Source organism: Alligator mississippiensis, chromosome 16 (assembly GCF_030867095.1).
Source record: "Alligator mississippiensis isolate rAllMis1 chromosome 16, rAllMis1, whole genome shotgun sequence".
Classification (NCBI taxonomy): Eukaryota; Metazoa; Chordata; order Crocodylia; family Alligatoridae; genus Alligator; species Alligator mississippiensis.
Genome location: NC_081839.1, coordinates 14824804 through 14890958, shown reverse-complemented (window position 1 = coordinate 14890958; position 66155 = coordinate 14824804). Strand labels below are relative to the sequence as shown.

At 50.9% G+C, this 66155-nt stretch overlaps 3 protein-coding genes and 1 long non-coding RNA gene across 5 annotated transcripts; 3 read left to right on the top strand and 1 right to left on the bottom strand.

Moving 5' to 3' along the window:
• The first annotated feature begins 10689 nt into the window (after positions 1–10689).
• On the top strand, positions 10690–19015 carry LOC109282567 (maestro heat-like repeat-containing protein family member 2B). The gene is made up of 12 exons (XM_059719936.1): positions 10690–11122; positions 12371–12510; positions 13540–13662; positions 14293–14455; positions 14855–14953; positions 15402–15553; positions 16025–16168; positions 17051–17143; positions 17611–17680; positions 17807–17920; positions 18342–18415; positions 18854–19015. Exons 1-12 carry the CDS (start codon positions 11089–11091, stop codon positions 19013–19015), a joined length of 1368 nt encoding a protein of 455 aa, XP_059575919.1. The 5' UTR covers positions 10690–11088.
• LOC132246607 (maestro heat-like repeat-containing protein family member 2B) lies at positions 18453–26557 on the top strand. Its single transcript, XM_059719935.1, has 16 exons — positions 18453–18973; positions 19462–19502; positions 19842–19980; positions 20555–20613; positions 21255–21362; positions 21718–21837; positions 22071–22193; positions 23138–23290; positions 23641–23667; positions 23870–23992; positions 24405–24484; positions 24870–25005; positions 25156–25251; positions 25618–25722; positions 25910–26037; positions 26445–26557. Exons 3-15 carry the CDS (start codon positions 19914–19916, stop codon positions 25973–25975), a joined length of 1263 nt encoding a protein of 420 aa, XP_059575918.1. The 5' UTR covers positions 18453–18973; positions 19462–19502; positions 19842–19913; the 3' UTR covers positions 25976–26037; positions 26445–26557.
• A 468-nt stretch (positions 26558–27025) lies between these two features.
• Positions 27026–32210, top strand: LOC106738248 (maestro heat-like repeat-containing protein family member 2B). 2 transcript variants are annotated; one of them, XM_059719708.1, is made up of 4 exons: positions 27026–27172; positions 28322–28476; positions 28774–28918; positions 29508–32210. In XM_059719708.1, the coding sequence occupies exons 1-4, from the start codon at positions 27074–27076 to the stop codon at positions 29553–29555; spliced, it is 447 nt and encodes a 148-aa protein (XP_059575691.1). In that variant the 5' UTR covers positions 27026–27073; the 3' UTR covers positions 29556–32210. The 2 variants fall into 2 exon arrangements, with proteins under 2 accessions (XP_059575691.1, XP_059575690.1); XM_059719707.1 differs by having other exon boundaries at positions 28768–28918.
• A 17325-nt stretch (positions 32211–49535) lies between these two features.
• On the bottom strand, positions 49536–58000 carry LOC132246482 (uncharacterized). The gene is made up of 2 exons (XR_009457805.1): positions 57912–58000; positions 49536–52501 (listed from the first exon to the last, which is right to left on the bottom strand). It is a non-coding gene; the product is annotated as an uncharacterized LOC132246482 (long non-coding RNA).
• Positions 58001–66155: the final 8155 nt, after the last annotated feature.

Sequence of the window (66155 nt, the reverse complement as noted above, 5' to 3'; positions counted from 1 at the left end):
ATGCCGAGGGCCTGCAGAAACCTTTGGTCGTTGGGTTAGTAGATGGCATCTACGAGAGGAGAACAATCCAGAAGGCTCTGCTCCGGCTTCAGGAAATTTACTGCTCCCTGCCCCTTTTGGGAGGGTGCAGAAGTGGTCGAGACAGAGATGACATGACCCGAAGGAGCCTCGAATTCTGCTCCTGGAGCAAGACTCCAGAAGAGGACATGTGGGTTCCTGTCATGTATATCAGCTGGAAGACGACCAGAAGAACTGGGGCACACAACACCTACTGATTTATCTTCTACTGCAAAGAGATGTTTTTTAACACCTTTTAGAAGAAATCCCGGCACTCTCCATGCATCAGGGAATAAGCTCAGCGGGAGCTGCCATCGGCCTCAGACTGGCATGTCGGTTAAGACACCTCTCACTGTTGACTCGCAGGACAGCGGCAAGGGTCGAAGTCCATGGGGAGCATAGGTGACACATTGGGCCACTGTGGTTAACGCTCCCCGGTTTCTGGAGCCAAGATCCTGCAGCACAGTGATGTGGCTGACTTCACGTCCAGCTGCCTCTGGCCCTCCATCCTGAATGCCTGGGTCCCCACTTCCACCTGGGTTGACTAGGACTGGCCTTGGGTCCCCGTCTACAGCCAGGCTCCAACTTCTGCCTCCTTTTCTGTGCTGCAGATGTCCGCGTCAGAGGGAGCGCCAGGCCTGTATGATAGGCATAAGCATCCTCCACTGAAGGAACAGGAGAGCGTGAGATAACTTCACTATGTGGAACAGGATCAAGGAAGGCTGCCCTCGTTATGGCCTTTCCAGAGCAGGCGACCTCTGTGTCTATTCAGGATGGATGAGGATCAGTCTCTAGGGCACGCTAGCTTGCCCACTGAGGCAGTGATGGCTATGCCTCTCTCCGGCTGCGTTCAGGTCCCTGCACTGAGATGGCTGAGGTGGGACATGTGCTTTCTGCTACCTGCTGGGAGCACTTGGAGGTGGAATAGGACGTGGGCCTGGCTCTGTGACCTCAGGGGAGGTGCAAACGCAGTGGTGGTACTGCACTGGAGGCTGCAAGAGCCCCTGCTGGGACGAACCCTGGAGGAACATACCTTGGCCTAACGTGCTGGGGCTCAGCCCCAACTGTTCGGCCTGCTGGGACCCTGAGGACATGGCAGCCTTTCCCACAAACCTCCCTTTCCCTTGAACTTGTCTAGATTGGAAACTGCCAGAGAAACACTGCACATAGCAGTCTCCTGTTAAGTCAAGCACAGCATGGCCTATCTATCTATCTATCTATCTATCTATCTATCTATCTATCTATCTATCTATCTATCTATCTATCTATCTATCTATCTATCTATCTGTGTGTCTGTGTGTCTGTCTGTGTGTCTGTGTGTTTGTCTATCACTCTATCAATCTACTTTGATTAGCATACAAGGTACAAATCTACCCTACTTTCTGTTGTTCCTAGCCGTGCGGGGAGATGTCTCAGGTCATACCTGGCTGCTGTTGCTTTTGGCCTACAGGCTGCTGGAGCCTGCGTGCCCGGGAAGGCTGGTGTTCAGGAGACGTCTTCCAGATCCTGAAGGTGACACAGAAAACCACTCGGATACGTGGTCGGTGGCGAAAGCTCAGAAAGGTTTCTCATCGCACGGCATCCCTGTTGCCTGATGAACACTCAGTCCAACTTGGTGACGTTTACCCTTGACCAGTAGAGACACCGGACATTATTCATGGTTCCTCTCGGCCTCTACAAGGCACAGGTTTCCCAACCCGTGTATTTCTACTTGCAAGCCCCCATCTCGTGCTCACTCTTATCTCTCTCTCTGTCGAGATGTTCATCTCTGCTTGTTACATTTGCCAAGGTTGTGCACCTGGACTTGTGACCTCTGGCTCATTAGGAAGGGCTTGAGTTTGTTTGGGGGTTTTTTTGTTTTTGTCCTTCCTTCAGTGTCTTTTTGCTCCTTGGTGTGTTTTCATTTTGTCTTTCTGACAGTGTCATCCAGCAGTCAGGAGGCTCCTTTGTCCCACACTGCTTTTTGGCACCACTGCTTATAATAGCTTAGTGTAACTAGGGCCGAGCACAATGGGAACTCCTCCAGCTTCTACCTGACTTCAGGTGAGCACGGTGCTGTGTCGCTGAGCTCTGATAACAGCCCGCTCTTCTCAGCGCTGCCCTGATTACTTGTTATGTTGGTGTGGTTTACAATCACCGGATGTGCTGGGTATACTTTTCTGTCTCCTTTGCCATGCATTTTTTTTGCCTTATAGCTGTGTTGAGAACCACACAAAAATCATGACCCCTCTACAAGGTGGTGTAAAATAGGTCAGTGTGAAAAGCAGAGGGAACACCAGCTTCCTGGTCCCTGCACACCCTGAGAAAGCTCACTGGCCCTCCTCGTCGCCCACCTGCGCTCCTGCAGGGCATGCTTGGCCCGAAGCGAGTGCGTATCCTCTCCCCGCCCCAGAGACACGGTTTTGTACCAGACTTGTCCTTGGGGCACGTGTGATCCTGTGTCTCACCCTGCTTGCCCTCTTCAGGAGATGTGAGTGGCCCCTGGAGGAAGGTGTTTGGTGGGGATTCATGGGTCCTTTCCTTGCCTTACACAAAGAGCTTCTGGTCTCAGTGGGCACATCTTCACGTGGTGGTTTAAGGTGCATTAGGTATTTTTAAGGTGCATTAAGAGCACAGGTCTACACATGTGTGCTCTTAATGCAGCTTAAAATGGTTTTAGGCTACTCACACCTAAATTTCCTACTTGCCTAAAGCAGGTATCAAATGTATATGTGATTAGTTAAGGCACTTTAACCCACGTGCAAACACCTTAAGGTTCCTTACGGTTATGTGTGACCCAGTGGGATGGAGCCAGGCCTGCGGGGCACCGCCAAGAAGACGATGCGGTGGGTCCTGTTGTGCCAGGCGCAGACACTGGAGCTGGAGCGGCACCTACGGTTGCAGTAATCCCTGGTGGTGTGCCGACCAACTTGGACTAAATCAGCGGAGGGGGCAGGAGGCACGAGGGCTTCTGTTCGTGCGCAAGGGAAAGGCCCCCGCGACTCCTGGCCGGGGAAGGGAGTAGCGCAGCGTGAGCAGGGCCTTTGCTAGCGGCTCCCCCGTGCTTCTCCCCCAGGTGCGTGTGCTGGACGGGTCCCGCCACAGTCCCCCAGAAGAAGCATTGCTACTCGGGCTCCTTGCATGGCTCCTAGATTTGGTTCCTGAGGAAATGAAGAGGAATGCAAGTTTGTGGGGCTACTTAAGGGCCCGGCATCTCCAACCCTTCTCCCACTGAATAATCGTTTTCTACGCCAGTACTTCCCCTGACTGAAAGGGACTGCGTGCACCATGAAGTTGTACTCAGCAGGGACGCAGGGGGCAAGGTACAGCCCCTTGGGATTTTCCTAGTCCCAGGGGGAAAAAAACTGAGTCATGCTGGCAGCAAAGATAACATTGGAAGAAAGAAAACTCTTAATTGGATGTCTTTTGTTGCCTTTTTTTTCAGCTAGCTGAAGCCATGGAGACCAAAGGTCTGATGGCAATGGCTGAGTAAAAGAGCCAGTCACTAGGAGAGGGAGAAGACCGTCACTGTGAAGTGTCTGTACCGTGGCAATGCCTGGGGCCTCCAGTCCTCAGCAGGAAACCCACTGTGCTCGGCACTGGACCAGCACAAACCTAAAGGGTGGTTGTGGCCCAAAATGCTGAGACTCTGCTTTTCAAGACACACAGAAAACTGAGGCCCTGCTGACCAGGTTAATGGGCATTGGTCTCGGCATGCCTGCTGCCTACCTGCGGGCATCCCTGTTCAGAGGTCGCAGAAGGGGTGCTCCTAAAGAAGGATGTGAATCTGGATAACAACATGACTTTGAGAGAGTCACAAGGGCCCTCTCCCTCTCGACTGGGGCCGTGTTCTGCCCAATTTCTAGCCTGTCCCGGTCTGCCTGCAGTCATTCCCTACCCTCTGGTCTGTGCTCGGGCCGTGCTCGGAGTTGGCAGTGTGGCAGAGCCAAACTGCACTTTGGGACGGACAATACTCTGGGTATAATCCCAGCACAAAATCCAGTTCCTTATTCGGTTCCCCCTTCTGCACACTGAATGACAACTGCAAGGCATGGGCATGACTGCAGGGGTGGCTGGAGGGCACCGTTATTGCCCCCCAGGCACAGCTGGGGCTCCCATTAAGGGGAAACCCGCTGCGTGGAGGTTGAGGCAGACAAGCCCTGAGGACGGTGCGCAGGGGAGTGGCACCTGGGAAGAGCCGACCAGGAGGGAGTCGTTTTTAGGTGTTACCCAGATTAGGCTCCTCTGCCCTGCTCGTCTTCACCCTCGTGGAGTGAGACACTCTCACTTTCCGGCTTTTGGGCCCCTCCTCGGGCTACTTGAGATCTCAGTGCTCTTAGCAGTGACCTCTCTCAGCCTTGTGACCTCTCATCCATCTCTTTCCCTCAGCTCCACTCTGCGCCTCTGGACCCCTCTGGTGCCACGCTTTCCAGCAGGTCTTTGACGTCCCCACACTTGCCAAAGATCCCGTGCGCCTTTCCTGCTGGGGTGTGTAACGCCAAGGGCCTTCTGTCCCATATGCTGGCCAAGTTATAACATAGAAATCCCCCAATAACTGAGGTTACAGCACACAGACCTACCTTTCAATCTGCTGTAGCTACCCAGGTGGCACTACACCGTTGCTAAGTCAAACTGAGCTTTGATTTTAACCATCTTTTAAACACGGAGGTCCCAGGTTTAGGGAAGCATCGACTCTGCAGGTTTTGGCTTCAGAGATGCTCAGGTCGGAAGGGACCTCAACAGATCATCGAGTCCGACCCCCTGCCTAGGCAGGAAAGGGCCGGATGCCCCCAGCCAGATGCCTACCCAGCCTTCTCTTCAAGCCCCCCAAGGCAGGGGAGAGCACCACCTCCCCTGGGACCCAGGCCAAATTTTGGCCACCCTCAGCATGAAGAAGTTTTTCGTGATATCTAGCCAAAATCTGCTCGCTGTCAGTTTGTGACCATTGCTCCTTGTTGCCCCAAGAGGTGCCCTTGTGACCAGAGCATCTCCGTTCCCTTGCTGCCCCCCTAATGTATTTGTAGGCAGCCACAAGGTCACCTCTTGGCCTGCTCTTGCGGACGCTGAAGAGGTCCTGGTCCTGCAGTTTCCCTTCCCTAACCGTGAGTGGCCTCCTCTGCACCCTCCCAAGTCTATCAACATCCTTCTTGAAGTGCGGCGCTCACAACTGGATGCAGGACTCCACCTGGGGTCTGAGCAACGCCGCATAGAGGGGAAGGATCACCTCCCTGGATCTAGTTGTCATGCATGTGCTGATGCACGCTACAGCGCGGTTACCTTTGCTGACGATTTCCCCACACTGATGACCCGTGTTCATCTTGGATCCACGATGACTCCGAGATCCCTTTCCGCTCCTGTGCTGCTGAGCGGGTCACTCCCAGCCAGTGGGCGTGCTGGATATTTTGACCCCCTCGGTGCAGCGCTCTGCACGTGTCCTTGTTGTGCTGCATCCTATTGTGTTCTGCCCACTTTTCCAGCCTGTCCTGGTCCGCCTGCCGTCGTTCCCTGCCCTCCGGTCTGTGCTCGGGCCATGCTCGGTGTTGGCAGCGTGGCAGAGCCAAACTGTGCTTTGGGCTGGACAATACTCTGGGTATAATCCCAGCACAAAATCCAGTTTCTTATTCGGTTCCAGATACTTAGCACAGTGGCTAGGGTACTGTTAGTTGGCCAACCTGCGCTTTGGGCAGGGCAAATCTCTGGTCAGAGATGTCCAGAAGTGTCCCCTGGTTGTACAGAGACATGGTCTGGGGTGGCCCAAGAAGGATTTCTTGGTATAATCCCAGTCCACAATCCAGTTCCTTATTCAGTTCCCTGTATTCATCATGGTGGCTGGGGTGCGGTGTGTTATCAGCCTGGCACGGCCAAACCGGAGTTTGTGCCGGAGAAGTCTCTGGTCACAGATGGCCAGGACAGTCCTCTGGGCACGCAGAGGTATTACGATAGATGGCCCAAGCACAATTTCTAGCCATGAACCCAGCCTGAAAGCCAGTTCCTTATTCAAGCCATTATACTTAGTACAGTGGGCATGGGGGCTGTTAGCTGGCAGCCTGGCACGGCCAAACCGTGCTTTGGGCCGGGCGGCACTGTGGTCAGGGGTCTTTGTGACAGTTCACCAGTGGCATCGCCATGAAATCTTGGGTAGCCCAAGGAGTATTTTGCCCCATAATCCCATCCTAATCTCGTCATGTGACAAAGATACTGGAGACAAAGTCAGCTCTTTGGTAACTGAAGACAGAGAGCTCAAATGCGTGCCCATATTTAAATATTAATTAAGTCTTAATCCTGGCCACATCGACATGATTACCAGGTAGCATGTGGGTATTACAGCTACTTTCTTCTATTGTTTACTACCATGCAAAGTAAAAGCAGAACTGGGCCTTTAAAGAAAAACATCCAGCAAGATAATAAATAGACTGAGGCGAATATTAAAGAATGCATCTGGTACACAGTGTAATATTAAATATTAAAGCGGGAAGCAGAACCAATTCAGGAATGGACCGAAGCAGTGCGCTCATGGACCAAAGCAGCGTGCCCATGGACGGAAGCGGGGCGCTCACGGATGGCTACACCTTAGAGGGACCATTGCTTAGAATGGGCGAGCCAGTCAGATAGGATGCTCCAGCGTACGCCTTGCCATTTGCATTTCTGGAACTGGGCAGCTGTGCTGAGAAAGGAGCCTCCTTGCACTGGGTAAATTAGCATAACTCCACTGTAGCCTGCTGGGGCTCCATTACCAATAGGTCCAAGATCAGAGTCGTTCTCTAGGGCTGTGATGCTGGCATGTTGCACACTCATTGCCTTGGCTTGAAAAAACAGCAAGCAAAGAAAAAAAATCCCTCTAGCCTGCAAATCACATTCCCCACTAGGTTTTTTCCTATCTAAGGCCTCTGCCATTGGTTCTTGAGAAGAAGCCTAATGAGGAAGACTTCTTTGTGGGAGAGCAGAAATCACAGAAGAAGAGGAACAATCCCTCAGCAAGAAACGACACGTCACTAGCAGCTTCTTTCCTTTCCTTGTTGGAGGAGGAGGATGACACCAGTTTCACAGCCTACATTGAAATGCCTCGGTTCCCAAAGAGAGACCCGAACTGCCGAGTGTCCAGCGTGAGTCAGAAAGGGTTGGAGTCCGGTTCTGAATCAGGAGTCTCCCAGCTGGATGGAGGGTCTGTGCCCAACCTTACAGGGTGTGGGTTCTCTCATTTTGTCTGGAGGGAGACTGAAGAGGACACCTCAGCTTTCCAAGACAGCTAGAAAACCTCCTTTCAGACAGTTCCTCCTTGGGAGACTTTAGATATCCAGCAGAAGGATACGAGCAGCATAATGTGGACATGGGCAGGTGCTGACAAGAGGCCTTCTTTCAGGTGACTGTGCTGACAGAGGGTCTTCATTTGAACCCTTCCTCTGAGGACCCACATCTCCCCGCAAGGGGCCACCTTCACCCTGACCTGGAGAGACTTCTCTTCCCTGAGCGCATAGCTTGCTTGAAAGTACGAGTCTCTGACGACTCCGGTGAGCTCCCTCCCCAGGACTTTGGCCTTTCGACTTGACAGTTCGCAGGGGACAAGGACATTTCAAGTGACTGTGACAGCGAGACAGACTTTCTGGCCTCACACTCAGCAGGAGGAACCGTGCCTCCCGCCACCATGCTAAGGGAGACTTTTGAAGCTGGGACATGGGGAAAGCATGGGACTGTGGAGGAAAGGATCTACCAAAAGCTTAAATGCCAGGGCTGTCAGCAGGTGCATTATATGTCAAGAAACTGATGGTATCATGGGAGGAATGAAAGGACAAGCATTTGTCACCCTGTGCCTGTTTGTGCACCACTACCCAGACAGGGTAGCTTCTACTAACGTCTGTCTTATCAGGTGTTACAGCTCCAGTTGCAAAAAAGGTGTGCTTTCACTGCAGGTAGCTAATACCCATTCACCATCCTGCTGCAGAAACCCTGTGACCATAAGTCGCTGTGATTTTACTGCTGAGCAAATAGGGCAAAATCAAACGTGGGCAGTGGTGATCTCACACATCTCCCTTGCAGCAAACACTGCAGGTGCCTTGCCATCCCATAAGAATTCATGGTGAGATAGGGATTGTGTGTTAATTATCTCTCTGTAAAAACACTGGTTTATCAGAAAAAAGCAAAGTCTGAAACAACCAGTCCATGCTGGCAACGTGGCAGGTTTCAGTCACATGTGGTTTGGGACCCAAGCTGATGCACCACCAATTGCTCTCCTGTGGTTGTGAAGTTATTCCCCCTCCTTGGGGGCAAAAGTAAGAGTTGAAATTTGTCTCCTTCTCAGACATTTTGCCATGTTTTCTTTCTGTGGGATCGGGAGAAACTCATGGTCACCATGTCTCAGAACAGAGGAAAAATCAAAGCCCAAAATATAGGCTGTGTTTATTTTTGTCATTTTTTATGGGTTCATAGATGTTAGGGGCTGGAAGGCACTTTCCAAGATCATTGGGTCCAGCCCCCCTGCACTTGGGCAGGAAAGACTGCTTTATTTTGGTTTGTATAAAAATACGTGTTGGAGGTGAAATTAGTCTCGCTGAGCAGAGCAGCTCAGTGGTGCTAGGGACTGATTGATAAGTGCCAATTTGCATTTGCCCAGCCAGCCCAACTGAGGGCACCTCTACGCACCTGGGAAACCTGCTGCCTTGATATTCGGAGTGATATTCTAAGTACTCCATCTCCTGTCTCTCCTCCCCGGGCGCTATTTGCTGTCGGTGGGTGCAGTTCCCATGCTGGGCGGGTCTGGATCCTGCCCATCCCTCTGAGCAAAGTCAAAGCTTCACTAAACTACGTAAGAGTGGGGGACAGAGGAGGAAGGGGCAGAGTGGGGGCAGGCAATAGGCCAAGTGGCTGATGGTGAGACCTTACCCTTTTACTTATATTTCCAGGTTAAAGGAGCTTGTTGCCATTCTATTCCAATAAAGGAAATAAGGACAAATGACACTATCGAATAAGAGAGAAATGCCAGTAGCACATGTGTAGGATGTATTGCCCTTGGTGGGAGTTTGTGTGCTGACATTTACCCCCCCTCATCCCCCCCAGGCTCACAAGGAGGGAAGGGCAGCAGGGTCCAAATGGAGGCCTTTAATGCTCAGCTCCTTCCGAGGACTGGGAAATCCAAAGGGCAGATCAGATGATGTGGGAGCTGGTTAACTGCATGCACAGTCTTTCATCTTCCCATATCAGTATAGCTCATGCCTTTTATGACTAGAGACAGCAACAGCAAGGCTCTGATTGAGATTGAGACTCCAGAGTATTGTTTGACACCAGTCCCAAGGCAGGACTGACACTTGTCCCCAGAGGTCTGTGTGAAGTGAGCCAAGAATCTTACTCCAGGTCCTGTAGAGGGGAATCCTAGCCCCAGACACCAACCCAGACTTCCTTCCTTCTTTAAATCTGAAAAGAGGGCATGAGCTAAGAGGAAACTGCACATGGAAGGCTTCCCATTTCCCATTTATAGAGGGAGTTAAGACGATGGCCTAGTTTAGAGAGCGGGTGAGCACCTGCAGCAGGAGTGAAAGGGTGATGTCCATTCCTGAAGTTCAAGCCAGAAGCATGCAATAATCAAGGGAAACTTCTGCACATGCTGCATGCCTGACCTGCCACTAGCAGGCACTATTTTAGAAGACCTCTGTTTGCGCTCAGCACCCTGTAAGATGCCACACAGCCAGCCTTAATAGCATGGCAAACTTTGGCATAACTTCCCTGATATGGAATTGAGACATAGCACACCTAAGATCACAGGCCTTGCTGTTGCTAAGTCAGAGAAAAGTGCTCCTGCAGGTAGCCCTGTGCAGAGGGGGTGTCAGCCTCTCACTGTGTTTTGAAGGAAGAAAAGGACTTGATTAAGCCAGATGCTGTATTCACGGAAAAAAATATAACAGCTCCACCATCTTGTACAGTTCCTTCAATCACTCCTTTATTTTACTTATCCTGCACGTCCTCGAGTGTATGCAGTCACACGCTGCACTTAATTACATCTATTCATTTAGCAGTACATGCAACCATTCTAGTATCATTGGGAAAAGTCTCCTCCCCCTCGAAGAATTACAGGCATCTTGGGAAAAGCAAGAGCGAACCCCCTGCAGTGAGAGTTTGACACATCAGAGGTCTCTGAAAAGGGACTCAAGAGGTCTCGGTTCAATTCCCTGCACCAGCACACGTCTTGTGGACCCGCCACTTACTCTTTCTTTGCCTCCCTACTCTCATCTGCTAATTGAGAATAGTGATCACTGGCAATCTGACAGGGGTTGTGTAAGAGTTAAACATGGCAGCAACGTGGGAGGGAAGCAAGAGCACTTTTATATACAGATTTCCTACCTCTTGAGACAGTTGTGTGAGATTCCTACTGGGCCAAGTTTTAAAGTCCTGAATCAGCGACTTCTCGAGTAGAGTTCATGGCAGCGTCCACCCCGCACCCACCCCTGGGGGCACTGGATGGAGGGGGCGGGTGGGGCCTCCATGTAGACAGACCCAGGACCCATGTGGGCAGGGTGCATTTGGCAGGCTGGATGGACAAGATGGTTGCAACCCAGTCCTGTAACATCTGAGGGCTACAACAAGCCATTTTGGACGACAAGATGCAAAAACAAAGGAGGCCAAGAAGTAGCAAGTGAGAGGAAGCTTTTCCTGGTTCCAACCTAGTTTTATTTCTTACAAATTCAACCATAGGCAGATTTAATTACTCGATCAGTGCTGGAAGGTACAGCGCACCTGGAGAAGACAGGAAACTCCAAGGTGATCTGGGGGACTAAGATAGTCTACATCAAATCAAATTGACCCTCCTCTGGGGATACTTGTATCTGGAGCCTTATGCAGCCCTGTGAAAGCTTCCATGATACGCAGCCTCTCATCGGTCAGCAGCCACCTGTGAGGTAGGACATGGTCACCTAGTTGTCATAGTGGGGCTTACATCACAAAGGCTGTTGGCTCACCTCTTTCCTGGGTCCTGGACCTGGAGCCTTGAGTGCCTCCGGACGCCTTCGCGATAGGAGCTGCTCAGCGCATTAGAGAAGGAAAGCTTGTTTAAGCTGACTTTGAACAATGGAAGTCATCGATCTGAAACTACCCAGCAGAGGTAAGATCCCCACGATGTTCTCCATGCCTAATCTCTAGTCCCACAGCCCTTCTTGGAAGCACAAGGAATAGCTGGATTAGCTCAAATCAGATTTGCTAGAGCTAGATTTTAAGTTGTGCAAACCACTGTTACTTGGTGGCCTGGACCGCAGCTTGACCAGGTCAGGATCAAGCCTTCAGCCTCTGGACACTGGCATGCCTCCAGTCATTGGAGACTGTGTTAGATGTTCTGGGAAAGGCCTCCTTCCATCTCCGGGGTATTTCTGACCCTGTCCCCCTTGCAGCCAGGTGGGTGGTGTGAGGTGTCTCTGCATACATTAGCTAAGCTGAAGCACGACGGCAGCCTATAGACGTGCTGGTTCGCGTTCTAATTAGAACCGGTTGGAGCAGGCTCAGTTAATCGAGTCTGCTCCACTTCCTAATTAAAACGCTCCAGCCTTGCCTCACTGTCATGTGGTTTAAGTGCCCTGCCCCCCACCGCCACATTTTAAAATGGCTGTGGGGGTGCTTTAACTAAAGCTCATTGAATAAGCTTTAGTTAAAGTGCTCCAATGGCAATGTTCAAATATGGGGTGCTTAATACATGTGACGGTGAGCCGTTTTAATTAGAATGGCTGTTGGGGAACCTCTCTAATTTAAACAGCCCCTCCCTATCCCTGGTATGCTTATAGGCAACCTTGCTTTCAAAAACGTTGTCCCTAAACCATCATTTTGGGTATGTGACCCAATTCTCCAACTAATTGCCAAGGAGAAAAGAGTTGTTATTGTCTGCATGACTTCCCTTATTTTCCGGAAAACAAATATCACAGTAATCTCCCCTTCCAACTGGCTGGGCCATTTTGCAAGCAAATCTCCTAGGATAACAGAGTGGGAGAAAGGGGAAGGTGCCTCTTCTCCCTGACCAGGTCCACTCTTGCCTCTTTGGCTGGTACAGCTGTGGCCATTGCGCACAGGACTGATGATTATAGGTTTTTAGCTTCTGATGCTGGCTAACACCAGAGCATCATCTCCACCCTATTGGCAAAGACGGGATTTTTGGCAAAACTAAATTGCACTAAGAAAAGTGCCTCTTTAGCAGTACCAGCTGCCTCAGCCCAGAAGGGTGGCCTGGAGAGCTCTCCCCTTGTTGCTGTGCTAGGAAACCTTTCCTTTGTAGCCAGGCTACAGGGTTGGGCTCCAGCAGAGCTGCTAGTGGGCGGTGATGAACGAGAACTACGGAAATCAACAGAATCCTTTTCCTCCATTTCAGGTTTTTCCATCAGTGATCCCTCTGCAGCGAGATGCCTGGTGGATCAAGCTCAGGGCAATCTTGGCCCAGAGTTTGGCCAGGCAGACATGGACCTTGACATTACTGTGAGCCTTCTGCTGGAGAGACTCCAACAGGAGGAGGTAGGGCGATGGCTTTGTGTCACATGGCTGCTCTAAGCATTTCCTTCCAGGCTGTGCAGGGTGAGACCCCAACTAAAACTGGTCCTTGTCCATCTGCTGGCTCTTTTCCGTTCCTGCTCTCCTTTTGAAGGTCACAATACAACATGCCCCCTGTTGTTATATTGTGATGTCACGATGATATCAGGGCACGCTCACATGGGCATCATCTCCCCCTCCCCAGTGGATGATAGATATGGTATAAGCCACATTCAAACAAGCCCTCACCCTACAGATAATGCTGTGAGCCTCCTTAGTGTCTTCCTCCAAGTATCTCACAGCATTGAGATATGAAATGTAGTTTCCCAGCAGCCTTGTGAGACTGGAAAGCCTCAGCCCAGGAAGTGAAGTGACTTGCCCACTGTCCCCCAGCGAGTCAGGAAAAGAACTGGGAATACAGCCAAGGGTGCTGAGCCTCTGCCTAGAGACCCTGGGCAACACATTTTCCCTGCCTGATTTGTTGTCATCCAAGTATGGCTTGGCTGGCTTAGCGCAACCTGGTTCACAAATATTTCAACTCCCTTGTTCACTCAGTAACAGAACTAATCGCACAATGGTTTTTGGCAGCATCTTGCCTGGCAAACTCCTGCTAAATTTGCTGCTCAGGATCACCCAACAGCTCCTTGTCACTCCCCTGGTGTCCCCATCTCTGAAAGAAATGCAAGTCACTCCCACCTCCCCAGTGCACTGGGGTGACAGTGCCTGTGATGCATCTGACTGCTTTTCTGACCACTTTTCTGTGTCTCCCGCCAGTCTGTTACCTTGTGCCCTCACAGTGCCTGACACTCCCCACTTATTAGTGCCAGCTGTAAACATCTGCATGAGAGGACAAACACAAGACACCCTGGGTTGTGTTCCTGTCCAGGAGCAAGGTCCCCCTTAGCGTGGCTGTAGAAGAATCCCTGGGTAACTGATGTCCAACATCACAGTCCTGGATGATCTGGCACTGGTCCCAAAGGAAACCCATTGTTCTCTTTCTCGGTGTGTTCCCAGGAGACAAGAGTCACCATTTACTCCAGCCTGCAGGAAGTCTTGCAGGGGGACATAAAGAGCCTAGACAGGGACCTTGTCAGGAGGATCATCCACTTGGCCTCCAAAGACATGAGGGAGACCCAGGTGAGTGAGCTCTGCCCAGTTTCTCCTCACAAGACTTGACTCTATGCATAGTTTGTTTGGTCCAATGTAGCTTGGGCCTGTGGTGTATCTCCTGCATGGACCCTGCTTAGAGGCTGCAGGCTTGCTCAAGACAGAGCTTCTCCAGATGGTTCTGGAGAGCAGGAACACGATCCAGCCCAGTGTTGAGCTCCTCTGAAACATGAGGCTGCTTGTCTGCTGAGAAAGACCAGAGTGCATAGGTGCTTTGCTGGGGACAGCATTGTCCAAGAAGCTTCCTGGTCCATGCTGAAGCTGTGTCCTACAGCCCAGGTGAATTCTGCGGTTGGCCAGCCAACCAGAGCCGAAACATTGTTCAGCCAAGTGTTTCAGCGGGCATTTAGGAGTGAGGGATCTCATGCAAGGAATTATTAGGGGCATGTAGTGAATTCAGGAGCAGCTAGTACAGTGTGTGGCTGGTAGGTGGTGGGGAAGAGAGTTTGCTTGGAACCAAGGATGAAATGGCACTGGGCCACTGGAGGAGCTGAGGCTAGTGCATCCTTCTCCCTCCCTTTCAGAGTTATCCCCAGCCTGACTTACCACTGTCTAAACTGTGCATCGGGCATGTGCTCCAGTTTTCTTTTTTGATTCTAGCAAGAAAAGGATGAAGTGCAGTTGGCTGCAGGAAAAACCCTCGTGGCACTTGCCGGCACCTTTTACAATTGGGTGATGTATGAGCTGCAGTGTCACGTGGGCATCATGGAGCTCCCTCCAATTTACTTCTTGATTACGCTGGGCGACGTGGCCTCAGCCTATGGTACAGCATTGCCTCCCTTGCTTCCGGGCTCTCATCAGGGATTGTGGAGGGAGGGGATAAATACCACTCTGTCCAATGGGGCCATCACAACTGAGCTGGATTTGGGGCCCGAAGAATCTGGCTCCTGGCTCTAAGGCGCCAGCACTAACTTCTGTAACAGCTGAAAGGGCCTTCAGGACAGGAAGGAGTGGAGATCAGGTGGGCAGGACCCTCCACTCCCTCCTCCTGCCCTGCATCTGGGCATGGGAGGGCAGCAGACAGAAGATTGCCCTACGTAGGGGCAGTCACTGTGGGGTTCCTCTGACATCTTCAAAGCCCCTTTGTGCTGCTCACCCTGAGAGTGAGGGATGCAGGTGGACAGGAATGTCTCTAACTGCATAATGTATCCTCATCCTGCAGCACTGAGGTCTGAGCCCTTCCTTGTGCTGACGCTCAGCAAATTGCGTTTTGTGCTGAGGCTGGTGGAGACCGACCAGATGAAGCGGGCGCTGTGTGGAGGTGAGTGCCAGCCCCTCCTGCAAGTGCCCCCACTGGGCACCCAGGGCCTAACACAGAGCTTGGGCCCTACTGGAGTGTCCCGCACTAGCAAGCGGGGCCTCCACTGCACTTCCTGGGCCTGATCCAACCACGAGTGGAGAACCGTCCCTCCCTGGGCTGGCTGGAGGCTCTGAGCAGTGAGCAGGATTGGGCCCTTCATGACCCTTGCAGAGTAGTTCCCAGGAGCCATCACCGAGGCTGGAGCTGCCTCTAGGCCCTGGGGCAGATGGTGCAGATTGAATCCTAGTTATAGCCCCTGGTCCGTGCTCCACCTGTCCCAAATTCTCCATCTGCCCCGAGCAGCACAGAGGCTGCTGGGACACTGTCATGACCACCAGGCGTGCTTGTCCTGCAGCACCTCACTCCAATGTTCCTGTGCAAACGTCTTGTCTTTTCTCCCCCTCTGCAGTTGTGGAAGGCTTTGCCCAGGCTGCCAACCTGATATTTCACGTCGGGGACGAGAGCCCGTTCCCTAGCTGCCGGGCAGCCGACTATGGTTTTCATGTGCTCCCTTTCTTTAATCTCATGAGCAGCAGCTGGCTGACAAGCGAGGACCTGGAGGTGAGGGCTGCTGTCTTTCTAGCTCCATAGCACAGCTGTCACGTTTCACTATTTCTGCCTATGTGTACAGTGCTGGCAGGGAAGACCCAGTCTCCGGGGCTCATATCACGTGTCTGAGAATCTGCTCTGCCCACAGGCAGTGTGCAGTTGCGTGCACTAATGGGTGCCAGTGGGCACTGGGAGCTCCTTCTGGGCATGACTCCTTCGGGGCCCAGGGGGATGGCAACAAGGAGTTTGCTCTCTCTGCACATGAATCTGGGCACATCAGCACAGCGGGGAGCCAGCCTCGGGGCCATATCCCACGGCCCCTCGCAGCTGCCGTAGGTGGGAACCATGCAGACGGGGCTGGTCCAATGATGGACCAAGGACACTGCTGATATGAGAAGGAGAAAAGCTGTGCCTCTTCCTGACCCAGAGCAACCTCCTGGAAAGTCTGCCGGAGGGACTCAGTCCTGCCTTTCTTCTCTGCAGCTGCAGCAGGCTGCGGTCAAGGCGCTGGGACCCGCAATGGGCCTCCTTCTCCACCATGAGAGGCATCGCAATACTGTTTTTGAGAGGCTCCCCTGTCTCCTGCAGCAATACGAGGGAGGGGTCGACAATCTTCATGTCACCATGGTGAGATGCCACCTGGGAAACCAGCATTGGCCCTTGTCTGTATGCGTGGCTGTGCGCACTGGCACACGTGCGTGCATGTACGACTTGCCCTAGGAACTCCGTAGCTCTTGGGGCTTTCCTGGTGCAATTCAAGACCCCTTAACGGATCGGCCTTGCCTACACTTGGAGGCTAAACTCACAGCAGCCGGGTCTGTAGATCATGGCTATGATGGGAATGCCGCTTCCATTTTCTAGGAAGTCTGATAAGGGCAGACAAAAGAAATGAACTACCAGACCACTCCTTCCAGCTGAGTTTGGCTCTGCTCCCTCTGGGCTTGGCAGGGATTATGGTCAGGGCCTGGCAGTTTAAAGCATGGAGATTTGGGGCTCCCTGCTATGGTTTACAGAAGTGGAGCATGTTATACAGTGGTTCTGCCTGTGGAGCGTGTCTCCTGCGCTCTGTCTTTGTTTGCACCTGGGCAGCCCCCCGAGGCAGCACAGGTTTACCCCAGGGGAGAATCCCACTTCAGCTCTGTGCTCCCTTGTCCTGTGTCCCTGGGGCTGTGTGGGCAGATGCTGGCTGGGCCTGACTCTGCGGTCAGTTTTGGGGCCTACGACACCTGTGGGCTGTGGGACCCACTCTCCTTCTGGCATCCTTTGGAAGGAATCTGAAACTCCAGAGAGTGGTAATCCAGGTGGGGTGTATTCAGGGGACTGGGCAGGGGCTCAAACAGCACAGTGTATTGTGGCCAGACTTGCAGATGTCGAAACTTCCAGCCCCAAAGCAATAAGCACTAAGCATGGGGCAGTGAGGTATCTTTTCTCACTCACTAATTTTCTGCTCTTGCTCACTCCACGGTTCTCCTCTCTAACCCTCCCTTTGACTTTCACCGTCTGTTGCAGAGTCTGAGCCAGCTCTTGGAGGTAGCCTATGATTTTGAGGTCCCTCTCCCCGATGGGAAACTCAAGAGCATCTGCTTTGCCCTGCACACCCAGGTAAGGGGAGGTTGATTCTGTACCGCTCATCCCAAGGCCCAGCAGGTCCAAGTCCCATTACCCAGACAGACCCAGCTGATGGAGGTGCCAAGCCCCACTCTGCTGGCAACGTCTCTGCTTGCCCAAGAAGAAGAAAACAGGTGGTGGCCTCCTTGTCTCCCTCAGTCCAGTTCAACTGATAGGAGGGTCCATGCAAATCCCTTTGTCCTAGCAAGTCAGGACCCGAACAATCAACCCTGTGGTGCGAGTCCAGCCAAGAGCAGCCATGTTGCTAAAGGGACTTGGAAATCAGGGTCCCCTCTTGCTTATGGTCTGGACATTTGAGTTCTTGGCTCTTGCTGTGTGTGATAGCAGTGATGTCTCCTGGGACTCAAAAGGACTCTGGACAGTGGGAGTTCAGGATCCATTCCACACTTTCACCTGCACCCAGCTGGGACTATGGAGAATCCCTTGCCTTCTTCCCACAGGTGTGTGATATCGCACAGATGCCGGGATCAGAGAACCAGGTCAAGGTGTTCTACTGCCTCCACCTGCTGGGTAAGGAGAGGGGGCTCCAAGTGACAGGGGTTTCCTTCAAACCTCCCTGCTCTGTGCCAAACCCTGGACAGGGGAATGAGAACGAGGAGTGCTGAGGCCACTGAGGTTTGCTCTTCTCCCCTGCAGCCTGTCTCTCCCCAGACCAGTTTATTTCCTTTGTGGGCTCCCGCCTCAAGACCGACAAAGAGGGAAGCTGCGTGGCATCCCTCTCCATCTTTAGCGGCATCATTGCTGCTGACTGTAAGTATGACCAGAGCAAATGTGCTGACTGCCGTCTTGGCTGACCCTTCAGGAACTGAGTTAGGACTGTCCAGGCCGAATGACCTGTCCTGCTCTAGCTGCGCTCAAGAGCTCTGGCTGTAGAGCTAGAGTCAGACCTCCGTCCTCTGCTGCTCGGTCCCAGAGGGCCAGTAGCACCCTGCATCCTGCTGGATGACACAGGAATGCTGGGGCCAAATCCTGCTCAGACACCTCTCCTGGCAGCACTCTCAAGTCGAGAGGTTTAACGAGCCCTTTTATGGCCCAAGAGACTTTCCCAGGTTGCAAAGTAGAGACAGGAGGTTGTGCAGGTCGCCACAAGCAGGTCTTTTGCAATCCGGGTGCCTCTTGCTGTGGATTGCTCCCAGAACACAGCAATATTGTGCCCTCCTTTTCCTTCCAGTGCCCGAGATGAGCCAGAAAAAATGTGCTGTAGTCAAGGCCATGAGGTGCATGCTTGGTGATCAGAGCGCTGAGGTGAGGTGCTTTGTGAGCAGTGGCTGTGCTGGGGATGGCACATGGACCTGGCACAAAATTCCCACCCCAGATTCTTGGTTCTTTTGTAGAGAAAACCTTTCTTCCCTATCCGCGTCTTCAGGGAAGGCAGTGCAGAGAGCCTGGCCCTCTGCTTCCAGAGGTGGGGAGAGTCAGGATCTGGGGAAGTGTCATCAGTTTGCCAGTGGGCAGGGGATCTGCTTTCCCTCCGATGCCAATATGGGACTACTGAGTAGGAAAGACACGCAGTTCTCTTGCCTCTTTATAAACCCTAGAAATAAAATTGGAGGCCTGGGGACCCTTCTCCTTCCCTGTCATCCTTTCCAAGGTTTGAGGGAGGGTTTGTGCCATGGCCGGTCCCTGCCCCCATTAGGGCATAAGGGCCGTCCTGACTCCAATCTGTCCTCTCCTCCCCTCCAGGTGAAGAAGGCCGTCCTTCATTTCGTCAGGACACTGCTCAGTGTGCAGGGCCTGGATGACTGGGCCTGGGACTTAGTGGCCTATATTTTCAAGCAGTCCAGCTTGTCTAGGAGCCAAATGGTAAGAGGAATGGAAGCTGGGGACTTGGGGCTTCTGTTGTAGCAGGCTGAAGCCTGCCATTGTCTTGAGCAGGAGTGTGGTGTGCCTCAGAAGTGCCAGGCTGAGTCATTAGAACCAGGGTCAAGGCGGGAGGGCCAGTTGGGTCATTCCAAGCTGGGAGGGAGAGCCAGGCAATGTGGGCTTCTCCAAGCCAGAGCTGCCCCAGATTTATGCTGTGCCACAGGGGAATCCCAGGGCCTTTTTGCCTCAGCTTCCCCACTCATCCAATGATGACTGAGCAGTGCCTGCCTCACAGAGGGGCTGGGAGTGAACGCTGCTTGGTAAAGCTCCTTGAGATCCAGGCACGGAAGGTGCCATGAAAGTGCCAGTTGTGCCCAGCTCCCCGAGCAGCCACGGGCGGGTGCATTGGGAATGGACAGGCTTGTAGCAGCATCACCCCCCCAGTTCCAAAGTAGTCCCACATGGCCATGCTCTCTTTCTCTTTCCAGCCACATTTCCTAAGGTTCAGGGGCTGCTGGCGCGACTCCTGGTGAGTAGCCCTGGAGAGGTACTTGCCAGAGGTGTGGGGAGGGTCAGTGGTGTGGGGACACGTGCCTGTAGCTTTAGCTGGAGGAGCACGCTCTGTCTCTTCCTACACTCGGCGCTGCCCTGTGCTGGCAGAGTTCCCTTCCCTTTGCAGAGCAGAGCCAGGCTCTGCCCCTGCCTCGCAGCCTGCGGAGGGGCATGCAGGATCAGCCTAGCACAGCACTTCAGCCTATGTCTGATTGCTGAATGCTCTGGACATGTATGGTGGAGGCCAGTTTCCCTCCTAAAGAAAGCCATGGAGTCCCACTCCAGAGCTGAGCCCCTGTTTCTCTCGTGCTGTCAGGTGGTTGCCTCGGCCCTGGGTGACAGCAGCCGCGCACATTCTGCCCTGCGGGCACTGTGGGCTCTGCACCGCATGATCCACCCTGCTGTTGGAGAGCAGTGGAGGGTCAAGATTCCCATCCTGCTCTCGACTATTGAAGGTAACAAGCAAGGAAGGAGCACAGTATCTCTGCAGAATGGAAAGGGAGAGGGGAGGGGAGGTTGCAGCCTCCTGGAGCCCCCTGTGGCACCGGTCCCCCTCTGCAACATCGCATGCTTGAGAGCTTCTACTCTTTGCCAGGGGGCGCGAATCCAGGGGCTTGACAACATGGAGGTTGATGGGACCCAGGGTAGGGTTTGCCCATGAAGGGCTCCACCAGATTAACCACTCTCCTGCAGTTCTCTGAACTCTTGGGAGGTTTCTGTTGCCAGAGGAAACCTCTGTGCACGTTGCCTTTCTACGAAGCCCAGTCCTGTACTGTGCTGTGCCGAGCACATCCGTGAGGTGCTGAGCACCCTCCAGGCCCCTTATGGCCATTTCTGCAGGGACTGGTCATGCACAACGTTCAGACATGCCAGCAGGGTATATACTAGAGCGCAGGGCCTGTGACCTTGGGATCCCAGGAGGTGACTGGGTGCGGATGCAGGAGTTGCTAAAGACTTGATGCCCAGGGAGGCAACTAAGACTCTTCTTCAGTGCCTATGGCAGTGACACCCTTCTTGTTTGCCTCCCAGCTTCAGGAAATCCTGAGACCTCCCAGGACAATGTGTGGTGGGAGCACCTGCTGCTGAAGGTACAGGGTGGCTCTCAGAGCTGCTGTTGCAGCCAGCCAGGGCTGTCTGAGAAGGGAGGGTTCCCTCATGCCTCAGGGAAATGAGGTGATGAAAGTCAATAACCCAGCAAGAGTCCAACTTGGAAGGTTTGCCAGTGTCCTTGAGTTTGGACCTGCATCTAGAGTTGTCCATTTGGGATCCTCCAGCCTTTCCGTACAGTCTTTGAGCTCAAGAAATGGAAGGAGATGAGGCCTTGGTTGGGGGCTTCTGCAATTCCCAGGTCCTATCACAATGCAAGTTCAACACAACAAATCACTCAAGTCCCTGGCAGTTGGAGGTGCCCGTTGTAGAGCCCATGGCGCCTTTTTGACTTGATCCAGCCTCCCCCCTCTACACAATCTCTCCCCAGTGGACAGGTTTCTTGGCACAATCTCTTCCACATTTCTGTCCACTGGTGTCCAGGTTGTGAAGGATCCTTGGGCAGAGATGAGGAGGGGAGAGCAAGAAGCAGGAAGATCCTAGGGTGTCCACCTGGAGCGTTCTCCAAAGGCTGCCAAGTCTCCCTGTGAGACTCGGGTGCTAGAAAGGGCAAAGAAGAGGAGGACGACAGAGACTCAGCCCATGCACCCAACCCTTTCTTTCCCTTCACTTGTGCCCTCAGTTCCTGAACATGACACTGAAGAGCATTGCTGACGATGCCTGGAGCAGTCAGCTGAGCCTGGAGCTGCAGCACCAGACAGCCAGTTATGCCTGCTCCTCCCCGGAGAAGGTGCGTGCTCTTGGCAACGGCTGGGTTTCTGCAGCTGTTTGGTGGTGCTGTGGCAGGAGGCTGCAGAGAGTTTCTCTCCACAGTTTGCGCTTTTCCGTTCTATTTTCTTGATCAAAAGCATTGTCCTTGGTCGTCTGCTCTCTTCACTGACCCGAAGAGAGAGCTTACTGGGGCTCTTTCTCTGTCTTTAGCTGCCATTTCCCTGCAGAGTGGGGCCAGTTATTCGGTGTGTGGGTGCTGGGGCTGGACTCTCTTGGTCCTTCCTAGGGATGGGTGTGTTTCTGGGCCGTTCTTGTCCTGACCAGCAGGCTGCTGTGTTCCCAGCTCTTTGGTGATGGTGGTCTCCTTCTTTCAGAGTTTCCTATATAAGGCACTTGGTACCACTTTGGCCTCTTGCCAGGATGTTGCCCATGTGAAATCCCAGCTCCAGAAATCTCTGAAGGGCACAGATTACATGAACGCTTCTGAGAGAGAGGTGAGGACCCTGTTCTCTCCAGACGTATCAGGTCCTCCCGTGTCCTCACTTCTCTGTTGCTTTGTGTCTCGGGTTTGTTTGCTTCCTGGCCTTCCCTTGTCCTTTCCCTCAGACAGCCCCCTGACATGTTGCGGGTCGGACGGGCAGTTCTAGTATCAGGGAGATGGGGAGGACTCTGGGGTCTGTCAGCCAGACAGCCCTGCTCACTCCCCAGTGCGTTTCTTGGCTTCCAGCACGTTGTGACCATCCTGGCATTCTCAGCCGAGGGCCACCTGGACCTCACCCTGGGCACAATGGAGGACTTTGGTGTGGCTCTGAGTAAAGTGCAGGTGTCTGGCATAGTCGGCCGCCTGCAGGTAATGGAGCTGGGGGGTTTCTCACACTTCCTTCCCCTAGAAACCCTTGAGAAGAGCAGCTTGGCGGTGGCTCCTCTCCCTGGTAATGCCCTCTCCCAGGGAACGTGCTCCACATCAGGTCTCCAGTGATACAGAGGGGAACACAGTTTCTACTACTCAGGTTTTTCATGTCCCAGGTTAATAAGTCAACAATTAACCAGCCCCTTTCAGGCACCGAGGCAACTACATCTGATGTTCACCCAGAGAAAGAGATTGTGTCTTTCTCACATCTTTCAGTTAGCCATGGGAGAGGAGACATGAGCCCTGTTGCCCAGCCTCAAAGTACCAGCTCCGAGTGCATAATCCACATGCCCCAAATGCTGTAAAATGGGCCCTAAGGTTCTCCTCTAGGGCTCACCCAGCCCAGCGGAGCCGCCACCATGGCTGAGCTGAGCACCTCAGCGCTCACAGGTGTTTGGGTCCAGGCCGCATCCAGCAGGGCGTTCACGGTGCCCCAAACACCTGCCGAGAGCTTCAGCTTCAGCTTCTGCGCAAAGCACAACAGGCAGAGCCACCTCCTTCACACGGACAGACCTGCCGCAGCCTTCCTGATGCATTGTGCCCAGGGACTCCTTACTGCCAAATACATGAGGCGGCCCTGGGCACAATGCATCTGCTGCCCCAGTTCCTGTGGGTCACAAACTCTCCCCCGCCCCTGCCCCGACTTCCACGGCTCAGAGTGGCACTGCAGCTCTCTCTGCCCGAGTCACCCAGGCTGCAGGACAGAGAAGATGAGGCATCTGAAACAAAGCACTGATGATGGTGCTGTCAGAGCTGTGGGTCTCCTGTGAGTGGCAGGGAGAGCCGGTATTGCTGCTGGGCAACTCCTTGGTCAGCAGTGACTCCTACTTGTGGGGCAGAAGGCATGGGAAGCCCTGGTGTGAGTGTCATGTCACCCTGTGCAGGACTATCACCAAGGGAAAAGAGCCAGGACCCACAGGGCCTTGATACTGGCCTACGGCCGAATTGCTATCCATGCCCCCCGAACACAGCTGCTCCCCCGCGTGGAGCATGATCTCATCAGGAAGGTCCTGCAGTATTACATGACCAGCTGCCAGGTAAGAGCCTGGGACTGCACCATGTCGGGAAGAGGCCTGCCATGGGACTGATGTCTCCTTTGCACTTGGGTGCCTAGAGAGGCTCTGACTGTCTGATCCTCCCCCTGAACTCACGCCTGTGATGAGCATCCATGTTAATCCTTCTGGGATGATGTGCAGTGGGAGGGACCCATGCATGGAGAGTGCTGGGATAGACGCTCCTGACATCCTGTCCTGCGCTGGAGCGGGGCACGCATTCATGCCCTTGCACTGCTCAACACTCCCCAGCCCAGCCCTTTTTTGGACCTGGCAGGGAGCTGTAGTCTGGAGCCGTCCAGGCATTGACAATTGTTTTGCATTTCACTTCCCAGGTGCTTGGCATCAACTTTGTCAATAAGGTAAATGTTCAATGACCCCACCTCTGCCTGTGCTCTTCCCACACCCTACCTGCAGGAGGCACAATGACCTTCCCCAGGCAGGAGTCCCTGCTGCTGCCATGCTTCTCATATGAGATGGGCGTTGGCCTGGGGCTTTCAGGGACCTGTTGGTTCTTGCCCATTCCTCATCTCCATCTCCTTGTTGTTCCCCCATGAAATTCAGGACCCGGACCTAAAGCTGACCCTGATCCGGTCGGTCACTGAGATCAGCCGTGCCATCCAGGACGCAGACGACTCCCAGAGCTTCCAGTTTGCTTACAAAGAGGAGCTCCTGGGGTACATGCTGGTGAGTGGGAGGAGCCCTGGGGGGCAAACTGCAAAGGCCCTAGTGGGAACCTAATGGGACTGGTTTGCCTGGGAGCAGCTGTTTCATCCCCTGGCTAGGATGGGATTCTTGGAGCCTCATGAGGGGTCTGCTTGGGGCCCAGAAAGCTGGTGCCCCTCGAAGCTTTGTAGGCAATGCTGCATTGCGGGCTGCTCTTGGAGGGCCCGGCTGTGTCTGGCGAGTGACTGGAGTACAGCTCTGTGCCCTCTGCGCCGATGCCATCGACCTGAGCAGGATCCTGGGGCAGTAGCCAGCACAGCCCTGGCTCTGTTTATGGCTCACCTGGGAGGGCAGCCTGGTGGGTTTGTGGGGGGAAGCTCTCTGCTTCCCACATCCATTTCCCGTGTGTCATGTCTCCGTTTCTGCCTTTCAGGACTTCATGAAAGAGGAACCAATGGATTCCTTGGCCTCTCCTGTTCGCCTCAGGGCCATGCTTGCCATTAAGCACCTGAGGTAGGTGATTCCTGCCCTGGCCCTTGGCACTGGGATGCCCTGGTCAGAGATGAGCTCCTTCCTTAATCCTCCGTTGTTCTTCCCATCAGATCTGGAGCTGAGACACCTGCAGGGCTCAGGTCACAGGCTGCTCTCACTGCAGCTGGGGTCAGAGGGTTTGAATGTGTTTGGTCCACTTGGAGATTTGGACTTGAAAGACTTGGTGGTGGTGGTGGTTGTGGGACAGCTAGCAGTGGCTGGGGGGAGTGCCAGGAGCTTGTCAGCTGCCAGGTCCAGCGGGGTTTGGATTTCGGGTTCTAGGTTCAGATCATATCTTAGCACCCACTTTCCCTTGGGGCTGGCAGTCAGTGTGACAGGGCTTTTCGTCCTCTCTTTCTTCTGCCAGCAAGGTGAAACCCTCACTAAATCGGGATGAAAACAGAAACATCCTGGATGACTGCTTAAAATGCCTGCTGCCTCTTCCAGCTGTTCAGCAGCTGAGGGAAAAGAGTGAGACCTCTCAGGACTCTGTCCAAGTACAGGTACACCTAGACAGCATCACCTGCTGGGACCTGCTCCCCAGCCTGCTCTGGGTCCTGGCAGTCACCCCTGGCCTCCCTAGAATGGTTCTGGGTTTTGTGACGCATGCTCCCGCTGGCCCTGAGCTTCCCTCTTCTATCTCCTGCTTGCAGGCACTGCACGAGTTGTCCATGCAGGCCTTGGGCGAGCTCATGAGGGGCCTCCTTGAAGAAGACCCCGCTGAGAATTGGTTCATGGAAATGGTCCATGTGAGTAGCCAGCAGGAGCAGGCAGAGCTGTTTTCCTGGGGAAGGGGAAGCGGGGCAAAAAACAGGGAGGAAGGTTTCCCTCAGCAGGGCAAATGAGAGGGGAGTCTCCCAAGGTGTCCTTGAGGCAATGCATAGTAATTCCCTTGCATCCCGTTGACATCCCTAGTAGCTGCATCTTCTTGTGCCATGGTCACTCAACAGCTGCTCTGGCTTCAGGGGAATTCAAGTCTGCCTGGGGTGTATCCAGCTGATAAAAGAAGCAGATTGCTTGGAGGGATTTCAGTGGTGATGGTGATGTGTGCTGTTGAAATGGGTCCTCTGAGCTGTTGTCAAGGTTCCTCTGACAGTAGTTTGCTCTCCCAACAGCTGCTTGAGCCATGGATCTTCTCTGACAAGGAGCGGGAGAGAGAGAGGGCCTTGCAGGCCAGCTCCCAGCTTCTTGTTGCCTATCAGGAGACAGTCTATTGCAGAGTAAGTATGGTCTAACTCTTGCCTTGATGTCCTCCTGGCAGCCTCACCCTGAGATGTAGAAAGCTCCCCTAGCAGACAGGGCCCCACAGGGATGCATTTCTGTTTTCACCTTCCGGATCATACATCTGAATATCACTCTAGCCAGACACAGGCACATGTCATTCATTTCTTGTTCCTTTTTTCTCAGCTACAAGAGCCTTTGGAGCAGTTTGGGTCCCTGCTGGGGCTGCTGGCCCCATACACTTGCAGCTAGCTGTCTTGCTGCATCCCGCCTGTGGGCCGCCGACTGCATTTTCTGCCTTCTGCAGCTACAAAGTAAGGGCACTCTGAGTAGGTGCAAGTGACTCTGCCCCTCTTCTCCCTCTGGTAATGCCTGCTCGTCTGCTCTGTCCATTCACTGCTAGTCTAACGACACCTGAAAAGCACCTCAAAAGGGCCACGACTGGCCCTTGGAAGATCTCCTCCTAGGAGAGAAGAAGTGCGTGGTGTGAAGGGCCTGACCCTCCTTTGGGAAGTGTGAAAAGAAGCCCGCCTAGCAGAAATGGGGAGAGGATTGTAGCAGCTCTGATCCCGCTGCACCTCTGACCCCACTGAAGTCACTTAGACCTCAAACATCATCCTTGGACCACACTGCCCATGACACCGCACATGGTTCCTCCATGGAGCCACGGTTCTGTTTCAGACATCATTACAGCACTTTTTCCTCCTTATTTTCATTCCAGGCCAGTCCGGGACAATGGATGCAGCAGAGGGGGAGCTGAGAGGTCTCCGGGAGGAGCTCAAAGCTGCCAGCCCTGAGGCTGTGCTGACATCATCCTGCCAAATGGCGAAGGTCAGTGGCTCAAGAAGCTGGTGTGGAGACTCTGGGAGCTGGGTGTCCTTCATTGTCCGTTCTTTTGCTCACACGTGGTTTATCTCTTTCTTTGGCGTGCATGGGGGAGGCATTTGGGACACATATGGTTCACCCACTGTTTGCCCATGTCCATGTAGAAAGAATAAGTCAGAGCAAGATTAGAAAGTCTGGTAGATAGCATCCAAGTGAGAGCCTCAGCCAGGACTTGGTCTCCTCATGTGCCCATTTTAACTTATCCTGAGGTGCAGCTTGGCTGTGTTTGTGTTGTGTTGTCAATTGATGCTCTCTCCGTTGAAGAACGGTGGAACGTTCAAACCCAGGATTCACCTCTTGCACATGCACCATGTTGCCGTAAGGCCCAAGCTTATACACGGCACCACTCTTTAATATCTGTCTTGAATTCTGGGGTTCAGTGCAATTTCCTTTCTTTCTATTTGTCTCCAGGTCACTGGCAAATTCTTGCCCTCCACCTAGGCCCTTGATTTGGTGGGGACAATAATGGATGGCATGCTTTCTGCCAGCCCCATGTGTGCCACAGCAGCAGGCCACTGGTTCTGTGCAGTCCTGAGGGAGAATGGAGATGCCCTTCTGAATGAGGTAAAATTGAAGCTGAGGAGGCTTTCTGCATTTGCCTTGTGCTTTTCAAACACTGCTTTCTTGTGGAGTGGACAGCAATCTTAGTGTTGATCCCTGGACATGAAGCAAGTTCCATTTCCCTTACTAGCCAGAGATGTGGGGGGGAAGAGCAGATCAGCCGCATCCAAGAGAGAGAACACAGTGACCTAGATTATTGAGAAGAGCTTTCAGCCCCAGCAGGTTTGGAAACATAGACTGTGGGGCAAATACAGCAGGAGAGGGCAACAAGGAGCCTGAGGCACCCGGCTGTGGCTGGGCTGGAACACCATGCTTAGGCATGAGGAACAGATGCACACTTCCCTCAGTGCCACACCATGCAAAGGGTCCACAGCAAGGCAGGACCTAGAGATGGTTGTGTATCCTCAGGCATTTCCCAGCCTTGGTAGAGGCTATGTGAAATGCTCTTTCCATCCTGCTCCTCTCTGCAGGGTTGGGAACAGGACGCAGGAAAGACTGTATGCTAGAGATACTGCAGCCTCCACCCTCTCCCTGTTCTGGATGGGACTGGCTATGGGCAGCTGGACCTACTGTCCCGCAGGCCCGGCCATGTGCAGAATAGGGAGGTGCAGTTAGAACTGAGAAGTGTGAACTCCAGTGTGCAGTTCCAGCAGAGCTGGTCTCACCTGGAAAAATTACACTTACAATCATCTTGCTCGCGGTCCCAGGGATTCTCACAGGGGTTCTGACGTTGGCGGTGCTTGTTGGTCCTGAGCTGAGCATCCACACAGCAGGTCAAAATTAGCTTCTTCAAACCACCCCCAGATGTCGATATTTGTTGGGGTGTTTGTGTGAGCAGGTCAGGCAGAAATGGGTCCCAGGCAGACATGCAATTAGATTGTAGGTGTGTGCACATGGGTGAGGGAAAGGCTGAGGGGGTGCAGGCTGGTTGGTGTCTGCCCACATGTCATGGTGTCCATTTTCACCCCAACTAGGGGCATAGGGACGTGCTCACTTCTTAGGATCAGCCGGAGGCAGCAGTGTCTGGACACTGGTCCCTCAAAGCGAGGAATTTCTAAGACGGCAGCAAATTGCCAAACTGAGGGAGGGCTTGATTTGGAGTGTGCTGGCTGAATGAGAAAGGGACCCTTGTTCTTGCTATTTTCTCTCCAGGTGCCAGACATCCTGTCCACTATCTTTATACGGATGCCAACAATGCAGGAGAGGTCCATGCGAGGCTTCCTGTTAGAAGGCGTTGGCATTCTTGCCATGTTTCACCTAGAGGCAGTGATCACCAGCCTCCTTGCCAAGCCTCTGCCAATGGACAGGTACTTGCCACTCCCTACCTCTTGTGCCTGGTGGCACACACACATCCCATAGCCTGGCAAAGCCCATAGAGTTTCAAGTCAGCTGCAGATCCTTTGGGTGACTTGGTAAGAGTTAACGTCCAACTGTGTTTGGGTAGGAAATACCAGGCTCATGCCTAACGGCATTGGCAGATGACATCACTGTGCCCCAACCCCGTCCTAGGCCAGGAGAGCCCTTGGCCTTTGCTTCAGTGTCCTATTGCTTCATGACATCACAGGAACATCTGCAGCTCATATGTAATTTGTGTTCAGTTGCAGTGACACCTCTGAGCTCTGGAGGGCCTTGGGGAGGGATGATGTCTCCACCCTCCATATACTCCGTTTGCTTCTGGAGAAGATCCAATATCCAGCTGGCACAGAGGGTAGCCCATCTGAGGGCACTGCAGCCCTGGGACCTCTCGCAGTAAGTGACAGCCCAAGCCCAGCTCTCTCCATTCCCCCTTGAGGGCTAGAGTCCTGGTTCTCAAGAGCTTGAGGTAGGATGCCAGGTCGTGGGGCAAGCTTTTCTCCCTTGCTGAAAAGGATTCCCAGGGGCTGGGGGAAGCACAAGTACAGGAGAGAGACAGACAGACAGACAGACAGACAGACAGAGAGGTGGTTGCAAAGCAGAATGGGAAACTGTGTGGAGGGAGGGCAGAGGCAGGAGGGAAGGGCCACAGAAGGAGACACAGGCCTCCTGGGCAGCCCTGGGCAGGGCTCTGTTGCTCAGGGCAGCACTGATGCAAAACCCAACCCCAGGCTCCCTAGTTAAATGCTGGCTCCTGCAGGGCTCTGGCACCAGCCAGGGGGAGAAACTGGCAGCTCTAGGGAGAAGCTCCCTGTCTCAGCACATGATGGCATCACTATGACTGTTTCTCTCCTCTCTCTCCTTCCTTACCCCAGGTCTGTGTCTCAGAGGGATGCTCCCTACAATCAGTCCTGACTGCTCTTTGCTCAGTGGCCAGGAAAAATGAGTTGCACTGGATTTCACTCTAGCCTTTCTATGTTTCCAGGTGTCCTGTCCCAAGCGCAGCTACTCCAGTCTGGCCCAGGGGTGGTAAAGCCTGGAGAGACCCTCACCCTGACCTGCACCATCTCTGGAGAATCCATCGCTACAAGCAGCAGATGGTGGCATTGGATCCGGCAACCTCAAGCATCAGGGCTGGAGTGGATGGGGTATATTAACTACAGTGGCGGCACCATCTACAGCTCAGCCCTACAGAGCCGAATTTCCATCTCCAGAGACACCTCCAAGAACCAGGTCTCCCTGCAGCTGCACTCCATGACGGTCGCAGAGACCGCCATGTATTATTTTATCAGGGACATCACACAGTGACTCAGAGCAGGGCAGGGGCTGTGCAAAAAGGGGAAGTGGAGTCTGTACAGCAAATCACACCAGCTTCCAACTGACAGCCAAGTCCCTTCACAAACACATCCCACTGAAGACTCCCCTGTTTCTGTGCAAGCATTGCCACCTGAGCTCCTCACCGGGAACCTTTTACTCAAATAGGCATGCTAAAACTGGGACAGACTTTCACCGTGACCTGCAGAGTCACAAGTACCTCTGCCAGGAGCAGGATCTCTGGCAGCTGCCTTGGGAAGGAGCTGTGGCAGATGGGGTCTTGATGTACAGGGACCGTACACTCCTTCTCTGCAGAGCACAATCATCATGTCCACAGACTCTTCCAGCAACCAGTTCTTGCAGCTATGCTCCCTGACACCTGCAGATACTGCCATGGATCACTATGTTGGTAATAGTGTTGCGAGGACACAGAGCAGAGCTTGGCTGGGCACAGATGGAAGGGGATTCTGCATGAGCAGCTTTCTTTCTCAGTGGATATTGGGGCCAAGCCGTGTATCATTCCCTGCTGGATCCACTGCTCCTGCGGAGGGACCACAGCTGGGGAATGTAATTAGTCCCATCATTAGCTCACCATGGGCTGCTTCTAGTGGGGTGGGCCTGCCCCATCTCAGCCTGCAATGGGCAGGACTGGTTTATTACAGAAGAGAAAGTGCTTTGCCTCCTGCATTCCCAAGGTCCAACCTCCACTTCTACAAATACATTCCAGTATGGGGCAGAGACTGCCAGATGAGATGAGGGCAGGTCACATTTAGGCAGGGACTCAGAGCTGGAAGCACTTTCCATGGAGTCTTCACTGCAGGACACAGCCCCCTCCCTCCCGGTGCGAGACACAGGCCAACAGAGGGATCCTTAAACCTGTCCTTGGGAACCCCCACCCTCTCTGCTCAACCCTTCTGGAGGCCACAGACACAGCTCAGGGTAGGCACTGGGGATGCAGGCCATGCCCTGGCTATCAGGAGGCCTAGGTTACACTGAGGCAGGAATTACGCCCGACAGAGTGCTTCTCTCTGCTGAGACTCTCCTGCTCAGGGAGAGCAACAGCAGACACAACAGGCCAGGAGGCTCCTCCTGGCTCCCAGGATAGTGCTGTGCCCTCAACCCCTTTGCCTCCTTGCCTTGAGACACCCACACCCTATCAGGGCACATGTACAGACCAAGGTTCCCTCTAAGGTGCACGCATGCATGGCCACGCACAACTAAAAGTTGTGCCCCCTTTGATAAGTGTCCCACGCTGGACCGAGGCAGCACGCTCACGGACCGAGGCAGTGCGCTCATGGACCGAGGCTGCGTGCTCACAGACTGCTACTCCTTAGAGGGAGCATTGGTACAGATCTGAGCCCAACAACCAGGGTGGGGAGGAGACACCCTTCCTATAGGGACATCACCCCTGCAGAGTGCTCCCAACCTGACCCCCGCCACCTCTTACCCTCCACGGTAATCCCTGCTTGGGGGCTACTAGGTAAATGCAGACCCTGGGTTCTGGAGCCTCAGTCCATGCCCAGCCTCTGCCCTGGCCCCTCCTGCCTGCTGGGGACTCTCCCCCACCCCATTGACACAGGAATGCAGCCCTCCTTCATTTCTTCTCTCTTCTCTTGTCTGCCCCTACCTGCAGTTTCAAATAAAGTATCCGGTTATATCTTTCAGTCAGTCAGATAAAATAAACTAAGTCTTATACTTATAAAAGGAATGTAGGGAGTGCTTACCGCTGAGAAGACATTACTTGTCCAGGCTAGGGAACACTGAGACCCGTTAAGTGAGATTTTTTAATTAGGATCTCTTACCTCTGAGTTTTGGCGCCACGGGTGTCAGTTGTGTCCCCAGACTGTTCAAGCTCCCAACTCGGTTGGCCTTCCAGACTGCGTCCCCACTTTGTCGACCCATGTTCATTGTGGCATCAATGATGACTCCAAGATCCTTTTAAGGGAGACATATCTTGTTGATCATTTTAGGAACAGGATGCCCAAAGAAAAGGATCACCCAGAGGCACCCCTTGGAAATGGCCAGTTCTTAGCTTTTCAGGCAAAAAAGGAGTGAAAGGTAAGAACTGGCCATTTCCAAGGGCTGCCTTAACTCTGAAAATGTTGAGAACCACTGCTCTACAGGTTGAACCAAAGCACTTTGGACTTTACTCTGTGAACCTTCACTGCCTGAACTAAACCCCCCTGTTGTGTAACAGATAGAAAAGGTCAAAATATTTTCATCAAAGCACAGGTTTTCATCAGAAAAAAAAAAAGTTGTTCCAATGGCCTGGAATAGTGTGCTAAATAGTATTGATTTTGAAGAAAATCCTCGTGGGGGAAAAATTCCTAAGAAAAAAAATTCTGTTTCATTTTGTCAAATTCTGACTTTTGGCTTTAGAATTGTGTTCATTTGTTTCAGGTTATCTTAGTCGTTTAGATTTATATTTATTACTGATATTGTATCAATGCTAGTGCAATTTTAATTTCAGAAGCATTGATGTCAGCTGCTATTTTTGTACCTATTGAAACATTTTGAAACATTTTGATTTACAAAACAAGACAATAACTGTCCCTGTTACAATGAAATAGCTTGATCTGGATCTTAGTGCTGTGCGGTTAGAACAATCAACACAAACCTATGTAGATTAACCAGTACCTGCACCAAGATCCTGTCTTCCTTATCAAAGCTAAATTAAACCATGCAGAAATGGCAAGGGTTCCACTTTAGAAGATTCAAACACCAAACTAGGGAAACTGGGACAGTTTCCTGATCTTACCCTGTTAATAAAAAGAACCAGTTTTTCTCTAGTGAGTTGAACTGTTTCAGTTGAGGTGCCCAACTTGCGACCTCTTCAAGAAGCCATGAACCTGCTGGGATCTTAGCAACTAACTGCCCAGCTACCTGGTCACTTCTGAAAACCTCTGCAGAGAGCAGGAGCTGGCTACTTGGCTAACAGAAGAGTTCAGAAAACTCTACTGATTGCATGGGATTTGCTCCACGTGAACATCAACCTACATGTCCTTTCTGTTAGAGCAGGTCAAATGGCACTTTTAAATCAACTCTGCTCCATTCAAAATGAGACGATTTCCACACCTGCAGAGGATTAGATGCACAGGATGGGCTCAGTGAGCTCTTGTCTTCCCCTAACTTGGCAGCTCTCAGCATTAAAAAGGTATTGTGACTTCTTGAGGCTGCAGTGCAAGACATACAACTTTGAAGAACCCGCCACTTTACTTAATTCTTGGCTTCGCCTGTGTCCAGGTAGTGAAACAAGTCCTCTCAGTTTCTGATTTCCGCTTCTTTCCTCTCAGTGTAGACTGAGCCTCCCTTAGCATCAATAATATTTCCTGTCTCTGCTGGGGTTACCTCAAAGTAGTTGCCTTGACACAACTAGGTGTACTACTATGAACACTTGAAAAAGGAAGTGGTCTCATATCAGGCTCTGTTGGCTCCTAATGCCCGCTATGAATTGCTTGTCTTTCTAGCTTAGCGCAGGGGCTGGCAACCTTTTTACAGACAACACCTTCAGCTTTGCCATGAAGTTTTCCAACCTTACACTATCTTTCATACAGCAAATGAAGCTGTAAATTAGCTCGGGATGCAACACATAGTAACAGGTTTTCAGAAATTGCCTCATAGGTGTGCGGGCCGGGAGCAGTCCGAGGCCCTCGGGGGTGCGCGGCGGGCTGTGGCCAGCAGCCCGGACATGCCGGGTCGGGAAAGGCAGGCAACACGCTAGAATTAGGCACGGACGCTTAATGGTTGATTCAAGATTGTTTACTTACACCGAAGATGGTCGCGGTGTAGGCTGGACAGTTTCCCAGGCAAAGCTTCGCTTAAGTCCCCAGTTTAAGGGCTCGGACAGAACTCTGGCACTCACACAGAGTTGTCGAGGCTCCGTGGAACTTTTTTGCACGCAGGGAAGAGGGATACGTCAAGGATTGCGATCGGCGACGGGGAGAGGCTAGAGGCTGATCAGACCCCTGTTACCTTCTTGATATTCACGCTGGGTCCAATAGGCTCCACAGCGCTTAGAGATCTTCACGAGACGTGAAGTCTCCTCCTCCTGATGTTCGTGGAGTCCTCCAACTTGGGCGGAAACCACAAAAGCCTCTTATATGGCTAGCAAGCCAATCGCTAGCTGCCATGTAGGAATAATTTAGAACTGACCAATAGCGGGGCACAAATTAGAATACAAATGGCGGGAACTCCTTGCAACATGCATCTCTCTTCTGCAGCTAAGAAATGCACCCTGCAAAGAAAGTTACAAATGGCGGGAAAATAATTTAGCAGTGCCGAAGCACACACAAACAAAAATCACAGCCTTTGGTTGTGACAATAGGTAGGGACAGAATTGATACCCAATATGATGCATCTTTGCAAGTCAGAAAAGCGACGCATGCTGTCAAGAACAATGCCATTTCTCATCATGTCTTCTGCTGTTGTGAAAGATGCCTCCAGCCTGAAATGCCTCATTTTGTTTCTCATTAAGGATGGCAGAATTTCTAATAGCTTTCCTTCTCTCTCACTGTACAGCATCAAATAGCAATGTCTTTCCCTGAGTAACCATTTTTTAAATATTGGAGACACTTACCAACCCCGTAATGTGCTATTTGCTTCTGACTTAAATTATACTTTATGCTGTAAGAACCTGGCAAGCAGTGGCCACATTCTGCTTCATCTAACAACTCTCTCAATTGTTGACAAGGGATATTTAGCTGTGAATCGTCTTCATCTGTTTTGCCATGATATTGTATATCTGTGTTGCATTCCGGACCCCTTTGGTTAGCCACTCCTGTGGAAACTGTTGTGAATGAGGTGGAAGGCCACAAGAATAGGCATGACTTGTTTGTAAATAGTCCAGGAAGATCCAGAAAATACCAGGCTTATTGCAATTATCCTCTTGTGTGATCTGCTCAGCTATTTGGTACCAATCGCCCTCTTCTGTCCGGAAATTCTGCGCCTCATCAATTACGATGTGTTTCACTGGTTTATAAAAGTTGTTTAGGAAAGAAACTCAGGTCACAGACTGGCAAATGTTTTTCTTTCTGCAAAATAAGAGAGACATAAGAGGATATTGATAAATATTGGTCTATGCGGTGATACAGTCCCTGAGTCTGCTCATTCTCTAAATGCATATCTAACTAAGAACATGAATTGGAAATGTGCAAATTACTTTTGTAATGTCTATGCGCTACAAGACACAGAAATCCCTTCTACGTTGGACAGTCCTTCAGCCTGAAATATGGGCGTGGAGGAAACTTACCTGAAGCCAGAGAGAGGTGGCGGGATGCTGTGCTGGCAGCTGCTGGTGGTGAAAGTGAAACCACAGCGGCGGGATCAATGGGAAAGTCCGCGTCTGTGTGGGTGCGCTTTGTAAAAGCATGCCAGGGCGATTGGCCATGTGGCTACCCCCCGCCGAGATAAAAGCCCCAGCAGGAAGGAACTGGGGGGACCGGAAGAGGCGTTCCCACCTGGCTCAGACAGGTCAAGGAGGACCGAGGGACCGGCAGTCGAAGAGGTGTGGCACCCCAGAGGGGGAACCACGGGAGACAAGGTGGGCCAGCTAGGGCCCAGCAAATCACCTATGAGGCCAGCGTGGACAGAGACCAGCAGCAGCGGTGATTGGGACACTGGCGAGGATGACGGAGCCAGAGCCCGGACGCAGACAACAGGCAAGAGGTACCGAACCCGGGGAGGGGGTAACCTGTTAAGGGGACCTGAAGTTCGGGCAGAGGCTGACATCCCATGAATCAGGGAACACCAAAGGGCAGCGGTGGATGCCCGTACCATCGGTAGCTCACACTTAAGAAATTGAGTGTCATTAAGGGCCAGAACACCGGCCCCAATGAATAACATTGCGAAGAACCAGGGGAGATGGGATTAAACATCTTCTTCCCACTTAAGAACTAATCATCATCAAAGATGTGGCAGGCGTGACCCCTGGGGAGCTGACCCAAGGCTGCTCTCAGGAGCCTGGCCGTGCAACCCAGGTGGCGGTGGCGAGGTTTGAAGGAGACCCAGATGTGTGATGCTCGGGGAGAGAGGCACGGGAAGCTACATTGGGTAATCATAGCAACACAGGACTGTGTAATAACAAGTTGTGGTTATACCAACTCCGTTATATCCTGGCTCTGGTTCCTACCAGCCAAGACTTCTACAGAGCACCCTGCAAAAACCCATAACTAAAAGGGGGTAACTGGGTCATCATCCCTGGGCCCTGACTGGGGAGAGGGATACAAAAATAGGAGCTTCTAGCCCTGCTGCTGCCAGGGCACAAAACTGCCCAGTTATATCTCTATAGAAACCATGGCTGAACAAGTATATAACCAAATCTAAGCATAGGAGTAGGTCCATTAGGATGAGCAAAAGTTTAACAGTATGCATAGATCTGTGCCAGGGTTGGAAATCGCATAAAAATGTTTATATTATTCATGGTGAAAGGGGCTGCATGCTAAACGAAACTGGAGAACGTATAAACCTGACAGTGAGTGGTCATAGTAATACAGGGCCATGTAACAGCAAGCCATAGATGCATCAACCCCATCACATGATGGCTGTAGTCAGGGATTCCTTACTACAGTCAGGCGTTCCTGGGGAAACTAAGGCTGAACCTTCTGATTTAGCCCCTAGGCAAGAGGCTACTAGTTTGAAGTTTGTCTGTCTTCCACAGGGGCAAGTTTCCCAAATGGGGCAAAGGGGATAGTTGATTCACAGCAGAATAATTGACACAACCCTGGAAGAGTGGGAGGGTGAATCTGGCCCCAAATATTTCAAGACATGGTCAAGAAAAGCTTTCTAAAGTGTCTATACTGGCCTAAAACATGAAAACTACCCTCCCAGCTGTGACATCTTCTCAAGTGTTGATTCTGCTCTCCTGGAGGTAGCAGGAGTACAAACTAGAAATGTGGATGAGGACCAGAGGTTTTTAACACCATCTCATCTCCCCCTTATTAGTATGGAACTACATTGCTGCTGAACTATGAGCCTGCCAGCTCATACTGGAAAGAAGGTGTCAGAGAAGTAAAGGCTTCCTACACGTTTGGGAAAGATTTCTGGCTATCAAGTTCTCCCCAGTCTTAATCCCTTTCATGTGTATTACTGTATTTTCCCTGAATCCAAGATGACCTTGAATTGAAGATGATGCCCCAATCAGTAGGTTCTATACATGGAAAGCTGTGTGACAAGCAAGCTGTGTGGAGAGATTAAACAGTTTGCCCCTTCTTGTGCCTGCCCCCTTGCCACTTCTCCCCCTGCCTGTCCCCCTCTCCTCTCCCTACCAAGCTTTGCCCACCCATCTCCCTCCTCATCAGCCTTTGCTCTCCTCCTGCCTCTGCCTGGCAGTTCCCTCTTCCCCCCCAGCCTTTGTTTCCCACCCCACTCCTTACCCTTGCTTCGAGCTGGCAGAGTCCATGCCTATTCTAGCCTGGGATATTGAGCACAGCCACAGTCTAGCCCTGATAGCAGCTGTATGGGCTGCATGCCAGTACTACATGGCTGGGCTGTAGCCATGTTCAATGCCCCAGGTGGAAGTATGGAAGGAGCCTGCCAATAAGGAGCAAGGGTAAGGGGAGGGGGATGTATGTGGAAGCAGAAATTAAATGCGGGATGGAAATGTGGGGGAAGAGGCTGCAGGGGGCAGATAGCAGGGTACAGAGACAGATGTGGTGAGGCAGGAAGCAGCTGCAGCTGCACCTATAGCCCTGACCCTGAGTAGCAGCAGGAGCTGGTGCTGGAGCTGCAGCAGTCACTTGGCCCCCCACAACCCTCATACTTGGTTCCAAGACAAGGGGCTTTTTTTTTCATGCTAAATGGAGAATAAAAACTCAGAATTGAGGAGATAAAGTATCTAAATAAGTTTGGAGGGACATCTGTAACGCTTACATCACCAGTTCTCGGAGGGGCTGATTCTCACAAATGTAGAGAATTTCCTCCATTTCTCACAGAAACACATTCTTTAACTTCTCAGTGATCTTCAGGGTCACAATTGTTTTCCCTTTTCCTGGCAGGTGATACATAAACAGCTTCCTGGTTTTGCAGGGGTCCATGGTCACTAACTCATATTGTTTAAGAGTCAGAAGGTTGAAAAACTTACAGGAAAGGTGGACACTTAAAAAGGACCTAAAACTCAGCAAGCCAGTCACAAGTGCATCCAGTAATTTTTTGATGACTTCATGGGATATGATAACTATTGCGATACATTATTTGCAACATAACATATCCACTATCACGAGTGTCAAGCACATCAGGGCAGTTGGCACGATTCTCTCAGAGGTGCTGCTGGGGGAGGATGTCTCTTAGCAGGGTTTTTCAAACATGTGAGATTGAACCTCTGCTTTGGTTACTTCTTTTATGGATGGATGTAATGGAACGGCTCAAACAAGAATCTATCCAGCAGCCTTTGGGGCTAGTCTTCGCCTCGTCTTCTTCACGTGTCCCACCTGAGAGAGTTGACGATAGGGATTCAGCAGAGTCTGAGGATTATTCAAATCTGAGCGGGCCATGACGGGAGTTGGAGTCCTGCGCTGCCCTGCTCGTGCAGCATCCTCACCCCTCTGTACTTCTGTGCTAGGATACCACTGTGTCGTGGAAACGCACGCAGCATACTTTTGGGTCAGGTCAGCAGAAGCTTTTATTCAAAAGAAACTACAGCTGTAAGGGGGATTCCAAAGTGACATGGATTTCCCAAGCACTTGGAAGGGGTCCCCACCAAGAGCAAAATCAGGAGGCTTGTATACTTTTTAACAGTCGCTCACAACTCACGTGATCATATAGTGAAATTAGCATGGAAAGCGGCTATAAACATTACTTCATTACTTCTTTGCTGTAATCAGGATGGGAACTTATGGGGGAGGCGAGGTTAGTTCACAAACCTCCTTCTTGCACCTGGAAATCAGAGTTGTACATCCTTTTTGCTATCTTCAAGGCCGCGGTGAGGGAAGCAGTTGCAGAGGAGTTACAAAGAACAAACACTTTCCCTTATCTGTTCTACTGTACAGAGCCAGCAATTCTCCACAAAGCGGTTATGTCATCTTATAACTCAAATGATCAAAGTTTAAGGCATTTATTTTTTTCTGATTCCAGTCCCCACTTTGAGACTCTTCAGTCTCACTTTAGCCTTAAACTTCCATTCTCATGAGCCCCTCTATTTCCTCATGCAGCCTTTCATGTTTTCTTTCAATCTGCTCACACTTTTGTAACACCATTATTCTAGACTCTGCTGTGGGTTTTCTTGCCTTGCTAAAGCTTCTCCTGCTGGCTTTCACGCAGCAGAGGATCAGTTGCACTAAGACATAAAACATTGTCAGAACTATGAAGACAAACAATATTCCATACAGGATTTTCTTGCCAAGGGCCCCGAAATCTGGGAGCCAGGAGGTTAGCCAAGACCACATTTCTTCTAGACCCCAGTCAGTATTTTTAGAGGCCGCTTAATGTAGAACCCTTAACTGATTTCGAATTTTACGAATGTCGGTTTCTATTCGCATGTCCTGATTGACATAGACACAACAGGTGGAGTTTACTAAGGCACATACTCCTCCTTGGGATACTAATAGGTAATCTAGGGCTATGCGGTGTTGTATAGTTACTTGTGAGATCTGGGAGATCTCTTCTTGCAGAGCCTGAATTGCATCCGCAGTGGTATTTCCCATAGCTTCCACTGTGGCTGAAATGTTCATTATGGCTAGTTCCAACTCTCTTACTCCAAGCCACAGTATGAAGGTTCTCACAAATCGATGGAACCCTGTGTTTCTGGTAGCTAAGGGGTTAACCGCCCTTTTCATGTGATGGTTGAATTTTTTTACTTGTTCCAGATATATTGCAATATGCAGTTCGAAACCAGGGACAACACGTCCAAGAGTGCATGCCCCCACCCAATTCCATGGCAAGATTTTATGAGCCCTGTTTCCGCAGAGCCAGTAAAGGCCTGGGGCAGAAAGGGTACTCAAATCTGGACAGGTGTTGTGCCATATCCGGCACTTTCGATTGATATGCATCGTATAGGACGGACCACGTTCGGCTGCTATCCAGCTGGACCGAGATATATTACAAGAAGTAAAATTGGAGTGAATGTCAAATTCTGATCTGTTTGCAATGAGAGCAACATGAGGTTCCTTAGAAAAGTTGTAGACCATGAATCCTGTACAATTGAGAGAGGGCACTTTACCCAACAGGATTCCACTGGTGCTACTAGGGCTATAATCTAGAGTAGTTAGGCAATGAGGGTAGTGTCCTACAGGTGTGGCTTTATTATAAGCTCCGGTGTTGTTGGATCTGTAACAGAAAGGCGCCTCTAGTCTTGGGGAGATTATCCAGTTAGCAGGGGCGGCCCTCCATTCCTTAGGAGCGGACTGATGGGCAGCTAACGAGTAGTGTGTAACAAAGCCGCTGTTTATTTTTCCCCATTGCTGGAGGGATATTGGTACTCCGATCATTGGGATTCCTTGGTGTAGGTGCGCTGGGCTGTAAAAGCATATCCAGCAGTCACTTTTATTTCCAGCTTGAGCCACCGTAAGGGAGATCTGCAAGTACAAATTTTTCTCCCACCCCCCCTTGGGTGATACTAAGATACACAGGTGTAATGTATAAGGACATCAGTGCCATTTTTAGAGACAGGAGGGAGAAAGAATTTCAACAACAAACATAACCAGCACCAGTAAGAAAAAGAACACTACCAGCCAAACCCAGGATGGCAGCCAAAGTCTTTCTTCGTCCTCAGGACTCAGGTTACCTAAAGGACTGAGAATGTCGGCTCTTGGTCTTGATCGAGGTGCTGATCTTCCGAGCGGGAGCATTTACTTTCTTCGAGGCCGGAGATGATATCTTTGTTCTTTAACTGATGAATCCAGCTGGGCTGAGGTGTTGGGTTCAGGGGGGAGGTTACTAGCACTTGCACCCTGTTGCTCCTCACTTGCCTAAGTGAGGTCCTGAGGGTCTTTGTCCTTGGCCTCAGGGAAAGGTCCCAACCTGGGTTGGAATTCAGCTGCTTCGGGGTCCAATGGAGGTGTGATACCTTCTTGCAGTGCGAGGCGTGAGTCCACGTTTGGTGACCTTGGCAACGAACAGCAGAATTAGTGGTCAGAAGTACCTGGAAAGGTCCCTTCCATCTGGGTTGAAGTGCGTTTTTCCATTGATAGACCTTTACGTAGACCCAATCTCCTGCTTTGAGGTTGTGACAGGGAACATCCGGTGGTTGAGGTAAGGCTTCTTGGACCTGGGCTGCAGCCTGATGTTGAACCAGTTGTTGCTGATGTGGGAGTCACAGGAGAGGAAGGTTCGAACAAAGGTCAAGGATATCCTCTGCTGGCTCCAGTGGTGGGGGTGCCCCGGGCAATGCTGGATACATCGGAGCAGTGGCCGGCGTGTAATTTGGGGGAGCAGCCAATTTCTCCCGAACAGCTTTTAACTGCTGTTTTAATTGTTCTTGAGTCTTTTAGACTTCTAGTTTGAGATTCTGTCCACCTTTTGGACATTTCATCATACCAATAAAAGTACGTGTCCCACTGGTATTGTGGTGTTTTGGATCCACGGGACTCTAAAGCCCCTCTTAAGTGTACTATTTTATCCTGATCAAATGTTCCTTCCTGTGGAAAATGCTTCATGGGATCATCCCTAGTATACCAGTTCCACTTATCCAGGTACTTGCAAGCCTCGGGAGAATAGTGTGTGCACATGAAGTACGCCGGAGTCCCCTTAGGGGGGATGGGAACTTGTTTAGACTGACTTATTCCCATTTTCAGCCACACAGGGAGACATAGGAGAGGTTTATTTAGGATGTCCGGGCCGCTCAGTGCCTTGCCCTGCAGTTTTTCACTGCCCAGACAAAAGGCTTCTGACCCAACACCAGCTCATAAAATGGAAATGGGGAGGGAAACACAAGAGAGATACTTTCACTCCTGCTCTCGGCAGAAGCTACTGGGACAAGGGGTTTGGAAAAGACAAAATCACTCAGACGCCCTGTCCACTGGGTCACGAGGTTCCAGCTGGGCCCCTTGCTTTCGACGCTACCTTTGTAGGCAGAATCGGGGCGGCTAGACCCAGCCTTAGTCCCAGACCTGGTCAATGGCTCATTTTTCTAAGTACACACACACACATTCATTCAATAGCCAGATAGAAAAAGACCAAATCACTGGGAAGCCCTGTCCACTGGGTCACGAGGTTCCAGGTGGGTCCCCTTGCTTTCAAAGCTGCCCTGTCAGGCAGAATTGGGGCGGCTGAACCCAACCGTAGTCTCAGACCTGGTCAGTGGCTCATATTTCTAAATACACACACACGCGCATTCATTCAGTCAGCCAGACCTCCTCCCCCACACCGCCTTAGCTAATTAACTACAAGCCCGATGTGCTGTTGGATGAAGGTGTTTCAAACAGTTTCTCCCTGAATAAAATGTACGTTACCAGACACAAAATTGGATCCTTTACCAGACAGAAAAGTTTAGCCGGCAGTAAGGTTCAGACTGACCTGGGTCTTGTCATTACCCCTGGTGACATGTCGGCATGACGATCTTGTCTTTTCTTCTCTCTTAGGTGTCTGGTGAGAACTGAGACCCCAAGCATTCTGCTTCTGCCTTTTATGTTCAACTTCACAGCTCAACAGGTAATGGAAGTTAAATGGCTCATCCTGGCCAGCCAAGTAAGGCAACGATGCTGCAGAAGCCAGATGGGAGTGAACTGCTTCCCTGCGCATGCTGGCCTTGGGGAAAACCACCAGATCCCTCCTGGCTGGGAGGAGAGCATCTAACAAGTTGGCAGTGTCCCAGTAGAAGCTCCCGGGGGTGCCTCCATCTGCAAGCCCACTTTTCACCCGTTGCAGCCAAGCCCTTGGCCAATGGGCGAGGCTCCACTGTTCGCCGTGACACTGGATGCTTGAATGTCGCGGGGCCACCTGAGTGGCAGTGCCGAGGTGAGTCGGGCAGGGGCCTGTGACAAGGTTACATGAGAGTGAGGGGGCGATCTCAACATAAGGACTACCAAGCCCGTCTGTTGGAGTGCGCGGGCCCAAGGCAAGGACACAAGAGAAGGGGCTGCAGAAAACTACAAGGAGTGAGAAGCCACTTACATGCTCAGACAGGGAGAGGCACCAACGCTGTCATCCCATGGACACATCCTGGCAGATCGGGAAGGGGAGGACGAAGGCAGGGGACGACAGGGGTGAAAGGGGAAGGGAGGAGTGCAGGGCTTCACCTCCTCAGGGTGAAGCAGCACGGGAGCAGCCAGGCGAGCTGGATCCTGCGGGAGAAGGGCAGAGTCAGGGTACGCTCAGTGTGGGGTCACTTCGCTCACCGCAGGGAACAACCATGTGGTAAAGAAGTGTCTCCTCAGCAGGGAGCAGGACGTGGCTCTCACACATGTGTGGCTTTCTGTCCCAGCAGGCCTGGCCTGGGCCAGAAGCTCTGATTCCCGGGATGAACCCCTGGCAACAGGGTCCTCAGGCCCAGAGGTGGGCAATGAGGGGCCAACCCAGGAGATAGCTGGTCCATGCAGGGCACTAGGGCCCTGGCAGAGAGGTGGGACAGGTCATCCTGAGCGGCTTGGAGGCGGGGGGCACCCAATCATCATGTGGGCTGGTGGAGGGGCAGCCCCTCAGGGCTGGGTCTGGGTGGGGTGCAGGGGGGAAACTCACCTCCTTGCTGCCCCCGACCTTCTCCTCCTCCTCCCCTCTGCCACAGTGTCAGCCCTGCAGGTGGGAGGCAGAGACACTGGTCACCTCCCATTCACCCCAAGCCCCCAGGCTCTGGCCAATGCCACCACCCCATGTCCAGGCCTCCCCTCTCTCCATCACTGCCTTTGTACCAGGGACCGGCCCTGGGTGTCCTGCCAGACCCACCTCCCTTCCTCCCGCTGTGCTGCCTGCGCCTAGGTCTGGTTCCTGGCTGCCGTCTGGACATACACAACAGGGACGGCTCCCAGCACAGAGAGCCCAGGCCTGCAGCGCCCCGTCCCAGCCCTGCCCCACCTAGACACTCAGGGTGCTGGAGGGACTTGCAGGCAAGGCACTTACTGAAGACACACTAGTCATACCCCTTCATTCACCTCTTCCCCTTCTGGGCACCTGGCCCTCACCCTGTCCTTCTCCCAACCTGAGAGACCCTTCCCAGGACCAGGAACGGGCTCCTCTGTGGGGCTGTCCTCCAGAGCCTGGCCCTATTCCCTGTGTGCCTGGAGGACCAGCACCAGGGCGCTATTCTCCTGTTGCAGCTCCTCCACTTGAGTCTGCACCACAATCACCCCACAATCACCCCAGCCCGTCAGACCATGCCCACGGCTGCACCGAGCATATCGGGCACCCAACAGCGGCACCTCCCGAGGCACCCGGCAGCCCCACCTGTCCCCACACGCAAGGTGCCAGGACACTGTTTCCTGCTTTCATGTCCTCTGGGATATACCCAACTGGCCAAGCTCGGCCTCAGCCTGCTCCCTCCCCTACCCCACACTGCTGCTGGCCTTGCCCCACCCCCCAACTCACCAGGAGCTGCTCTTCCCTTTGCCGAGCACTGTGGGGACAAAGCACATTTGTGGGCTCAGGGAGACTGACGGCGCCATCCCACAAAACAGCCCTTTCCCAAGGAGAGACTCGCACAGAAGCAGGGACAGGCCATGGGCTTCAGCCCCGAGCCCTGCGCTGCACCCCAGGAACAGCCCGGTGCCCCCCAGCCCCACACCTACCGGGACAGGAGGACTGCTGCGTCCTGCTCCTGTTGAGCGAGGCGGGTTCTTAGTGCCTTCAGCTCCACCTGCAGGAAACGAAAGCATGTGGGTTAGAGAGGCCTCACGCCACTGCCCGTCTGTCTGCACACGGAACCACCTCTTGTCCCTTCTGTCCCTCTGGCCCTGCCTTTGCTCTCCATCCCGCAGCCCAGCCCCAGGCTTGTCCCTCTGGTCCACAGCTCCGTGCAGCCATCAGCCAGTGCACTTGTTCTCCTCACAGCCCACAGCCCTGCTGGGACCCGTTCACCTGCTGCTGGTGGTACTGGCCATGGGGTTTGTCCTCCTGGAGCAAGAAAAAGTGTCTGGGGCGATTGCCTCCCTTGGGCAGCAAGGTCCCATCTCCCCGTGATGCTGGGTTGGTGGCCCCCCGTGCCCCGGGGCTGGGCAGGGCTCCTAGAGCTGGGCCCGGGGATCCCAGGGATTGGTTGTTACCCCCTGTCCCAGGTGAGTCCCCACCTCCCAGCCCCAGGTCCCCCCAGACACTCGTATCCGGGAAGGACTGTCCCTGCGATCGGGGGATGAGTCCACAACCCTACCTTAGTCTTGGAGGTCCCCTGGACTTGGTGGGAGACAGAGACTGTCCCCCAGGGTCCCATGTGCTGCATGGGGCTGGGAGGGGCACGGGGCACCTGAGGTGAGACCCCCACCCTCACAGCTGCCCGTCCCATTCCCTGGGCAGGGGAAAGACTCACGGCAGCAGGGGTGTGCGGACACATCTGGCCCCTCACCTTGCTTTCCACCTGCATGGCTGCCGGCTCTGTGGGGAGACAAGGGGCCACCCGTCAGCTGGGCCCACGCTGCTGCAGCGCGCAGGGCGACCAGCCCCTCCGGGGCACAACACGTGGGGGCACCTGCCAGGAGTCCTGTGTGCCACATGGGCAGGGCCTTCCTCCACAGGGTTTGGGTGGGAGTCCGTCCAGGGAGCAGGACCTTGTCCCCTCCCCATGCAACCACGCAAGTCCCTCCACCGCTCACGCTAGTCCCAAACTCACTGGGTGCAGGGTCCCTCCTCTCGTGCCCTTGTCCAACGGAGGGGACAGATGGGGACCCCTTAATGGGGGGCAGTTTTCTTTTCGCCCATCTGTCTGTGCCCAGGCTGGCATCTAGTGCTGAGAGGACATGAGGGCTGAGCGTCAGGCTGGGTGGCACTGAGCACCACATTTAGGATGGGGATCCCAGAGCCCATATGGGCGCCACCTTGCAAGGGAGCAGAGGGCAGCAGGGCCATTGCCAGGAGGAAGGCTCCCAGGGCTGGGGCATGGGCTGGGGCATGAGCGTGAGGAGCCCATGGGGGCCAGTCCTGTTCCCCTTCCCCAGGGAACTTGCTGGTGAAGAGCAAGGGGTGACAGCTGGGGGGGAGGGGGTGGCACAGGGCGGGGGCTGTCCAGATTGCACCTTGGACAGCGTGGGCTTAGCCTGCTAGACAAACCATGCCGGGAGGGTAAGCCACACAGCCCTGTGGACTCTCGTGCTGCCCAGCCCTTCTTGCTCCCATGGCAGGGCATGTGCCCAGGTCTCACCCAGGTTGCTGGAGTGCAGGCACACGGGGGGCAGCTTCTCCCACCGGAGCATCTGCAAAGAAACAAAGCCCTGAGCTGAAGGAGGGAAAGAGGAGCCGGACTGCCGAGAGCAGGGACGAGGCACGGGGCCGAGTGCTGGGCCCTTGCCCAACCTCAGCCCCCGCTCACAGTTTATCACATCTCCCAAAAGTCCCTGTGACGGACCCATGCCGCGTCCCCAGGGCTGCCCCCATGGCTGAATAAGAAAGTGCACTCACGTCTGCAACTGGTGCTCACCTCTGACGCCCGGATAGGAGGATGGACTAAACCTAACTACCTAACTAATGCCTAAGGAACTACTAATCTAACTAAGAAACAAACAAACAACTAACTAATGAACTAATGAAATAATTAACTAACTATTGAACTATCTAACGAACTATCAAACAACCTATCAACTAACAAACTACCTACCTAACGAACTAAGAAACTAACTAGCTAACAAACTAACAATCTAACTGGCTAACGAACTGAGAAACTACCTAAAGAACTAACAAACTACCTAACATACTGCTAAACTAAGGAACTAACTAACCAACAGAGATAAGGCACGAGGACGAGGATGAGGAAGGGCAAGTGGCGCGGGCAAAGGGCAGGAGAGCACTGGGAGGAGCCGGTACCTGAGAGTGAGGCTGGGCATTGTGATGTCACTGGGCACAACAGCTCTTTTGCCATGGCAACCAAGGGTCTCCCTCCCACCCGGGCAAGGTGCTGAATGCGGGGGCTGTGGGCGCCTTTGGCTTGGCCTGGCCTGGGGGTGCTCCCACCCCAGATGACCTGAGCCCCTGAACTCTTTGGGCGCATTGTCTGTCCTTGTCCGTGTGACCCAAGCAGTGACCGCCCTGGCTGGAGGGTCACAGCAGTGAGCGCCCTGGTGCAGGGGGTCCTGGTTAAACAGTAGCCCGCTCTGATCACTGCCCGGTGGGGTGGGGCTGGGAACACAGAGCCCAGCTCAGCCTCAGACCCATCTGCAAATCCAGAGTTACAATGGCCTCCGAACCCTCCACCCCTGCTTCTGTCAGAGAGAAATAGCTCCCATTCCTCTTGCCCCTGCTCAGATACAGCTCAGCTCCCCAGCACGGTGCGGTCACTAGGAGTGGACTTTCCTGATGGTCCTCTTGCCCCACACTCACCCCCGCCACCAGCAAGGGGACGGGGCGAACTCGTGCAGCTCAGGGGGACACTCCCTGGGCTCTGTTACTCCACATGAGGAAGGGGGAGCAGGGACGGGCATGCTCATAGTTGTGGCACAACCGAATCGCCAACAGGACACTTGTGGGCTCCTCACATGAGCCCAAGTGCCAGGGATGGGCCCAGCGATAGTGCTTGCTCTATGGCATGGGTCCCAGGGATGAGGCACTCACTCAGACCTCCATGCCTTTGGGGTCTGTCCACGAGTCACCATTTGGCTGAGACCGGGGGGTGGCAAACAGCTTGATCTTTATTAGGAACAGGATTCAGCAACTCACAAGCTCACAGCTTGCAGGGAGAACTACAACTACCCACCAGCACAAACCGCAACTGCAGGGCATCACGGGGAGAGACTGGGACATCCCACTGCTGGCCCCTTCAAGGGACCTCCCATATACCACATCCCCGTCCTTTACTCGGGCAGCTCCCTCTTAGCTACTTGGATGTTCATCAGGCGCTACTTTAACTGGTGTGGAAGAAATCAAACTTCGCGTTGTGGTTGTATTAGACTTGGCAGAGCCATCTAGGTTTATTTAAAACTATACAAGTGATTACAGGGAGAGTTCTCAAAGGAACTCTGACCTCTACAAATTTACAAGTGTATTTATACTTTAGACAGCGAGAAAAGATGCAGGGTTCAGACAAAGCAACCTGGGGAGAAACAGAAAGATGTTGATCATTCGTTTGTCGCACGTAAGCAGTTTACTTATTTAGAAAAAAACACTATGTTTTGGGAACAGTTCTCAGCTTCTGGTTCGGCGGAAAGGAGGAGGTTAACATCTGCACACAGACAAAACAAGGCATGAAGGTTTCTCCTTATCTTAGAACATGTTAAAACACATAGCATCAGCACCTTTTTTCTTCTCTTTCTCTCTCTTCTTAGTCAAGTAAGAGGCCTGGTTAAACTTATTTCCACACTGGGAAGGTTTCAGGATCCTGGAGCCAGAGGTTGCTAGCACTTGGCTCACCAGTGGGCTCTAGCCTTTACCTCTATCCCATTATGGTCCTTGTTCTTCACAGGCAATCTCACCACACGTCCACTCTTAGTTGGTGTGGTGGCATCAGGTTCCTCTGGGTGACAGGTGGATCTACATCTGCTGGGTGAGTGTTTGCTTCTGCTCCAGGATCTCACTTCAAAGCAACTGGCAAGCCAGGGATCATGACTGTGCTATACCAGGCATTCTGGCTATGAAAGGTCTGTGAAAGCTGCCTTGCAGCCATTGGGACCATATATAGGGTACTGGCTCCTTTTGCAGATTTTGGACCCTCTCCGTTTCATTTGCACATTTTAGCAAAGTGGTTCGCTCCCGAGCAATTGTAACAAGTTTCTCCAAAAGCTGGGCAGGACCCAGGCTTGTGTGTGCTTCCACACCTTCTGCAGACTCTGCCTTTGTTAGCTTCATTGCTCAGCTGTGGAGCAAGCTTCGCTGATGGCTTGCTTTGCTTTGCAAAGTGCTCTGGCAGCTTGGCTTTTGCTCCCCTGTATGCAGGCTTGCTTCTGCAGACATAACTCGGGCCTGAGCACTTGTGAGAGCCTTTGCTCTGCAGATATCCACAGGCTGTGCTAGGGTGAGGGAGGGATTTTCCTAAAGCCTTTCTTTCAGGTTGCAGGCAGTTATGCTGAAGACAATTTTGTCCTGCAGCACAACATCCTCAGCAAGTGCAAATTCACAATGCTGTGCTCTGCTTCTGAGCTCCCTTACAAAATCAGCCAGAACTGCTACCTTTCAAAGACAGGGTTTTTCCTGGGTTCGCAGTACTTTTTGAATTCTGCAAGCACGTCAGGAAGGGTTTTGTTATTAGGGTCTGCAAACACCCCTTGCATGTTGGTGTCAACTTCTAGGGCTTTATCCCCAGTGCAGTGAAGCATGACTGCAATTTTATAATCCTCTGCCTCTTCCGCAGCCTCTGTGACTGCAAGGTGTAATCAAAGCCTCTGTTCCCACCTCCTCCAATCTCTCCAAGATTTCCAGTGAAGGAGGATGCTGGTGGAAGTTTGAAATGCTCCATTTTTTTCTTTGAATGAACGCTGCAACCCCCTTAATCAGGATGCCTGTGACTAGACCAAGAGACGGGTCACTTGTGACACCGTACAGTGTTTGCTGTAAGCCACCGGGTCCCAGGGACGGGGGACTCGCTCAGACCTCCGCGCCTTTGGGGCCCTGTCCTCCAGTCACCATTCAGCAGAGACCGGTGTGGTGGGAGAAACCTCCCTAAGGTTTGTTGTTTAGCTGTAATTTGATTGACAGACAACGCGGGTAAAGAAAGACAGCTGTTTATTTGCTCAAGCAAAGACCATAAAGCCAGCAAAAGGCAAAATGGCCCCCCCTCAAGGGTGAGGCGATCTTTTATACTTCTTACAACAAAGCAAGACTATATGGTTAACAAAAAGCAATACTTGGGCGGTGCTCTACAAATCTTTGTAACAGCATATTTCTATTAAGCTGAACTAGCACTTTTAAAAGCTAAAAGTTAAGTAACAGTAACATTATAATATGTTAGCAAAACCTTACACAGTAGAAGATACTTCTCAAGGACGCAACCAGTAAGCTCAAAACAATGGTTTCTTTGTCTTATCTTACTTCTTGCTGTAGCTGATTTATTTTTTAGCACACAGACACAGATTCACTTTTTAACTCAGAAAATGCTTGGTGCAGTTAAAATAATTACTTGACACAAGCAAAGGCCTAGCTATCATTCTGCCTTGTGGTCAGCTGCATTGCTAGGCCACAGGTCATGCCTTGTATTCAGCTGTAAAGCTAATACTTCTTAATAATCCAAATTATTGTAAACCTAACAGTATGCTATCAGAAAACTATTCTATTTCAGGGTAATAACAAACCTGCGCACTACAATCCCCACTTTGTTCCAATTTTCCAGAGGAAATTTTGGAACACATTTTTAGGTATTCAACTTCTTGTGGGGTTAGGTTTTGATGATTGATGCTGGATATTTGTACAAACTGACCATACATTTTTACTTGCCTTTGCATAAACTGTTGTTCAAGAGAGCATAGACACTGAAAACAGCACAACAGGCAGATTATAGTTATAACAATTCCAATTAAGCTTAATACAGAAGGTCTAAGCCATCCTGTAAGGGAAGGCAACCAATTTGTGAGCCAACTAAGAGATGTATCTTTGGGGATTTTTGCTATATCTTCGGCTTTTTGGATATGGACAGCTGCATCATTGAGGTGGGTTTGTACTATTGTAAAAGAACTGTTAACCCAAACGCAACATTCTGGTCCGATAACTGTGCAAGCTCCCTCTTGAGCTGTGAGGAGAAAATCAAGGGCTATGCGGTTTTGAATTACCATTTGTTGGAGTTCTTCTTGGGTGTCAGCCAAGGCAGCAACGGCCTTCAAGGGTTCCTTGTGACCTTCACTGAATTCATGAGCCATGATTTCTATCACAGCTTGCAGGCGTAGTGTAAATCTTCCAAGACAAGCAGTGCCTACTCCTGGGAGTATACCTGCTAAAGAATATCCGACTAACACTCCTTCGGTAAGCGGAGTTTTTTTATATTTATCTACTATATCACGGCTTTCTTGCAAATCCCTCTTGTTTCACCACCTGCCCTGTGGAAGGTGCGTGGCGAAGGACGTAGAGGGTTTTAGCATTGCCGGACAGCAGATACCTTTTCCTTTGGCAGGGATTTTATGGTAGGCATGGGAGCCACAGACCCAGTATTGTCCTTTTAAAGCAGTGAGGTTTGAATACTTAGGAGGTATTCGGCCCCCGTTTCCTAATCCTAGCACCCCGCGTTCACCCTTTGATTTAAAGGAAGGATTTGCAGTTCCATTGAAGAAGCATTGTCCCCGGGAGGTGTCAGTGTACAAACAATACCACAAGGTATTATTTAAAGAGGAGATGGGGGTGCAGATAGGATTAGTGCCCTTGGTTAAATTTTTGCTGCTGTAGAAATCATTGTAAGAGCTGCAATAGGTAGGAGTTGCTGTGTTATTATTACGCCAGTCTCCTCCACTTGAACTAGTATAATAGTGGTGACATATGCTTGTGCCTAAATTAATGCAGTTTGATACTGAGCAGTTTACATAGAAACACCAATCTCCAACAACAGGCTTTACTAAAAGGAACTCCTGCTGACTTTGGTCCCAAGCTTGGTTATTAGAAGGATTTAAAAGTGACTCGATGGGGCCCAAGGAGTCATAGGAATTTCTCCTTGAGTGTGGAGAGGAAAATGACTGCACACCCAACAATCACTTTGGATTTCTGCTTTAGCAGCTCTCTCAACGTATTGGAGGTACATATTATTATCAGAGATGTGGGCAACATTAGGTTTAAGAGTAGTCTTAGCCTGAGGAGACTCTGCAAATTGTCTGAAAACTGGGTGGCTGAGCTTTACACAATATTCTGTTCCATAAGTAAATACCCAAACTTCTGCTGAACTACAGCAATGTGAGGGAGGATACCAACGGGCAATGTTGACCTTCCCATCTATATCAGAGAGTTCGATTGAATCGCTTATCCAGACAGGAAAACCTCAGGCACCAGGATTAGCACATCTGCAGCAACTGGCAGCTATAGCCGACCCCTGTGAGAGACTTATTTCTCCAGCAAAGAGAAAGATTAGAAATAACATAGTTATAAAAACCATATTATAACAAAAATCAGCACAAACAGTATGCACAACCCTGCAGCTCCAATAACTGATCTTCTGGGACATGTTACAGTCTCAAAGTGCTCGGTTTCAGCTGATTCAAAAGTGTCTAGAGGATGCAGTACTTGGAGTTCGGTGCTCTCTGGGCTGGGCAGGACCCCAAAAGGGTGACAGTTCATTAGTGGACCTTGGTTAGTTTGAGTTTTATATTATCTAACGGGCTGCAGGTCCAGGAGGTGTTTGTTTTTATTTTTTCGTCTGCTTCTGGCTCACCCTTGTCGCGGTCAGGTGGGCGCGCGGTGCTCCCACAAAGTCCGCAGTCGTCTTCTTCTGGCTTCCCCTTTTCCAGGTCAGGGAAGCTCACGTTGGAGCCGATCCTGAGCTCTGGTGAAACTTCTGTCTTCTTTGTATGAGTATAATGAATCCAGTTGTCCTTCTCTGCTACTTTTATGGTGGTGTGGGAGGTGAGGAGGACTTGATACGGTCCTTGCCACTTAGGTTCAAGGGGAGACCGTTTTCAAGTTTTTACATACACCCAGTCTCCAGGCTGGATGCGATGTGCTGGGACATCGGCAGGGAGGGGTTGGCTTAAAGCAGCATACCTATGGAGAGATTTTAACTGAGACTGTAGAGATAAAATATAAGAGGTGAGTCCTTCATCGCCTAAAAGAGAAGAAGTGTGAGCCGGTAGTAAGGGGAAATGTTGGGGAACAGGGTGTCCAAACAGCAGCTCGTAAGGGCTGAGCTTTAGTTTTCTCCTGGGGGTCGTTCTGATGGACATAAGGGCCAGTGGGAGAATCTTAGTCCATTTTAACCTGCTCTCAGCACATAGCTTTCCAATTTTTTGTTTCAGGGTCTGATTCATTTTCTCTACTTGTCCTGAGCTTTCTGGGTGCCAAGGGGTATGGAATTTCCATTCTATTCCTAGGCAGCTGGCCAGTGTTTTGTTTATGTCAGCAGTAAAATGCGATCCTTGATCGCTTTCAATGATACGTGGAGGACCAAACCTGGGTATAATTTCATTAAGGAGTATTTTTACTACTTGTTGTGCTGTAGCTCTTCTGGTGGGGAAAGCTTCTACCCACCCCGTGAGTTGGTCAACAATTACTAGGAGGTTTTTGTACCCATTGTCTTTAGGCATATCAGCAAAATCTATTTGTAGTCTTTCAAAGGGAGTATAAGCCCAGGGGCGGGCCCCAGGGGGTCCTGATTTTTCTCCCTTGATATTAAACCTTTTGCATATACTGCAGTGTTCTAAAAGCCTTTTTGCTTCCTGGTAGACTCTGGGTGCGTAGAACAGCCTGTTAGTGATAGTGGCAAGTTTTTCACAACCTAAATGCTCGCTTTGATGGAGTTGTTGCAGATAGGGTCTAAGGGCTGCTTTAGGTAGCACTATCCTTTCATCTGGCAATCACCATATTCCGTCTTTTTCACAGGTGGCTCCTGCCGCTTTCCATCTCTGTTGTTCTAAAGGTGGTGCAGACTCGTACATTTTTGGCTCTAGCAATATTCCCAAATATGCCTTTGACTGAGGAATTTGAGCTTGGAATGCTAGGGCGGATAGTGGCTGTAAGGCTGCTGTTTGAGCTGCAGCATCGGCCAGGGCATTGCCTTTTGAGACTTGATCTCCCTTTTTGGTATGGGCTGGGCAATGCATTACAGCTATGGCTTTTGGCAACATTATAGCTTGTAGGAGATCATTGACTTGTTTAGCATTTGATATTTTAGTTGCAGAAGCTGTCATAAATCCCCTCTGTTTCCACAATTGTCCAGTGGCATGACAGATTCCAAAGGCATACTTAGAATCAGTCAAAATATTTACAGAGTGGCCCGATGCTAATTGACAAGCTCGTGTAAGGGCAGTAAGTTCAGCTGCCTGCGAGCTCAACTGCCCAGGCAGTGGTTCAGCTTCAAGTACTTCAAATGGAATTACTACTGCATAACCCGTTTTTCTAACTCCATTTACTAATTTTGAAGAGCCATCTACAAAAAAAATCAAGTCAGGGTTGTCTAAGGGTAAGTCACTGAGATCTACCCTGGGTTTGTCTGAAAATGCTGCAACTTGAAGGCAATCGTGGGAGTCTGGTTCCCCGTCGCTGGGTAGAGGTAATAGAGTAGCCGGATTCAGGGTATTGCATCTCTCTATGACCAGGTTTGTAGCCATTAAAAGTGTGGTTTCATACTTGTTCATTCTCTGATGAGAAAAATGTTGAGTATTTTTCTGGAGGAGAAGGAGGGCTACTGCATGTGGAGCCTTTAGGATAAGGGGATATCCGAGGACTAATTCCTGGGCTTTCTCGACTATGGTTGCAGCTGCTGCCACTGTGCGAAGGCAGCCTACTCCCCCCTTTGCCACTGGATTTAATTGTGCAGAGAAGTAAGCTACCGGGCGTTGGGTGTTGCCTAAGGGTTGAGTAAGTACCCCAGAGGCTACTCCTAGTTGCTCATGGACAAAGAGCGTGAAAGGTTTTTGATAATCTGGTAGCCCTAGGGCAGGGGCAGAAGTTAAAGCAGATTTTATATTACTGAAGCTGCGGGCGGCTTCATGATCCCAAAAGACTGGCTCTTCTGCCTCTTTTGTGGTAAGCTGTATAAGTGGTTTGGTGAACTCTCCGAAGGCTGGAATCCAGGAGCGACAGAACCCCACCATTCCCAGCAGACCCCGAACTTGACGCTTTGTTATAGGCTTGGGAATATTTAGGATAGTTTGGATTCTGTCATCACTCAGGCGTCTTTGGCCAGGCTCCAAAATGTGGCCCAAGTATTTAACTGTGGATTTACAAAACTGAAGCTTACTTGGTGACACCTTGTGGCCTTTGGCGGCTAGTGCAGTGAGTAAAATGATGGTGTCTTGAATACATGCTTCTGATGAGGCAGAGCATAAGAGTAAATCATCCACGTATATTAGAAGGGATGAGGAGTTAGGAAAAGTAACATCTTGCAAATCTTTGTGAAGAATTTGAGAAAAAATGCTGGGAGATTCTACATATCCTTGGGGTAACCTTGTCCAGGTTAGTTGAGAAGAACCCCAGGTGAAGGCAAAAAGATATTGGGATTCAGGGTGGATGGGGATGCTGAAGAAAGCAGAACAGAGGTTTATTACGGTATAAAAAGCAGTGTCAGGGGGTATTGCAGTTAAAATAGTATTGGGGTTAGGAACGACCGGGTGTCGAGGAATGACATACTTATTAATTTGTCTGAGATTTTGAACCAGACGATACATAGGTTTCCCGTCTGGACCAGGCTTGGGTTTCTTTACTGGAAGTATAGGTGTGTTACAGGGGGACTGACAGGGAATTAAAATTCCTTGTTTAGAAAAATCTTTAATTAAAGGCTTGAGTTCCTCAATAGCTTCTGCTTTCAAAGGATACTGGGGTACTTTAGGTGGCTCAAGATTGGTACGAATTAGAATTTTGACAGGATCTGCAGATTTTAGGAGTTCCACCGAGCTGGAGGTGAGGCCCCAAAGCTCTGGGGGTACCCTTTCTTTTAGAACAAGGGGAAGAGACTGCAAGCTCGAGTTTTCTGTAACTGCAAGCACTGTGGCTATTATTGGGACCAGGGAAGACGGAAATGTTAGAATAATTCCGTTGGGTGAGCACTGTATGGTGGCTTGTAGTTTGCAAAGAAGATCCCGTTCAAGAAGGTTAACAGGGCCAGTTGCTAGAAGAAAAGAGTGTTCTGCTGAGAGGGGGCCAATTTTTACATTTGTGGGTTGAGAAAATGAGCAACGGAAGGGTTTTCCCTCAATTCCCATAACAGTGACTTGTTTTTCACTTGGTGAAAGATGTTCTTTGGAAATACTGGAAAAAGTTGCCCCTGTGTCTAGCAGGCACTCGTAGACGTGTTCTCCTATCTTTAAGGGTATTAGGGGATCTTGAGCACTGCAGTTTAGGTTGACTTCTTTAGGTTGGACAGAGAATAGTTGCAGAAAGTGGCATGTAGAATCTCCCTCATCACGTCAGTCGTTACATTGGTTTTGAGCAAGATCTGGGGTAACAGTAGTGAACTGAGGGTTCTTGAATTTTTGATTTTCAGGGTTATCACTTGGGGATCTTTTTGGTTTTAACTTGCACTCTCTTTTCCAGTGTTCTTCCTGTTTTCAGTAATGACATACGTTGGGCCCATACAGTTGGTAGGTACGGCCCGGTGACCTAGGCACAAAGGGCCTCGGGCCACGGGGCAGATTGGTTCTATAGGCATTTGTGGGCTGTATTACTGCTGCCAACATGCGAATGTTGGACTGGTCTTCCTTTTGTTTTTCTTTCTTTTTTTTTTCTTCCCTTCCATTAAAAGTTTTAGTAGCAATGGCTAAGATTTTTGCCATGGATTTGCCCTCAACACCCTCAGTGTTATGTTGAAGCTTTTTTCTAATATTTTCGCTAGCCTGACTTATGAACACAAGTTTTAACACAGGCAAAGTGGCAGGTATCTCGGGGTCCATGTTTCCATACTGACGTATAGCTTTACAGAGTTTTTCAAAATAGTTTGAAGGGTGTTCTTCCGGACCCTGAACAGTAGCTGTCACTTTGGACCAGTTTGTAGTTTTATCTCCTGCTTTCTTTAATCCTTCTAAAATGCTGTCTTTCAGCATTTGTATTGAATTTTGCCCCCTTTCCTGATTGTAATTCCAATTCGGATTTTGCCTGGGCACGCCATTAGGCATGGGGTGGTTTTCATGGGGCTGATTGGCTAGAAATTGGTCAGCATGGCGTAGTACTTGAGTTTTCTCGCCCATAGTTAAGAGGCTTTCGAGAAGCTGCATGACATCTGACCAGGAGGGGTTATGAGTCATGAAAATGGTTTTGAAGCGCCTTAGAACTACTTCGGGATCATCTCTGAGCCTGGGGGTGTTTTCTTGCCAGTTTAAGAGGTCTGTGGTGGAGAACAGAGCATGTGTCCAGTGATTGATAACTTCTCCACCCTCGCCAGGCACAGGGTATTCTCTTAGAGGTAACTGAAGTGCAGGCTTAGACAATTTTTGATGAGTGCGATTTGAAATCGGAGTGGACCTGGAATCTGGAGAGGGATCTCTGGATCCCTCTCCAGATCCGGGACTCGGGGATTCCGAGAGAGACAATTGAGGTGATGCCTCCCGAAGACTTCCCAGTTCCTCGGCCGGCCCAGGGGCAATGTTTTGGGTTTCAAACATTTGGGGTGGTATCAATGGTAGGTTAGGGGGCCTAGGCATGGGTCTGTAATCATCTTCTGAATATGACGGTGGTGCAGCAGGTTTTGGATATAGAAGGGGAGCTAACAGATTTGGAAAAGGTGCAGGGGTCTGGGAAGCTAAAGGTTTTAATTGCTTGCTAGCAACGTTGTCCCATAAATACCAATAACTAATTTGGCCAGGGCAGAGGTCCTCCAAGATCTTTTGTAAGGCAGCCAGGCGATTTAGGTCAAATGATCCATTTTCTGGCCATTGTCTTCCCAAATCTAACTGGGACGTATAAGACGTCCAATTAGTTAAACAGAGTTCTACCATACGAGACTTGGACAGTTCCGCCCGTCCCTCCAAATGTTTCCAATTCTTAATCATAAAATCAAGGGGTAAATCAGGAATAACTTTCCCTAAACCAGAACCCATGATTATATCCAAGAACAAGCAGTTTTATTTCCCTAAGTCCTACCTGCCTAGAAGCTGTTTCGTCCACGTACAACAACCGGTGTTCTCGGACCCCACTGGCTTTCTCCGTGACGAGGGGCATCTTGAGTCCGAGACCCTAGTCATTGGCCGTTATAACAGCATTTCTACCTTATATCCGTGTCTTTCACCTTTCGGCGAGGCTGCTGGCTCTATCAGCGTTTAAATCAGCAGACAGATACCCTCAAAGACTGCTTCCAGAGACCTCTAGAGGTAAAACTAGAAAACCAGAAACCAGATAGAAACCAAAAACATACCTGACCTGAGATACTCGCCGGTACCGTTCCTTTACCCGACTTGAGGATCCCGCCTTATTGGTCCTGAGGGGACCGTCCACCTCCCGAGACTAACCCAATAGGTGAACTCACCTGGTGCGCGCTGGGGTGTCGGGGGATGGAGGTCTCCAAAGGCATCAAGCTAGACGGGTCCCATCTGGGTCGCCAAATTGTGGTGGGAGAAACCTCCCTAAGGTTCATTGTTTAGCTGTAATTTGATTGACAGACAACGCGGGTAAAGAAAGACAGCTGTTTATTTGCTCGAGCAAAGACCATAAAGCCAGCAAAAGGCAAAATGGCCCCCCCTCAAGGGTGAGGTGATCTTTTATACTTCTTACAACAAAGCAAGACTATATGGTTAACAAAAAGCAATACTTGAGGCGGTGCTCTACAAATCTTTGTAACAGCATATTTCTATTAAGCTGAACTAGCACTTTTAAAAGCTAAAAGTTAAGTAACAGTAACATTATAATATGTTAGCAAAACCTTACACAGTAGAAGATACTTCTCAAGGACGCAACCAGTAAGCTCAAAACAATGGTTTCTTTGTCTTATCTTACTTCTTGCTGTAGCTGATTTATTTTTTAGCACACAGACACAGATTCACTTTTTAACTCAGAAAATGCTTGGTGCAGTTAAAATAATTACTTGACACAAGCAAAGGCCTAGCTATCATTCTGCCTTGTGGTCAGCTGCATTGCTAGGCCACAGGTTTATGCCTTGTATTCAGCTGTAAAGCTAATACTTCTTAATAATCCAAATTATTGTAAACCTAACAGTATGCTATCAGAAAACTATTCTATTTCAGGGTAATAACAAACCTGCGCACTACACCGGTGGAGTGGTAGACAGCTTTATCTTGATTAGGAACAGGATTCATCAACTCACATGCTCACATCATGCAGGGAGAACTATAACTCCCCACCACCACAAACCGCACCTGCAGGGCATCACAGGGAGAGACTGGGTGGTCCCACTATTGGCCCCTTGAAGGTACATATCATATACCACAAACAATGCTCGCATTCAAAGGGGTGTGATAGTGTGGTAAAAATATAGCATAATCTATATTTTCCTGCTTTTATAATTGCTTCTGCATATTTTCATAATTGCTTTTGCTAAGGCATATATGTTAATGATAGATTTACGAGTAGCACAAAAACTTCTGCAGACAGAGCCAGGAACAGATGCGATAAATAACTCCTTACGAGAGATAAGAGAAGAGGGGCAGGGAAGATGCTGAGGTGGAGAGACCAGACCCTGACCGAAGGATGACCGCGAGGAGCTTAAGAACTACCCCTGGGAGGGGATTTAAGATGTAAATGAGACATGTATGTAAACCGTCATAGAACATATAACTGCTAGACATACGATGCAAGACGTAATGCTAAGTCTGCCAATAATTACACGATACGTTGAAATCTATTGTTTACCTTGGCTATAAAAAGACGTTTCAGACCCAGTTTGTTGTCGACCCTAATCTGAGTGGCTCAACTCCTGGGTCGGTCTGTTTGCAAACAAATAAATCTGAAATTGGACCTAGCCTGTGTGTGACTCTCTCCTGGGGTGGATTGGACAAGCCTCCAGGGGCACGAAACTAGCCATTTGTACAACAATGGTGAAGCCTAAAGAGCTTGCCCAGGCTTCCCCAGCAGAGACAGGGAGGCCTGGCCAGGGACAGAGGAGTGCACATGCCCTCTAATCTGTCCCAGCCTCCCCTGACACACTACCTCTATGCAAATCCCAATTCGATCCTGCTCGAATCTGCACACCAGGACCTGCCCTGGTGTGCTGGGGACCACAGCACCAGGAGCTGAGCTTCCATGCTGGGCTCTGGGCTCCCCTCCTGCAGCACCATTGATGTAATTTTTTATGTAATCTTTTTTATGGTATATCTAGCTTTTGCAAACTATATCTAGCTGAATATTTGAGGCAACTTGCTGGTGCTGGGAGGGGAGTGGTATAGGATGCTTGCAGAGCACAGCATGTGGGATGCGGAGGATTCCTGGAATGCCTCCCTGACTCCAGCAGGATGTCTCCCTGACACCTGCAAGATAGCAAGAAGTTCAGAGAAAGGTCTCATTATAATGCTAAAAATCACACCCCTGGGCAGAGCAGAAGTATGTTAATGAAACATACATGTATGTAAATGAGACACATGGCTAAAACATAGGTATAGGGATATGCTCAGTAGAGAACATCTTATGTCAGTGGCTTGTAACCAATCACCAAGCGATACACTTGCGAACATATGTATAAAAGGTACCCAAAGGTAGTAACGGGTGTGCTTGTTTTGCGAACGATCGCCAAGCACCCCTCTCTGCGCAGACTTGAAACAATAAAGATTAAGTTGGATCCTCCACCCCTGTGTGTTTATTGGCAAAAGCACACCAGGCACGAACTCACACTGTCCTTTGGAGACAACACCATGACCACCCTAGTCAGGGCCCTGCTCTTCCTGGCCCTGCTCCCCCAAGACTGCTTGGGGCAGGGATGGGGCGGGCAGCAGGGATAGAGTCAGGGCCCCTGGTGCCCAGTGCCAGGTGCCCCAGAACCAGGTTGGGGCAGGTGAGGGGGGCTCCTGGAGGCTGTGGGGAGGACATCCCCTTGCTCCCCACAAGCAGTCCAACCCCAGCCCTGACCCCCCAGCCTCAGCTCAGGCCACACCAGCCCTCTGGGCCACCTCTAGCCCCAGCTCCTTCTCCCACGGCCCAGCCCCTGCAGCTTCCCTGCCACCAGCACCCTCTGCCACAGAGGCTCTTTTCTGGGCCTGTCTCCAGGAGCGGGAGGTGCTGGACTGTGAGGGGACCTTGTGAAGGTCAAGTGAGGCAAATTCAAAGCCACAAACACCTGATATCTGCTGTTATCTTCTGGCCCCACCGAGGCTGTCCAGGGGTTTGGGCCCCCACCACCCCTGCGGACCAGCACTGTGCAGTCCTGGGGGAAGTGAGAAAGAATAATTTTTCTGTTGTGAAGAGCTCAGAAAGATCAATCGCCACAGACAGGGCAGAGCTGTTTTTAATACTAGATCCCCATTTGAAACCTCTAGTTTTTTCTTGTGAAGTGGGTTTGCTGCGGCCCCCGATTGAGAATCAAGTTCTAGACCAGCGGTCCTGAACCGGGCTCCATGTACCCCCAGGGGGTACACAAAGCCTCATCGGGAGTACGTGAGATATATTTCATACACTGTCTAACACAGGTCGAAGGACCTAAAAAATGACTTGACAATTTGAAATTGCTGGGGCTTTAGTGTCGTTAAAATGCACATGCGCACGGAAACCAGATCTCCTGTTCCTGCTCCATGCCTCAACCTTGCACCAGAAGCATTGCTCCAAACACCTGTCACTCAGTCGTGTAGTCAAGTCTTTGAACATAGTTGTGCGTTCAAAGTTGTTGTGATTGCATTTGAGTTTTTTATGTCTTTTTTTATGCACATGGCGGTTCCACACAAGTAACAGTATACATCTGCTTTTTCCTTTCATTTTGGTAAGTACCAATGTTCAATTTTACATTATTACCAACCTATGATGTATATTTTAAGGGTTTTTTACTTTATTACTAGGATTTGCATGTGCAGTTTGGCTTTACATTCATGCTGGATAAAGATGATTTACAAAAGCCACAATGCTTCCTTCACTCAAAAGGTACTTTGCAATGGATATATGAAGCCATCTAAACTTAAAGAGCACCTTCAGACTGTTCACTTTGAAAATACTAAAGACCCAAAAGCTTTATTAAAAATCAAGCAATCACAACTTGAAACAAGCACACTCTTTGATCGTGGATTTACTCCCCAGAAGCCAGCGCTGGAGGCAAGTTATCATGTGGCATTAAGGATGGTCACAGAAAAAAAAGCTGCATACCATCACAGAGACCCTGGTGAAGCCGTGCCATGGAAATGGCCAAGCTGATGCCTGGTAAAGATGCACAACTAAAAATAGCACAGATCCCCCATACAACACCATTCACGACCGAATCAAGGACGTGTCAGAAGACATACGCAAATAAGCAGTGGAGCAAGTCAAGGAAAGTCTGGTAAAATTGGCTTGCAGTTGGATGAATCAACTGATGTCTCAAATTGCACACAACTTCTCGTTTTTGCTTGATATGCGTGTGAGAATCATGTCAAAGAAGAATTTCTCTTTTGTGAACTGCTGAAAGAAACAACGAAGGCAGCAGACATTATGGCTACGATGAATGAATTTTTTCCTTTTTTCCAGCCTTTCCTAGGACCTTGTAGGAGCTATTTGTACTGAGGTTGCTCCTGCTATGATGGGGAAATATTCACAGTTCACCGCTCTCGTCAAAAAGGTGAATCCAAATGTGATCTCTAGTCATTGCATTCTCCTCCCTCTTACTTCAAAGATGTGTTCGATGTTGTCATCCAGGCCGTCAACTTGATCAGAACATGGGCATTGAAACACTGCATGTTCAAAGCGCTGTGTAAAGAAAGAGGTTGAGTCTGAACATACCGTACTTCTGCTTCACACAGAAGTACGCTGGTTATCCAGACAAAAAGTTCTGACAAGAGTTTTTGAACTTAGAGATTTAATTGAAATGTTTCTGCATGAAAATGGATCAATTCTGCTTCAGTGTTTCATCGGTCCAAACTTTGTGGGTTGTTTGGCATACCTCGCAGATGTGTTCAGAATTCTAAACTCATTGAACATTTCAGTCCAAACTCATTGAACATTTCAGTCCAAGGTGAAGAAGTGACTATCTAGCAGGACAAAAAAGTCAAATCCTTTCAAGAGAAGTTGGCTCTCTGGGGAAGAAGAGGGAATTCCAGTAACTTCGCCCATTTTCCTCTCTTTGCTGAAATCACTTTAGATCCAGTGCATCCAGGCGAACCAAGAGTTCATGAGAGTATTATTAGGGAGACAAGGTTCTTTGGGTGAATCTGATTTTTTGTTAGGCCTACTTAAATAGTTGGAAAAAAAATTTTAAGCAAGCTTTTGGGTTCAAAAACCCCTTGTCAGGCTGAGGAAGTTTCAGCAATTGGCGTGTGCTCTTTCTGGATGGAACGAAGACCAACACGAATACAACCTACGCCCCAAGAGTATTATTACGCATCTTGAAAATCTGGAAGTCACCACAGAAGGAATTTTCCCGACTATTCTGGTAGCTGACATTTGGGTAAGGAGCCTCTTTGCCGCTTCTCTCGAACAAATTAGTGATGCCAACCTGGCAAAAGATGAGCTAGTTGATTTGCACAATAATCAGAAACTTAATATCGATTTTGAATCAATGAAATTGGATCGATTCTGGTGCAGGCTTGGGGAGGCATATCCCACTCGGACCAAGCGAGCTTATCAAGTTCTAGCTCTGTTTGTTGCAACCCATCTCTGCGAGTCGGGATTTTCAGTGCTTTTTGCAAAAACCAAAGCGAGGAACAAACTGAAAGCTGAACATGATGTGCATGTGGCTGTCTTGAAAATGTCGCCTAGAATTAAAATGTTGGTTGATAGTAAGCAGCAGCACTGTTTGCACTAATTAAGTTTGGGCATGTTTTGCCATTTGACACCAAGTGGTGTTTTTTTGCACAACTTTTTATGTGCATGGAATAAATAAAGCTTGTTTAAAATGAAGAAATTATTGTATGAGTATCTTGCTGTTTTTATAATACATAAGTACACTTAGTTTGACATAAAAATTAATTTCCCATTGAAAGGGGGTACGTGAAGTCTCACTCTGAGACCAAGAGGTACGTCAACTGAAAAAGGTTCAGAACCGCTGTTCTGGACCCTTGTATCAGATCATGGCAAAACCTGCTGCCTTCTTTGGAGTAATCACTAAAACCTTTTTTTTTTTTTTTACTTTGATACCCACATTATTGACTGCTACCTAGGTCTTCATGGCCCAATACCTACTGCAGCCTCCTCATTTCTGGCATTAAAGCTTTGTTACTTGGGTAACCCTGACCATATTCTCTCTCCCTACAGGCTTCGTACTGCTTCACCGTTACACCTGATACGAGCTTGCAGTCATTATTTTTAAGGCATTTATCATCTAGGTTCTCTGATCGTACTAGTCCCTGGCACTACCAAGAATGCCACTCTCCATTGTCCATTCCCCCCCCGCAAAGTCATTTTTCTCCTGGCTGGTCTTTATTCGTCAACAGCTAGGTGTGGGGAAAACAGGACATTCTGGCCAGTCTTGTTTAGATAAAACTTCCAATTCATGGTTTAAAAAGAAATGCTTAAAAATAGTAAATAGATAAATAAATAAATAAAAATCAACCTTCTCAGAGCGTAAGGTACTATCTGTGATTTGCCTCGTGGCATGGCTTCAAGTTCCTCATTAATAGCAATGCCTTGTGTTAGAGATCGTATGGTGAAGCCATGGCTCCTTCCCTTAAAAGCAGCTTTCCCCCGAGCACCGCACAAGCAAAACAGTCCCTGTACGGCTGGGGTACACTGGCACGCGCATTTTGGAGCGAGCAGTTATGAGTCAAGGGGGTCTCTTTCAAATCGTGGAAATGGAGAGCAAATCTTGACTATAACAAATTTAGTGTAATGGCAATGTTTATTTTCCCCACTTGCTGCTCCAGGGCTGGCACGGTCGAGCGCCTCGCTGGACCTTTCGGTTTCGACACAAGAGAAGCGGCAGACCCGGCTGTTGGCCGCGTCGCTTCGCAGCCTCCTCACGGACACGCGCGCCGCTGCGCTGTGCTTGTCTTTTCAAACCGTCGCTGGTTACCTTCCCGCCTCGGTGATGAACTCTAGTCTAGAGAGGCGAGGCCACAAGCTTGGCAGGAGCCAACATCTGAACAGCTCTAAACACGGGCCAGCTTTCAGCTGCAGCAGTGCTGCCCCTTCGCGCGCCGCAGCAACCGGAGGTTTCCACAGCAGCGACTCAGCCAGCGGCCCTCCGTCTCTCTAGCTCCAGGGCAGCCCCCTTTGCGGCTCACGGGCAGCCCCCCTCAGAAAACACTCCTTTCACTCGAATTTTTGACTAGGAAAAGAAAAACATTTTTTCTTGCTGCTAAGGAAAGCCCAACATCTCAGACCTATTTGAACTCCCTGAGCTCCTGCACCACAGCCCAGCTCCCGAATCGCACGTGCAGCGCTGACATGGCCACTGTCGTCTGGCACCTCACGGCCCCCTGAGAGCTGCGCCCCGGGGCCGCAGCATCTAACCGGAGCAAAGAGTTCAATCCATGAACTAACTGTAGCTGTGACTAACGAAAGCGCCCTCCGCACAGCCGGCCACGGCAGCAGGGCTGGGGGACCCTCGAGTGCTGGGGAAACACTTCATCACTCTGCTCCTGGAGGCCTGAGCCCGTCTAGAGCCGAGCGCCCCAATAACCGCCCTCGACCACCTTCCCCGACCGTGTGCCGTGTTATGGCGGCTAACCTACAGTCATATTTAAAAGCTTTCAGCCCTGACAGGCATCCGCCGCACCCAATGGGCTGCCGGCCCGTGCAGCGCCTCTCCGCCAATGAACGCCGGCACGGAAAGAGGAAGCGCCCGCCCCTTCCCTGGCCCCGCCCCGCCGGCCTGTGGGGCGTGGACTGGGCAAGGGCGGGCCTGCGGCAGGGCCCGGAGGCTCAGTGCTCGAGCTGTCGTTGTGGAGCGCGGAGCTCCGGGCCGGGGGCGTGGCCTGGGCGAGGGTGCCGGGACCCGCAGTGCGGGAGCGGCCGCGGAGGCGCGCGGGGGGCAGGGGGTGGAGCAGCGCGGCGCGGCTCAGCTCCGGGCTCGGGCAGGGGCTCAAGATGCGTCCGAGGAGGTAGCGCGGAGCCGCCGGCCCACACGGCGCTGCACGTGCCCCGAGCCGGCGTGCAGGAGCCCCGCGGCCGCCCTCCCCTCACCTCCCGACCCCAGCCCCAGAACAGCCGGGGACCCCCCTCCTCAGCGCCTCCGGGTGCTTAGTGTTACCTTTTACACGTAGTTGTTTACTAATTATCGTACGTTTGCATATTGCTAATTAACGTTCATGTTGCTTATTAGTCTAATTATTTCTCATTCTAACGGGGCATGATTATCATGACGTTAATCAGATTTTTAAAATTATTATGACATTAATAAAATGATTTTTAAAATCTGCTGTGCTTGCAAAACGCGGTCTGCATATCCAGCTTGTTTTAAAGCAGTTGAATGGACACTAGAAACCCTCGGCTGGGCATCGGCTAATTGTGATTATTGCGGTACTGCTATATCATAATTATTCTTTATATGTTATTGTAATTATTGTGACTGGCTGTATAGTATTCCTGTTTTTGAAAGATGGTGTGTTTTCTACACTCGATGGAGGTGAACAACTTTTCTTTTCACCTCCCCTTTTCTTCAGTTAACTCTGGATCTGGGTCACCCGCTGCAATTTGTCCTGGGTAAATT

Bases quoted from the DNA above. Each gene is read 5' to 3' on its own strand.
- LOC109282567 (XM_059719936.1), top strand. From the start codon at position 11,089: ATGGAAGTCATCGATCTGAAACTACCCAGCAGAG. The intron at 12,511-13,539 runs GTAGGGCGATGG...GTGTGTTCCCAG, and splicing joins AGAGACTCCAACAGGAGGAG to GAGACAAGAGTCACCATTTA. The intron at 18,416-18,853 runs GTGAGGTGCTTT...CCTCCCCTCCAG, and splicing joins TTGGTGATCAGAGCGCTGAG to GTGAAGAAGGCCGTCCTTCA.
- LOC132246607 (XM_059719935.1), top strand. From the start codon at position 19,914: ATGATCCACCCTGCTGTTGGAGAGCAGTGGAGGGTCAAGATTCCCATC. The intron at 19,981-20,554 runs GTAACAAGCAAG...TTTGCCTCCCAG, and splicing joins CCTGCTCTCGACTATTGAAG to CTTCAGGAAATCCTGAGACC. The intron at 21,363-21,717 runs GTGCGTGCTCTT...TCCTTCTTTCAG, and splicing joins CCTGCTCCTCCCCGGAGAAG to AGTTTCCTATATAAGGCACT.
- LOC106738248 (XM_059719707.1), top strand. From the start codon at position 27,074: ATGGATGGCATGCTTTCTGCCAGCCCCATGTGTGCCACAGCAGCAGGC. The intron at 27,173-28,321 runs GTAAAATTGAAG...TTTTCTCTCCAG, and splicing joins GAGATGCCCTTCTGAATGAG to GTGCCAGACATCCTGTCCAC. The intron at 28,919-29,507 runs GTAAGTGACAGC...CTATGTTTCCAG, and splicing joins CAGCCCTGGGACCTCTCGCA to GTGTCCTGTCCCAAGCGCAG.